This window comes from Notamacropus eugenii, chromosome 6 (genome assembly GCF_028372415.1).
Source record: "Notamacropus eugenii isolate mMacEug1 chromosome 6, mMacEug1.pri_v2, whole genome shotgun sequence".
Taxonomy (NCBI): Eukaryota; Metazoa; Chordata; class Mammalia; order Diprotodontia; family Macropodidae; genus Notamacropus; species Notamacropus eugenii.
This window is the reverse complement of record NC_092877.1, coordinates 201,287,944-201,360,032: the sequence shown is the minus strand read 5'-3', so window position 1 is coordinate 201,360,032 and position 72,089 is coordinate 201,287,944. Positions and strand designations below refer to the sequence as shown.

The 72,089-nt window shown below is 37.5% G+C and overlaps 1 protein-coding gene across 4 annotated transcripts; it reads right to left on the bottom strand.

Annotated features, from left to right (window-relative positions):
• Nucleotides 1–11,578: 11,578 nt before the first annotated feature.
• ECRG4 (ECRG4 augurin precursor) lies at nucleotides 11,579–64,430 on the bottom strand. Of its 4 annotated transcripts, XM_072621774.1 has the most exons (6): nucleotides 64,239–64,292; nucleotides 26,823–27,086; nucleotides 23,455–23,592; nucleotides 18,790–18,837; nucleotides 16,481–16,638; nucleotides 11,579–12,554 (listed from the first exon to the last, which is right to left on the bottom strand). In XM_072621774.1, the coding sequence occupies exons 3-6, from the start codon at nucleotides 23,546–23,548 to the stop codon at nucleotides 12,393–12,395; spliced, it is 462 nt and encodes a 153-aa protein (XP_072477875.1). In that variant the 5' UTR covers nucleotides 23,549–23,592; nucleotides 26,823–27,086; nucleotides 64,239–64,292; the 3' UTR covers nucleotides 11,579–12,392. The 4 variants fall into 4 exon arrangements, with proteins under 4 accessions (XP_072477875.1, XP_072477873.1, XP_072477874.1 ...); XM_072621772.1 differs by lacking the exon at nucleotides 26,823–27,086 and having other exon boundaries at nucleotides 64,239–64,430; XM_072621773.1 differs by lacking the exons at nucleotides 26,823–27,086; nucleotides 64,239–64,292 and adding an exon at nucleotides 62,767–63,201.
• Between the last annotated feature and the right edge of the window lie 7,659 nt (nucleotides 64,431–72,089).

Sequence of the window (72,089 nt, the reverse complement as noted above, 5' to 3'; positions counted from 1 at the left end):
TCAAAGTTTTAAAAACAAATGTTAAAAATTGTTTTTATATGCAACTGGGAAATAAGAAATACAGGTAATGGGGTATAGAAATCTATCTTACACTACAAGAAAATAGAGGAGATGGGGATAAGGGAAGGGAGGGGTGTGACAGAAGGGAGGGCAGATTGGGGGAAGAGACAATCAGAATGCATGATGTCTTGGGGTGAGGGGAAGGGAGAGATGGGGAGAAATTTTGGAACTCAAAATCTTGTGGAAACTAAAAATAAGTTAATTAATTAAAAAAAAGAAACAATTGCTATTTACACTCACTCTGAGCCATCAAAACTCAAAACAATGAGCAAGTGAGGCTTGGGCTGGGACCTATTATTGGCCAAATAGTGATAACCAGAGTGATTTGGGTTTAAAGGCATGGTTAAGTAGCTCCATTTGAATCCTGAGGAGCTTTATTAAAACCTGGCTTTTCAGAGTTAACTCTCCAAGAATAATAAATGAAGACTACATGAGACCAGAGAGTTAATCCCAGTTTTGGAGTGGGGCAGGGATAGAATAAATAAGGAAGAAAAAAAGTTCTAGCTGCCAAACCCCAAGATACCTTACAAAATATAAGCAATCAAAATTTATATTCTTTTGGACAGAGCACCCACATGGACAGAGAGAGAAGAGGAGGAAGGGGACAGTGAACTCCAGGAAGTCAGTAGAGGAGAGAAGGAGGCTGGAGGTTTCATTGGGGCAGCAAAGCAACTGTCTAGAAGTTTACAAGCAAGTGAAATTAAGGTTGACTGGAGCCAACCTATCTATAGTGGTCCACCTGAGGCATGGACTCTAGTCTTGGGCAACGTCTGGCTAGAAGAAGGAGTCAAGATAAAGAACTTTTGCAACACTGAATGAACCTCACAAACACACACTCTCAGTGATGTAAAAGTCCCAAGATACAATCCAGGATCATAGGCGTCCTGCACATTTTGGGTAAATAAAATTCTGATGAGTTTTGCACATGCATAGATGAGGAGCTCTTTTCACCCTTTTCCTGCTTCTCTGGCGCACAACAGTCCATCCTCTTCAAGGAAACAGGAGTATGTAGTATATGTCCAAGGGCTGCCACTAACCTTTGAATTCCACCACCCTATTCAAAAAGATTTCCTAGTCAGATATAACTTAAGGTTTCTATCTCCCTGTTTATGATTTCACATTAATTTTTCTACCAACTGAACAAGGAAAGCTGCAGAACTGAGAAGGGTGGCCTCTATTCATAAAGGAGGAGGTAATCAGTTTCATTTTTTATTTCATCAATTGCCATTAATGGAACTGGAGCTACACAGCCAAGAAATGTCTCAAACATTTCCCAGATTGCAGCACCCAGCTGACGGACCTTTGTTCTTACTTTCAAAAGTACCATTATGTTAGAGTTTTGCAGATGTGAGCATTCAGAATTACTATTTGCAATTTTTACTCAATTCAATAAGAATTTATTCTCTACTTTCTTGTATCTATGAAAAAAAATCACACAGTCAAAATCAGGTTATTCTAAAAGCCACAGTAACTCTCCTATCTGAGACTATAATAAATACTGACATATATTACTATGGTTTTAACAAAGGTTTACAAAATATTTCCTTCTGATAAAGTGGATGATTTCAGAAAAACTTCAGAAAATTTCAGAAAAAAAAGAAGACTTACATGAGCTGATGCAAAGTGAAGTGTGTTGAACTAGAACATTGTACTACACAGTAACAACAATATTGTAATAATCATCATAACTTTTTAAAATGTGATATGATGTTAAATTGTTGAAAACATAGGTTGAGATCTTCTGGCTCATGACTTGCATAGTTCCCAACTTGATTTTATCTGCTGCTAGTGGTCTGGTTATTTCTAGTGCAACTCTAATGATTCCCCCCCTTTCTCTCAATCAGGGATGTTTTTACAAATATGTAGAAAATGAAACAAGACAGCCTGAGTTCCTGAAGTACAGGTAATGCAACTCTCTATACTCTTTCATTTGGTGACATCTGGTTTCATGGGTTTAATCATCATCTCTGTGCAGAAGACTATCAGCTCTAAATACCCAGGTTCATTCAGTGTTGCAAAAGTTCTTTATCTTGACTCCTCCTTCTAGCCAGACGTTGCCCATGACTAAATACCCATGGTTCTAGTCTCATGTCACCAGTCGCCTCTTGGATATTTCAGACTGGATGTCTCCTAGGCTTCTCAAACTCAATATATTAAAAAAATGTAAAAATACATGTGTACATACATGTATATATGTTATATGTGGGCATATGTTTTATATATACATATAGTATGCATCTATACACATAAATATATATTTTTTCAATCAGCAAAAATCTGCCTTCTTACCTTCCTATTCTAAATCCCCCCCCCCCCCACACACACACTTGAGAACTAAAGAAAAACCCCTTTACAAACATGTATAGGCAATTAAAACAAATTTCCACATTGGTCAACTCATTATCTTTCCTTGCAAACCCACCCTTCTGATCTCCCCTATTACTATCAAAGGCACAGCATTATTCTTCTAGTTACCCAGGTTAGTAACATTGGTGTCATACTTGACAGTCACCCCACACATCCAGTATATTGCTAACCCTTTTTTATTTCTACAACACCTCTCAGATATGCCCCATCTATTTTTCTCCACTCATATAGCCACCCTCATCTTCAGGACCTCGTCTCTTTTCACCTGACCTGCTGCAATATATTCCTATTTGGTTTTTTTGTCTCAAGCCTTCCCTTGTTCACCCTCCACATGGCCACCCAAGTGATTTTCCTGCAGCATGTCTAACCGTATCTCTATCCTTTTCAATAACCTCTAGTGGCTCTCTGTTACCTATAGGGTATAATGTTAATGGGATAGGAAGATCTTCTCCATCCATTAATAGGCCTATGTGACCTGCTTTGAGCTCTGGCCCAGCTCACAGCTAAGATACAGCCTGAGTCACATGGAACCCTCTGTGGGAGGAGCTTGCCCAACAAAATTTTAACTGAAATAGGATGGTGAGGAGAGAGGAACTAGCATGAGCAGGTGGAGGGAGGAATTTTGCCTACGGGAACTTGTTTGTGAGGAGGCCTAGCAGAAAGAATGCTTAAGATGGTGGCGATTTCTGGATTGGTGATGAGTACCATGCCAAATCTTACCTCCTAGCATTCTAATAGTGACTTTCTAAATAAATATTTTGGTTTTACTTTTGAAGAAGAGAGTTTATTATATTTTGCAAATACCATGGAAATATATATACATATTCATAGCAGATGCTATGGGTATCACATTGGCATTACATAGGGTCATAAGATTACAAATTTAGAAATAGAAAACACTGCCCAAGGTCACACACATAGTAGTATGTAGGAAAGGCAAGATTTAAGCCTAGATCCTCTGATATCAACATTCATGTTTTTTCCACTGTACCATACTTTTGTGAGTGTTGGTGATGACTAATTGGTGAGGTGTAGGTACTTTGATTTTTTCTTTTTTTTTGCAATGAGAAACTACTGTTATTTACCTTTCTGGCATTTCTCTTTGGTCCCTTGGTTGGGGACAAAGGGTGTGGCAAGGATAAGTGAGGAAAAGTTTGCATATCCTAATGCATGTCCCATACTTTGAGAGTGAAAGAGAAGTCAGTTCATCAAAAGAATTGTTAGCATTCTATACCCTACGATTCTAAAGAGTAAGTTGATCCAAGAATATCTGTGAGAATAAAAAAAAAATTCTTATGGTCCTTTAATAATTATTCTCCCAGACTAAGGCTTAGAAGAAGCTAAACTTAGCAGTGAATTCTAAAGACAACAAAAGGGATTTTGTTTGTTTTGTTTTTTCATTTTTAAAATACTTTATTTTTTCCAATTACATGATAAAACTGTTTAACATTTTTTTTGTTTTAAGTTCCCTCTTCTGTCTCTCCCTTCGCTCTCTTTTCTCCTCCCCCCCTCTGAGATAATAAGCAATCATGCAAAACATTTCCATATTAGTCATTTTGTGCAAGAAAACTCAAATAAAAGAAAAATAATGAAAAAAAGAAAATGAAAAACAGCATGCTTCAGTCTGTATTCAAACTACCGTTTGCCTAGCCATTCCCCAATCTTAGTCACCATAAAAATAGCTGCTATAAATATTTTTGTACAAATAGGTCGTTTCCCTTTAAAAAAAACTCTTTGGGATATAGACCTAGTAGTGTTATTGCTGGATCAAAGGGTATGCATACTTTTATAGTCCTTTGGGCAAGGTTCCCAATTGCTCTTCGGAATGGTTGGGTCAGTTCACAGCTCCACCTCAACAACACACTAGTGTCCTAGTTTTCCCACGTCCCCTCCCACATCTATCATTTTTTTGTCATATTAGCCAATCTGACAGGTGTGAAGTAGTACCTGAGAGTTGTTTTAATTTACATTTCTCTAATCTGTAGCAATTTAGAATTTTTTTTCCTGTGACTATAGATAGCTTTGATTTCTTTGAAAACTGCCTGTTTATATCCTTTGAACATTTGGTGAATGACTTGTATTTTTATAAATTTATCTCCATTGTTGCAATTTTCTCCCCAGTTTTCTGCTTTCCTTTTAATTTTGGTTGCATTGGTTTTGTTTCTACAAAAAATTTTAAATTATATATAATCAAAATAATCAGTTTTAGATTCTGTAATGCTCTTTGCATTTTCTTTGGTCCTAAGTTCTTCCCTTATCCATAGATCTAACAGATAAATTATTCCATGCTCTCCTAATTTGCTTATGGTTTCACCCTTTATGTGTATATCATGTACTCATTTTAACCTTACCTTGGTATATGGTGTGAGATGTTGATCTATACCCAGTTTCTGCCATACTGTTTTCCAACCAGTTTTTGATCCAATAATGAATTTTTGTTCCAAAAGCTTGGATCTTTGGGTTTCTTATATGCTAGATTATTGTGGTCATTTATGACTGTGTCTTGTGTAACTAATCTATTCCATTGATCCACGAGTCTATTTTTTAGCCAGTATGAGATTGTTTTGAGGATTGCTGTTTTATAATACAATTTGAGGTCTAGTATGGCTATGAGTTTCTTTTTAAACATTTTTTAAAGCTATTTTGAAGATGGGGCAAGAGGAACATAAAATAATAATACTAGCTAGCATTTGACTAGCACTTTAAGGTTGGCAAAGCAGTTTACAAATATAATCACATTTTATCCTTATAAAACCCCCTTATAAATATCCTCATTTTATTGATGACCAGATTGAAGCAAACAGAAGTTAAATGACTTGCCTGGGAACACATAGCTAGTAAGTATCAGAGGCAGGATCTGAATTCAACTCTTCCTAAAAGCAGGTCCAATCCCCTATCCACTGAGCCATTTTAGCTGTCTAAATTAGAAGAAAATATAGAACCACTGTTCAGTTGGATGGGACAAGAATACTAGATTGGTATATGGGATAGGGAAGTGGACTTGGATACAGGAAGACTTATCTTAACCTAAGTCTTCACTTAATATCTGGATAATGGGGTGAACAACTCACTTAACCTTGTATGCTTTAGTCTCCTCGTCTGTAAAATGAGCTGGAGAAGGAAATGGTAAACCACTCCAGTATCTTTGCCAAGAAAACCCCAAGAGAAGTCACGAAAAGTTGGACACAATAAACAACAAATGAACACAAAACTCTGGGCAGGCATTTAACCTCTTCTTGCCTCAGTTTCCTTGGCTATGAAATGAGGGGAGCTAAACTTAATGGTCTCTAGTGTTCTTCTTAACTTTAAATATCTGATCTTATCTGTGATGGAGAGAAGATAAATAGTGTGATTCAGACCAGTCATAGGATAATAAACTTAGAATTAGAAGATCTTCTAGGTCAAATCCCTTGTTTAGCAGATGAGGAAATTGAGGTCCAGAAAAAGAAAGGAACTTGCCTAAAGATATATAGATAGTAGTGCATAGTACCACCAAGCAGTGGGACCATTTATGGACCAACTTAACTGCCAGTCCCAGTAATAGGGTATTAATTCTCTCCTTCCCCATTCATTCCTGCCAAGCTAATCCCTAGAGACAGCTCCAAATCCACTTATTCCTGATTCTTGGAATCAAACATCCAAAACAGTGAGTATTCCAGGTGTCAATGTTGCCAGATGTGTAAGCCTCTTTGCTCTATGATCTTGATTCTAGGCTTTTCTTGGAGAAAGAGAAAGTGTTCCTACAGCTCTTTGCCTCCCAGGTAATAGCTGAAACAGTAGACAGGTATCCACTTTGGACCACATTGGTACTGTGGGAGACTAAGCCCTCATGGACCATAATGAAGAGTAAGTAAGCAATTTCCCTTTCTCTCTAGTTATTCTTCGAGTCCATTGGCTGCCACTGCACAATCCAGCCATTGTGTGGTTCTTGGGAGAGGCCAATTCCACCACCAGCATTGCTGAAATAAAGGTCTGAATAGGCATGTGCCATATTTAACTATGGCTCCTAGTCAGGCCTGGAGCCAAGTATCTGGACCTTATGCATGTTTTTAGTGTTGTTGGAATGGAAAAATTAATTCCAGGTAAGCCATAAGATATTGTAAATAGCTTAATTTTAAAGAGCATGGGACCTGATTTCGATATGGGAAGTGATAAAGGGAAGACAGTCTTCCAAACCAGTATTTTTGTCATTCAGCCATGTCCAATTTGTCATGGCCACATTTGGGGTTGTCTTAGCAAAGATACTGGAGTGGTTTGCCATTCACTTCTCCAGCTCATTTTACAGATGAGGAAACTGAGGCAAACGGGGTTTGCCCAGGGTCACACAGCTAGTAAGTATTTGAAGCTGGATTTGAACTCACAAAGAAGAGTCTTTCTGACTACAAGCCCAGCACTCTATCCACTGCACCACTTTGCTTCCCCAAACCATTCTGGCCTGGATGAATAGGATCCTTAGTATGTAGGATCATACGCTAATGGGGATCTGAAAGACCATTTAGTCAAAATTCCCCCATTTTACAGACAAAGAAACTGAGGCTAAGTGCTTGGCCAAGGTCACACAGGCAATAAATATCAGGGCTGGAACTCAGGTCTTGTGACTCCAAGTTCAACCTTCTTTCTACTCTGTTGCCATAGAGAAACAAACAAACAAGAAACTGACCAGTTATATCCGTTGCTTAGTATAATCCCTGCAGTTTTCCAGATGTTTATGAACTCAGTATTTTAAACATGATTGGACTCAGATTGCCTCCTCATCTTGATTCTATCTTCACCTACCTCCAAGATCTCACTCAGTATGTGAAGACGGTTTAGGCTACCTTCTAGTGTCCACATCAGTGCTATTTGCTTAGTTGGAGAGAGATCCATTTGAGAAGGAGAAGGCAGTGTTTCTGGGGTATATAATAGTGAGGCAACATGGTATAATGAAAGGACAGGTGATTTTCAAACCAGGAAAACCTCTGTCCAAGTCCTGCCTTTGACATACTGTCTGTGTGACTCTGGGCAAGTCTTCAAAAATATAAGTTGCAGAGAAGATGGCACCTGCATTAGAAAAGGAAGTTACTTCCTTATAACAATGAAATCACAGGATAAGTCCTGATACTTGTAGCAGACTGATGGAGAGTTTAAATGAATTGAGCTAAGAAAAAAGTCACACTACCATGGTGGACCCCTGAACTAATGAAAGATCTATTATCAATCTTCAATTCTATGGAAAACAGCCATTGCTTTATCCCCATGCTTTCTCCAGCTAAGACAAACCAAAGCTTTCTAAGAGTCTCTAGAAATGAAAACTGCCCCTCTGAATTCCAAAACTTAGTGAGAAGTGTTGACATCAGAAGGAGGGATAGATACTTCCCAAACAGTGGGGGTGAGAGTAGGCAAACAAAACTGATTCCATCAGCTGGCATTGATATGGAAAGAGATTCATTGGAACAGTACTTGAAGGAAAGTACTATCATAACCCCCTTTAGAAACTGTGTGTGAGAGGGCAGAAGTCATAGAACTTAAGTGTCCTCATTAATGTTTACAAGAACTTAGACACTCAAACCTTGCTTTCAAACTGTATACGCATTTGTTCCAAGCAGATGCCCTAAAGTGTTCGCATCATGAGGGTCTCAGCCTCTTTTCTGCACAGTGAAATTATGGGAGATGGGGCTGCAGCTGTGCTGAGAGGGAATCCTAGAAGGTGAAGCTACAGAGGATCACTGATCAGAGTCTATGAAGAGCATATGCCATCTGCTGGGAGCTAAGGGGAAGCATAAAAAGTGTAGAAAAGTGTAAAAAGTGTAGAGAGCTATAGGAAAGAGTGAATAATGACGCCCAACAAGAGATTCCGTGGAAGGAACATGAAGGTGTCTTAATAGAGAGGCTCAGAATGGAACATCGACAAGGAGGTTCAAACATTGGCTTCTTCCCCACATAGGACTGTAATGCAAGTCATGGGGAAGGTGACCCTGACAATGTAACTCTATGCTGGGTTGTGATCATGTTGGATTTTCATAATGGACTTGCCTCTATTCTAGGAGCATGACACCATTTTGGTGGTAGTATATACTCTGACCAAGATGGCTCACTTCTTCCTCTTTGCTAGAACTTCTGTCACGGCTGATGAGACCATCTTGTTCCTGAAAAAAAGGTTTATCTCACTGGTACCTTCATTTCTGCCTCATAGTCTCCACCATCCCCCTTTTTTTCTCCCCCTTTCTTCTTTCTTGTCTCCTCTAGGGAGACCTTCTAGGTTCCCTGGGCGCAGCCTTTTGACTGAGTCCAAGTTTTATGGGACAAATCCTTTTATTAAGGGGATTTGTTCTGTGAAATTCTGTGCAATCACAGTATGATTTTTAAATATAAGATGAAATTTAAAATTCTATTGTTTTGCCTTCACCAAGGTCCTAATACAAAGCCTGATTATGGTGTGTATGCAACACAGATGGGCAACTAGGTGGTACTATGGATAGAGTACAGGACCTGAGAATCAGGAAGACTCATCTTCCTAAGTTCAAATCCTGCCTCGGTCACTTACTATTTTGTGACCCTGGGCAAGTCACTTAACCCTATTTGATTCAGTTTTCTCATCTTTAAAATGAGCTGGAGATGGAAATGGCAAACCACTCCAGTATCTATGCCAAGAAAATCCCTAATGGGGTCACAAAGAGTCGTACTCAACTGAAACACCAACAGTGACAGCAAAAATGCAACAGAGGGTCAGCAAAGGCTGTGCCAACAAAGCTGGTAGCCCTTCTGATCTTGGAGCTCTTTGAGAAAAGGAGAAGTTGTGAAATGAAGTTCTATTTTGTCTAATAGGCATATTCCCGTTAGAAATGAGAATTGGTTTCCCTTAGGAAATCCCTGATTGACTGGACTGAAAGCTGTATTGAACTGGGACCACTTCTGGATAGAACTGTACTTTGGCTCAAAATTGAAGTACTTGAACTTTGGGATAATGAAGCACTCCTTTGTCAATACCCTTGATACTCTTACAAAAACATGACTGTGCCAAAGTCAATTGGAAGATCTCTTTAAAAGAAGTGACCCCATGGGTAGGAAGGGATTGGGGTGGTACACAATTCATCCCCTCTCAGGAAAGACACTGCTTCCCAGCTCTGGACCACCATTGTCAGCAACAGAAATTCCCAGGGTGGGTGAGACACAGCATGGGAATAGAATACACAGTCCATTGTCCTCACTGGCCATGTACCATGATGACTCAAACAGAGCATATCTCTGCTCCACTTCTCCAGAAGTATCTCTGACAGTAAATTTCCATACCCCAAAATGATGAACTCTAGGGTTGTCTAATGTCTTTATGACAACTCTTACAACAGAAGTGGCCTAGAAGGTAAGGGATAATATAAGGATGAGCCTATCTAAGATAAGAAAGAGGATAAAGAATTTTTTAGCCACAACTCACAAGGACAATCTACTGAGGCACAGAAAGGCAGTAAGGTACAGTGGAGAGGGCAGTGGACTTGGAGTCAAGAAGACCTTGGTTTAATTCCCACCTCAGACACTTACTAGCTGTGAGATCTAGGGCAAGTCACTAATCCCTCTTTACTTCATTTTTCTCATTAGTAAAATAAAGACACTGAAAACTCAGTGGTCTCCAAGGTTCCTTCTATAGCTTTGTGCATATCTTCCTCCATGAGCTTCTAATGCTGTAAAGATCATGTGTGTCAATGAAATATGCACCTGCCCTGACAAAGTCATGTATACTTAGAATTATTGTCATATATGTATATGTGTATGCATTTATATATAAATGTTTGTATGTATGTAGAGTATACAAACACATATACATGTATACACAAATACATGTATACATATGTATTAAATACAGTTGTTTGTTCCCTATTCTTAATTTCAAAATTTATCCTAACCTTTGAAATGTCTCCATTAAAAAAATGAAAACTAAATTAGATTGACTTTTATTCTCATATAATCCTAGATCAGTGTTTTTACTCTCTTGGGTTAGGAACTATATAAAGAAAAAGTATCCCCGTCTGCCACAAGTATTTATAAAAATGATCCATAATGTTGTATTTTCTTGCCTTTAGCCCTATTTACTAGGTAACAGATCAGAGAATGATAGAATGTAAATGACAGATTTAAAGGACATTAGATTAGTAAAAAGACTCTTGAGGCATGTACTTTTCTAATTCTCTATTAATTCTCCACTAATTCTATATGTAGCATGCACTATATGTGAGTCTAGGCCTAAAACAAATAAATCATTTCAGACCATTCATATGAAAGCATCATTCCAGGAAAAACTCACAGATGTTTCCAGTTGGGAGAAGTCAGATTAGAGAAGCAATAGAGCAATGAGGAAAAACATTTTAGGAATGCCTCTTTTTTTGTGAAACATCCTTTTTTTCATTGGTGATTAGACTCAGGTTTGCAGAACACCCACCTCCTGTCTAAGTATTTCCTCCACAACCAACTTCCCAATACACAAAGAGACCACAAACTGGCAAAACTTCCATTCTAGGGCACCACTCAACTTTTAAGATACTATGTCAGGAAAAGCCCCAGTTATCCTCCACTTTACTCTGTCCTCTGTGGTCATCTCCTTCATAGCTTCCTCAATCAACTGCCAATCAAGGGTACTCTTTCCTCCCTAATGTCGTCCAGGTATAGAACCATGAGCCATGATCAAAGCAATTTTGATCTTGTTCTTAGATGGGGTATGTTGATCTTTTTTCCAATGCTTTTGCTTACTGTCCCAGAAACATTCTTGAACAAAGAGCCCATCCCTGACTACTACTCTCCTGTATGTTATTTTCTCCATTAGAAAGCAAGGTCCAGCAGGGGAGGGAGTTTTTTTTTTTTAAATTTATATCCTCAGCACATAGTACAGTACTCATTTATTCTACCTAGCATGGAAAAAACAGCATAGTTTGGATTTAAAGTCAATTTTAAAGTGAAGGATCTTCCCATACAACACCCAATGTGCAATGTATTATGTGGAAGACTTGGTAGCACATGTGGGAAATTCTAATGACACACTAGAATGGTAACAAAGGAGTCTTGACCCGTTGTTGTGGTGTCCCGCCATCATCTCTCAAACTTCTGAAATATTGAATGAATTAATGATGAAGCAATTGGTAATGAAATGAACTTTGATTTTTAACCAAGTGAAAGCAGCAAAAAGCATTTTTAAACAAAAGTTTATTTCTAATATAAGATGTAGGATATCAATACATAGCTACATCAAACTTCAGATGGCATTTTTATTGTTCTTTAGCAATTGCATTAGAATCATAAAGAAAAAGATATATATGGATTAAAATAAAACAGAAATATAGCAAGAATTAGAAAATACATCAGGATAGGTTACTGTGCCATTCAGAAGTGACAAATGTAAGAGTATGAGCATGGCAAGATCTATAGAAAGAGATGTAGAACGAGGAGTACAATATTAGAATAACAATATGCTTACTATGATTATTTCTTTAAAAGAAGCACCAAAATCTGATAAAAGAAGCAAATAAAACACGACTCTTATTATTTCTTTAAAGTTAACACGCAGGATGTCCCAAAAGTCGTAGGGCAGTCTTAAGATATTGCCCTAAGACTTTTAGCATCCTCTGTACCAGCCTTATGGTTGCTGTTGTTTTTTTTTTAAATCAAACTGTTTAGACTTTGTGCATAATTTCATTTTTTTCCTCCCAATATCAGGAAAAAACAAGGAAGTCCTCCAGTATGTGGAGTGGACCCCCCAGTATATAGGAGGACATGGGCAAGATTTTTTTTGTTTGGCAGTGACTAAATTTATAACAAACAAACAAAATTTCTTTCAAAATGCACTAGTAAAATAGGAATAATAGTAGCTCACAGTTATATGGTGCTTACAATCTGCAAAGTGCTTTACATACAAATGATGGCCTTTGATCCTCACAACCCTGTGAGGTAAATTAACCAAAAAACCAACCCTGGTGTCTTATCCAGAGCATCAGAAAAGGCACTCAGTAATCATCGTAGTTGACACTGGCTCCATGCCTGAAGACATGGGGATGCCGAGGCCCAATGGCTGCATCTTCATCATAATGGCGCTGGTAATAGCCTCCATAGTAGTCATGGCCATCTCGGCCTCTGTTTATCCAATATGTAACGTCATCTTCAAATTTCTGAATCAGAAAAGATTATCAGGAATATTGAGTTGAGGTAACATAAGTGGCCCCTCCAAATCCTTTCCCCTCGAAAAGCTATCCCCCATTCAAATTTAGGGATTTCTGCCAGGGACTTTCTCCAAAAAAAGTCCCTTTTTAAAAAAAAATTTAAAAGTTAACACTGATGAAAAGTATTTGAAAGTAGACCATTATTCCTGTGCTCAGAAGCGAATGATAACCAGCTGAAAAGGAATTCACTTTAGCATTTTTAAGTTGTCTGTTGTGAGGACCAGTTTTTAAGTCCAGTGTTAGATTTGAGTTTTTTGATGCTGTTGTGAATATACAGACCTGGGAGTTCATCAATATAACGTTAAATTCCCTCTACCAGATTAGGCTAGTGCCTGCTCCTGGGGCCTCCAGCAGCTAAATGACTTGCCATGGATTACACAACCAAGAAGTAACAGTGGCTAGATTTAAACCTAGGTCTTTCTAACCCTGAAACTTCAAGTCTTTTGGCAAACAGTTTACCATGACCACCAAGTGTTCTACTAGCTAGGGCAAGGCAGGTGAAGTCAGTGCTTTTTGCATTAATTTTGTCAAGAATCATCACTAGCCATAGACAAACACTATTTTGAACTTAGAAATGGTGTTCTCATGAAATTCAGGAGATAGGATTAAGTCAAGTCAACATGGGTTTATTAAGCACTTAGCATGTACCAGACACTGTGACAGCTATGGAATAGAATACAAGGAAAGTGAAATACAAGTGGAATAAAAATACAAGGAAAAATCCAAGTCTTGTGAATCCCACTTTAATTCTCTTTCTTTTGAATTATGGTGGTCCTCCAATTCTGTTAATGCTAGGTTCAAAAACCCTTAATAGTTTCCTCTTTCCCCCTCTATGTTACTCACGGTACAAATCTTTTCTAGCTTTATCTTTCTCAGTGTTCCCATCAAACTGTCATACTCTTCGTTGTTTTTAAAATAAATCCTGATAATTCCTCCCCCCATCATGATTTTGCTTATATTCTTTCCTTTGCCTAGAAGGGTAGCAACTTTTATCTCTACCTAAAGAAATCCAATTCATTCATCAAGACTCATGTCAAATATCACATATTTCATGAAACTCTCCTGGATTCCTTAAATCACTATGAATTCTTGTTCCTAAAAATCTTGTGACACTCTGTCCCTCTCTATGACATTCATCATTCTGCCTTGTCATATCCTCCTCCCTCAAATGTAAATTTCTCAAGGTCAGGGACCATTTTTCTTATATTTGCATTTACCAGCATCTAGCATAGTGTCTTGTATACAATAGGAGCTTGAAGAATCTTTCTTGAATTGAAGTAAAAATGAATAGTATGAAGGTAAGTGAAAGAACTGTGGTATTGGTTGAAGTTGCTAGGTGGTACAGTAGATTAAAGTGCCAGACCTAGAGTCAGGAAGACTCATCTTCCTGAGTTCAAATCTGGTCTCAGATAATTGCAAGTCACTTCACCCTTTTTACCTCAGTTCCTCCTCTGTAAAATGGGCTGGAGAAGGAAATGGAAAACCACTCCAGTGTCTCTGCCCAAAAAACACCAAATGGGGTCACAGAGAGTTGGACACAACTTGAAACAACTGAACAACAACAAATCAGTTACATGTGTTTTAGGAAATCAAAGCAGGAAGATATCATTGTAGGTGGAGGTATGATTACAGGATATCTTTATAGCATTTTAGTTCACTGGAAGAAGTAGGTCTTGAAAGAGATTATAGAAGTTATGTAAAGGATATCAGGTATATTACTTAGCAGCTTGATTATAGAATCATAGAGATTGAGCTGTGGTGGACTTTAAAAGCCACATAGTCCAACCTCCTCATTTTATAGATGAGATAATTAAGGCTCAAAGAGGTTATGACTGACCCCAAGTAACAATGGGAGAGCTAGAATGTAAACCCCACTCCTCTGATTCTAAATCCGATATTTCGACTACTGTACTATTCTGTGCTTTTTGAAACCTATGTAAATGTGAGCACTTTGGATGCTGCTTTCTCTGTGGTCTTTTTTGGGAGTGTCTGGAAGGAGGCAGGGATGTGCTGTAAGTGTATCTCTCTGTCTCATCTATTTTGGTTGTTCGTTATTGAGTCATTTTTCAGTCATATTCAACTCTTTGTGACCCCCTTTGGTGTTTTTTGGGCAGAGATGCCGGAGTGGTTTGCCATTTCCTTCTCCAGCTCATTTTACAGATGAGAAACCAAGGCAAACAGGGTTAAGTGACTTCCACAGGATCACACAGCTAGTAAGTATGTGAGGCAAGATTTGAACTCAGGTCTTTCAGACTCCAGGCCTAGAGCTCCACTCACTATATCATCTTGCTGCCCCTGTACTATTTTACTACCCTCAGTTAACTTCACTATATTCCAGTTTGGGTCCAAAGTACTCATGAGGAAAGAGAAGTGGGACAATGAGGTTAAGTCTACCTCTCACTCTTCAAGATGTCCTGGTATTCTCTTTTTTTGTCAACTTAATATTTCACAATTGTCTTTTATATCCTCATTTAAATTTAAGCCAAATCCTTAGGGGCTTAGGCTGGAATTTAGGTTTAAAATACATTTTTTTCATTGTTCCTACTGCGTACTTATATTGTACCACCCGCTCCAAAAATGGGAGTTGAATTCTGAGTTCTCCTGCTGAATATTTCCAATGGCCCCACTCAGAGAGGCCACCCATGAAATGCTCAGTGGAGGCAAAGGGCATTCAGTTCCATGACTCTCCTCACTCTCCTTCCACAGTCTACTGGCATAAGCTAGAGTTTTTCCTATGAAGATTTCCTCTGCAAACCTAATAGTCTTTTCCATCCTATGTACAATATACACAACTCTAATGATTCTGAGTTTATATTTGCCAATTTATTCTCTGTCAAAATATTCTAGAGGCCAGGAGGAGCCAAGATTTTAACATATCTCTAACTGTTCCCTGCTACAACTGTTCTTTAAAAAGTTCTAAAATAGAGGATATTATGTTTTTTTATCTATGCATGAGGTATGTGTGTCTGTGTGTATATATATATATATATGTATATATGCATATACATATATATATACATACATATATGTTATCTCAGGGAATCTTTCAGCTTTGGCTTTGTACTAGGTGTAGATGGACTAAAAATTCTGCTTTTACTACAGCCTTTCTGGAAACCACCCTGTAAGCATCTATGAATGAATCCCTGTTTTCTTTTAAATGCCATTTTTTCTCCCTCCCCCATTCTTACATCCCATAGCCCCAACTTTGCTGTTTTTGACATTTTTGAGGTGAATTTGGAAGACTTTTTCATGTTCATGACACTAGATACTCTTAGGAGATCCAAGCAAAGACTGAGCAATGGAATTAAATGCATGCCTCAGCAAACCTTGCTCCCAGACATGCTGGATGGCAATCCAGCAGTTGATCTAGGCAGACTAGTGCAAAAATATTACTGTACTACCAAACTGAGTTAATATAGGGATAAAAGCTCCAACTGAAAGTCTTATACTGTTGGGAGACACATAATTTGTAAAACTTAAGTTAAAGGCAATAGCCAATATTAGTTCCAGAAGATAAATGGAAAACACACACACACACACACACACACACACACTTCCCTTATTTGGGGAGAAAGGCTGGGTATTACATGTGCAGAATAGGGTATTTGTTATGTCAGACATTGTCCCTATTTTGGCTAGTTCCATTCAACTCTTTTTTACCATGACAAAACAAGACTCTAAAAATAGGGAGAGAGAAATATCAGAAAATGTCTAATATAATCTTTTAAAAATATCAATAGAACTTTAAAAAAAGACATATGAGCTAAAGAAAACCAATAATTTATATTCTGGATCCTCAGCACCTTAATCCCCCTTTTTCTTTATCCTCTATAGGAAGGTAGAGCACCCCATGGTTAAAAAAAAAGTATACCTACAGTTTCATCAAAACCCATATAGAGAAATTGCTGGTACCACTGCTGTACATCTGGCTGACTTCGATCCCACAGCTGGCGTTTCTGGCGTTTCAGGTTGCTTAAAAATTCCTTTGCTTTCCTTTCACCTACTGAAACTTCCGTCTTAGTTGGATCAGGTGCTGAAATGATCAATTCCCCCCATTCCCCAAAGTACATGACATGATTTTTCTCCCTCCTGGCATGAATCAATATAAAAATACATTTTATCCTCTTTACAACTCCATTCCTACCATGCTGTGATGAAAAATACAGCCTCAGTATTCATGACAAATGGTTCTATCACCTCCACATGCATGTCGGTCTATTAAGTCCTATTTCTTTGGAGCAAGAAATTGGAGAGGTTGGGGGTGTGTGTGTGTGTGTGTGTGATATATGTCATTGAAAAGATCCCAGGGTCCAGGAACTCCTCAATCCCATTAATGATCCCAGGGGCCTATGCAATGAAGCTTGACCACAAGCCTTCTGCCACCTTAAATGAGCTACAGTCAGCCTCTGAGCACAAAAAGCCCTGAAAGGACAAACATGGAACCTTTCAGTCACAGACATAGTGCCTAACCAAGTGCTTTGTAGGTCTATGTCTTTCTGCCCAGAATGCAAATCAGAAGAAGCTTCTTCTCCAATAAGGGAAGCCAAACACAATCCAGTTCAATTCAACAAGAACTTAAGTATGTGACAAGCACTGTTCTGGGGGAAGCATGAATAACTAGGAGAAATTAAGACAGGCTTCCTATAAGAGATAACACTTGAGCTGAGTTTTGAAGGAAACTAAGGATTGCAAAATGTGGAGGTGAGGAAAGAAAATATTCCAGGAAACAATGTAGGGAGTTACATATATCAAAAAATAAAAATTATAATCTCTTAATGTTTTAATAGGGGTTTGGCATATATTCAGATCGCCGAAAATGACGTTATCCACCCTGCTTCCCTGGGAAGTGCTAATTCTTCATTACAGATATATTTGTAATATAGGACAAAGTTCATTGATGTTTAGAATCCTAGAAATATAGAATTTTAGGCCTGAAAGGAACAATTTCAGGGCTCATTGAGTCCAACTCCAATTTACAGATAAGGAAACTCAGGCCCAGAAAAGTGGATGACCCTCCCAAGGTCACAATAATACAACGAGATCTTTGGATCTAGAGGCACTGAAAAGATTCTGAGTGAGAAAAGAAAGATCCCATTATCAATTAATCAATAAGCAATTATTTAGTTTCTACTATGTTCCAAGCACTGCACTGGTACTGAGGCTATGAACATAAAAAAAAAAAATGAAATGATCCTTCACCTAAGGCACAAAAACCTTTTAAGAAGTCTTTAAAAAATGAAGACATCAAGGTTGTTTTTTTTTTATTATTATTACATTACTGTTATGAGAATCTTTGCACTCTTATTTTTTATAATATTTAAGGGTATATTTCCAACCATAGGGAAGTGGTTAAATATACTATGGTGTAGCAGAATAATTAAGTCAAGTAAGCAGACAATTATGATGCATACAAAGAATATGTAGGGGAATATTTAAAAAAAATAATGCAAAAAAAATAAAAAATAAAAATAAAAAGGAGAACCAGATAGAAGAATGAAAAGAGGAGGAAAAGTGAATGAAAGTGAATATATCAATGGCAGCCTGGCAGGAAGAAGTGAAAGAAATGCAATGAAACTTTATGAATTGAAATTAATTTAAGTGTAAATGTCACTTAAGCAAGTATAGTTTATGTTTCTGTTTAATGCTGTTGTTTATTTCTCGATTATTTTTAAAATATATGACTAGATGATCTCTGAAAGCAATGTGATTTAAGGAATATTTTCAGTTGCAATGGTTGAAGAGAAAAAAGATTTTCTATTTAATCTTTAGCTCATAGAAAATTCAATTAACCAGAACAGCTGCACTCCCTAAGCATTCCATGAGATTGAAATTCTATTGCACTTCAAAGAACAATAAACTAGAAAGAAATATACTTGAATTCAGAGAGACACACTCTAAAATGTCTCATGGTTTTAAAAAGAATCAGAATTCAATTAACACTGAAACCTTGTGGTTCCTTTTTTCTCTGTTCACACTGACAGATTTCTAGAGGAACAACCTTTATCAATTTATCAACAAGATTATTACTCTAATATAACACTCCATACACACCTTCAAATTGACTAAGCAGAAACACTTTTGATTTTTCAAAAGCAAGTCTCCAGGTGAGAGAGCATTCACACCTTTATTTTGATATGCTTAAATCCTGTTAGAACACAAAACTTGAAAATTTTAAACTATTTACCTTCTCGTTTCTGAAGCAAGAGCTTGAGTTTGTTTCCTCTTGTGCCATCTAAAAGGAGGAAAAATAAAGATTAGCTGCAGGATTTCGTGGTCCCCTGTAATCACTCTAAAGCAAAGATCAAAGCTTGGGAAATAGAGGGCCAGCTACCTAGTTATCAAAGTGAACAGAGGCCTGGAGTCAAGAAGACTCTTCTTTCTGAGTTTCAATCTAGCCTCACACACTTACTAGCTGTGTGACCCTGGGCAAGTCACTTCACCCTGGTTGCCTTAGTTTCCTCATTTGTAAAATGAGCTGGAGAAGGAAATGGCAAACTATTCTAGTATCTTTGTCCACAAAATCCCAAATTGGGTCATGAATGGTCAGACACAACTGAAATGACTGAACATTATGAGTCAACAATCTGATATAACAAAAATAAAAGGTAAATTCAATCTTAGAACGTTTTAAGAGAGACACGATATACAATATGAAGGAATTCGCAGTCCTACTGTATTGTACTGTACGCCACTGTAGTATGATCTCATATGGGACATTGTGTTTGATTCTAGGTACTAACTGATCCACTACTGGAACAGAGCTGGGGAATCTGTGGCCCTCTAGGACCCTGGGTGCAGCCTTGGGATTGAGTCTAAGTTTTACAGAACAAATCCTTTTATTAAGGGGATTTATTCTGTGAAGTTTGGATTCAGTCAAACGGCACGTGAGGGCCACATGGGGCCTTGCGGCTTCAGGTTCCTCACCCCTCAACTAGAGCAAGTCCAGAAAAGGAGACCAGGATGGATAGAAAACTGGACATCTTGTCACAAAAGGTCCTCTTAAAGAAACTGGAGATGTTCAGTTTAGACAAAGATTAGGGGAGACAGGACAGCTACCTTCAAGTATCTGAAAGGTCATTATACAGAAAGTGGGTTAGATCTGGGCTTGTCCTCAGAGGAAAGAGTTGAAGCAGTAGATGGAAGATGCAAAGAGGCAATTTTATGCTGAATGTCAGGGAAAATCTTCCAACAATTCAAAAAAGTAGAATGGACTACTTCAGGAGGCAGTGGCTGTACCCAAAGCCTCTAAATGGAGATTGAATGAATTCTTGTCATGGATTTTGTAGTTGAGGTTCCCATATAGGAGAAGGTTGAACTGGATGACTTTTAAAATCTGTTTCAATTGAGATTCTGTGAAAAAGAATTTACTTCCTGATCTCTTCTACACAGACAAGCAGCAAGGAGCAAATGTTTCCAAAGAGGAATGTACCAATGACAAGAGTCATTTCAGGCAGAATAAATTTGCATTCTATTATGGATTGGGATATTTTCATGAACTTTTCTCCAGGTGGTACCTTCCCCCATTTTCTTTCATTAAAATGATAAACCGATTTTTTTTCTCCCAAGTTTTCTAGAGCCAGATGATGTTCACAACCCTGGGCTGCCATATATATAAGATTAGAAGGTCCCAGGTACTGTTCTCTTCTTGTACAAAACTTTTGAAGATTAAGGACATAGCTTTGATTTTCAAATTTGAACTGGTTTTAGGGACTGATGATTAGGTTGCACTTTCTTAAAATTAACATAGAGTGGCCTGACAAAGAAAACATAAGTACTATAAGAAAGTACTGGACTGGGGGTTGTTTTGGGTCACATTTTAGCTGTATTTCTTAGTACTGTATACACACAGTATATAGTACTGTGTTCATATACACAGCCCTCCCTCACTCAAAACAAAGTCAAGTACAAGTTATGTCACCATTTCTCTGATGGCATGGTCTTCTTTGGCAATGAAGGACAAACACACACACATTTATAAAACTGTACACACGTATGATGTATATTTTTATATATTTCAATATAACATTTCTTTTGTAATCCTTTTTGTTATTTATAAATACATAAATAGAGAAATTATATATAAACATGTATATAAAAATTATCTGTTTTATATAACCATTTCCATATAACTGGCTTCCTTTATAATCATATTGACTTTATGTTATTTATATGCATAAATATATGTATATACTATATATGTGTATATATACATAGACAATGTATATACATTTATATCTAAATATACAGAAATTTACACATATACAAATTATATGTTTTAATAGTTATTTCAATATAATTTATTTTTGTAACCCATTTACTTTGTTACACACACACACACATTTTTCATATCCAAGGTCTTCTGGAATCAGTGATTTGTAAAGATCTTCTACTTCTAAATTCTATGATCAGTTTAAATCCCAAATTTTCAAGTGAACAGTTATTATCTTTACCTTCACTTCAATCAGGGCAAAGTGAGCTATAAAATATTATCATAGGTAATTTGAATTGAACTACATTTGTCATAAGGAAATAAAAAATAAAGAATATTAACTATTTAATAATGTTAACTAATATTAACTAGGTGGCACAGTGGATAGAGTGCTGGACCAGGAGTCAAGACTCATCTTCTTGAGTTCAAATCTAGCTTTAGACTCTTGTGATCCTGGGCAAGTCACTTAACCCTGGTTGCCTCAGTTTCTTCCTTTGTAAAATGAGCTGGGGAAGGAAATGGCAATTCACTCCAGCATCTTTGCCAAGAAAACCCCAAATGGCATCAAGAAGAGTGGGACAGGACTGAAAAATGACTCAACAATGGAGGAAGATGGGACATGAAGAGTCAGACATAGCTAAACAACGACGACATTATTGAAGTAGGACACTAAAGCACTGTCATCTTCATTGGCATTGAATCTCCCAAGAAGTTCAAATTTGCTTCTTGATGATAGATGAAAATTATATTAGTAGATTATTGTGTATATATGTATGTGTGTATATGTATATATGAATACTTTCAAACATTTCTGGGAAATATAGGGTAGAACCTTTGAATATATAAATATATATGGTATCAGTATCATTACCAGATACTGAATTTTTGGTACTAACTTAACAAATAACAATTATTGAAAGTAGCAACTCATAGCTAATTTTCAATCTAACTAGCTTCTTTTTAAAAGTCAGGGAGGCCAACCATATGATGGAAATTCAAATATTAATAACCCGGTGTGTCCTCATAACCCTCTTTTAGTTCAAATGTCTCCAAACTCAAGAACTTTCATAAAAATGTGATATAGTAAAGTTAGTATGGGGTCTGAAATCAGGGATCCTGGGTTCAAATCCTGCCTCTGACAATTAGTATCTGACTGTGGGCAAGTCATCTCATCTCCCTGGGCTTCAGTGTCTTTCACTGAAAAATGAAGTCATTGGACTAGAAAACCCTGAAGTCATGTCCAGCTCCAGAGCCATGGTCCTATGTATAAAATCTCAAAATAGTAAGGAACCTCCAAAGTAATCTAATGCTATTCAAACATCAACAACATCCATGAGATACTGTTAGTGATGGAGAACTCACTGTCTACCAAGGCTGTACATTCTACTTCCTAACTGATAGGGAATTTTTCCTGACAAGGAGCTGAAATCTATTTTTCTGCTCCACCCTATTGATCTTGGCTTTGCCCACTGTGTTCAAACAGAACTTGAATGAATTCTCACTCTTCTTCCCAGATGACTTTGTTCCTGATCTCCATTTGGAACACAGACCCTAAATTAGAACCAAGTTTGTACTGTCCACTGCCTTGTTAATTACCAAACCTATTTTCATAGCTTCTTTCCTTGACTAGGCAGAATGAAGATCAAAGTGACTCTCAAAAAGTCCTTGTAAACCTCTGATTTGGGCTACTGCTAACTTGTACTACAGAAGTAATTTTTTTTATAACCAAAGAAATGGGAAATGCCAAAGGTGATATCATTTTACCTCCTCTGTCACCCAGTCACTTAATGACAATTTTTTCTAGGGATAGATGGTATGAGAAGAGCAGGGGAAGAATGGGAAGTGCTCAAACAGGGAGTGATTTGTCTCAGCATCTCCACCTGCTCATGAGTATATACAACTGAAAACCTAAAATGGTCTCCTAATTATTCCCTTATCTTCCTCATCAAGGAACCTGCTTCTGTCCACTAGAAGACTCAGAACTGTCATACACTTTTACTCACTTTCTTAAGGTTTACAGATAATTTTCCTCACAATGGTGTGGATCTGCAATTTCATCTATGTTGAGAACTCCTGCTCTGCAATTTACTGTTTTAGATAGTTATCCAAAAGCATGGAGGAGTTAAGTGACTCACCCAAGGTCACCCAGCCAAGAAGAGCCTGAGGTAGGCCCCAAACTCAGCCCTCTCTGATTCAGAAGTGGACCCTCAATCCACTTTGCTACCTGCCTCTTACACCCAGATGGAAAAACCAAGTCAGAGGTGTTAAGTCACTTGTTTGTGGTCACACAGGTATGAAGAGTTATATCTCTTTCACAGCTTTTTTCTCTACAGAACCTGCTTATCTAGACCCACTTGCAGATCTAAAGTAGTTGCCTTCTTTCTCCCCATCCCTGAGCACAACTTTGCATCTTCTCTCCCCACACCCTTCCAGGCATAACAAGCTATCTTCTTGACTACTCTTTCCTCCCAACATCCCATCCCACGCCATCCCATCCCATCCCATCCCATGTCTCTAGCAAAGGCAGCTCTCTGGGTTGCAAGGTCAAGTGCAGTGTTACCAGGCACTCGATCAAGCCCTCCTGAGTCCCTCTGCTTCCCAGCCCGGGACAGCGCCACACAGTGCAAAGGTCTCACTCACTTGGCCCCAGGCACAGCAGTAGGACCAGCGCCAGGGCAGCCAGAGCTAGTACCCGGTTGGAGGTGACCTGGGAGCTGGAGGAGGCAGAACCCATCTCTGCTGGCAGCAGCTCACCGCGATGCTCTCCGTCTGTCTCAGCTGCAGGGACAAAGCGAGGTGCTAGTAAGGGGGATGGAGAACAAATAGACTTCCACACCCGATCCCACCCACCTTCCCTCCTCACTCCAAGACCCCCAACTGGTCAGACCCAAACTGGCCAGCAGTCATAACAGGAAGGAGTATTGTGCAACCACGCGCACGAAGCCAGACACACACTCGCGGCTTCTGCTGCTCAATTAGTTCTTTCAGCTCTGCCTGGAAGTTGATTGAATAATCCCTGGGCTCCCGCTCCAAACAGAAAACTTGGCCAAAAGCAAAGCGGACCATGCCAAAGTGCACAGCGATGCATAGTGGTCCCCTATTCCTTTCCTTACTGAATGAAGCCTTTTCCCTCCTGGCCCTGTGCTTGTTTTTAATTTTTTCCCCATCTTTTGCTCCACTCTCTCTTGGCAGTGGAATTCCTGTAGATTTTTTTTAAGAGTAACTGCCAACACATACTGAAAGTCTCAAACTTCAAGAATACCAAGCATCTGGATTACACAAAGTGGTTCCCTAGTCCTGCTTCCCCTCTGTCTCCCTTTTGCTATCCCCAGGAAATAGAAACAGGCAGGTGCCTAATTTATATCTTCAGTCCCTACTGTATAAGAGTAGTTATGTTCTCCATCTATAAAGCGGATCCCTACACCAAAGAAATCAAAAGTCCATCTAAGGAAAGATAAGTGAGAGGTACGTTTGTGCAATGGAAAGAGGCTAAAGAACTGACGGTTTAATCAATTCCAAATCCAACTAACTTTTCCACATTTAAAGGTATTTGGAGCCCAGAGAAAAGCAACAATAACTAATCAGAATACGTTCCTAGTGGTCAAAGGGAGTCATTGGAGTAAGGAGGGAATGATATGGGCAGAGATATACTTTAGGAAAATCACTTTAGCAGGTATAAGGAGGATTCTCTGGAGAGCTGAGAGGTTTGAAGAAAAGAGGTCAATTCCTATGGTCTAGGAAGGAGGTGATGAGGGACTGGAGTGAGTGTGCGGGGTGGTTGGCAGTGTGAATTTAGAAAAAGGTTATGAGAATTAGTTACTATGGAGAAAAAAAATACTGTGGAAGGAAGAATTATTAACTGATAGTATGTGTGCATCATTTTACAAAATCTGAAAAGACCTCTATAGAATTATTCAATTATAAGCAGAAGATTGGTCATGCCCCAGGTGACCCTTAAAATATGATAGAACAGTTCAAGAGAGTTTGAGTCACAGTTAAAATGTTTTCAACAGGAAGCAAAGATTCACATTCACCAAGGAATCACAAACACAGAGGAGAGTAGAATTCAAAACAGAAAATAATTTTAAAGCTGACTGTGGGTTCAAGAAGGAACTAGCCCTGGCAATGGAGTGATGGAGAGGAGCAGACTAGAGAATTTATCTGGCTGACCTTCCTAACAAAGATGCTCCACCGAGAAGAGAACAGCAAGAGGACTACATGAGAAAAGAAAGAATGTGTACCAGAAGTATGAATAACCCTAGCCACAAGTGTTTCCTGTGTGCCTTTAAACCACAGACCCTAAGTCTGTGCTCACACAGACACTTAGTGTATTTGTGGGAGAATGTACCCTAGGTGTAGGAAGAAGCTATTGTTCTAACTAAGCTGTTTTAGAAACTGCCTCTGCTTTGACCATTGTCTTTTAAAGGTAAATTCAATGGTGGGGGCTTGTGAGCCCCCTTGTCTTAGGAGTGCAGTACCACAGACTTTACCTTTTGATCTAAGGTCACATCCACTAAACCAAGAGACACAGACTGCAAATATGAAGTCTTTGTTTTGTTTTTGGTGGGGGAAGGCTCCATAAAGAAGATGCATAACAGATTTCATTACAAAAGTTTGATTGTATTCTGCTAATTGGAACTTGGAACACATTTTCCCAAAGAAACATTGTTTGTATATTTGGGTTATTTATATGTCAAGTTTTCATAAATACAAAACTGCCTTTTAGGGTGATACTAAAAAGTATTAGCATCTCTGGACAATCAGTTCTCGGAAGAGGAATTATAAGGCAGTAATGATCACAGGAAATTGTTGCAATCATTAATAATAAGAGAAAAATAGTTAAGCAACTTTGAGGCTTCACCTCACTTTTAGCAAATTGGCAAAGATGTAAAAAACTCAGTGTTGGAAAGTCTGGAAAAATAGGTACACAAGTACACAGTTGGGAGGGTTATTAACTGGTCCTACTGTCCCAGAAAACAATCTGGAATAATGTGAGAAAAGTGACTTTATTATTGGAACCTACCAAAAAAAAAGTTCATATAACCCAAGAAGACCAAAAGCATAAAGAAATGCCTAATGTATACTAAAATATTCATAGCAGAACTTTGTATGGCAACAAAGAATTGGGGACATAATGGTTGCCCATCAGTTCAGGAATGTATGAACAAACTATGAGGTGTGAAAGCAATGGATGTACTAATGAATGACGAAGTCAGAGAAAGATGAGAAAATTCCTGTTAACCGACCCAGCACAAAGTAAGTGGAACAAGAAGATAATGACTAAAATAAGGTAAATTATAAAAGCAGCAAAAAGTAGTTAAACTTTGTTAATTGTGATAACTGACCTTGGTCCTGAATAATAAATAATGAAAGCTATCTCTAAAGCAAAGAGAGGAAGGACTTCAAGGACAAAATGTTGCATAGGTGGTCACTACTGGTTGTTTTTTTGGCTTGACTGTTTTGTTTTTGTACATGAGGAAGTTTCAATTTGTTGGAGGGATATAGAGATGATTGTAATATAAGAAAGGCATAAAAATTATATTTTAAAAGAGTATTAGTAGTATTTGACTTACTATAAACTACTAAATACTGTAACTTGACCAATGTAGAACTCGTGGGCTTTTCTCAATAGAATACTACTGAATATTTTTATAGCCTAAACCATTGCAATACCTTTAGAGGAAAGTAGAAGTTTCATGAATTCTTTCCAACTACCAGGGAACTATTTTTTTTATCTTTAAATATGTATGAGGGAATGGCAAGGGGAAAAGCAGAATAAAGTTGAGTTGCATTCTCTTCTCAGAAGAGATAATATGGATGGTATAATTCAAGCCCTATTCCTTTAAACAACTCAAGTGTAAATTTTGCTGATGAAAGGAAGTCTTGCAGAGAAAATAACTGCAGTGGTGTCTTTAAATATGAAGGGCAAGGGTATCACTCATTGGCAGAAGAGTATATTGGTTGCAGAGCTGCTTTTTGATGCTGACAGAAAGCATCTAATATTTTACCTTCCAGGGTGAAAATTTTGACTTGAATATGCTCAATATCTTCCTGATTTCAGAGGGCAGTCTTTAACCTGGTAGACCAGCATGATATTGCTACACAATAAGGGCAGTTGCCAGGAGATTCTGTGCTTCTTGGATAAATAAAAGTATATCCAGACCGGATAATTACTGAACTTGCTGGCTCCTACCATTTGTGAGTCAATCTTGTTTCAAAAGCATTTGCCTGATAATGATGTTGCTTCTATTTTCTTTTCCAATTTTCAAGCCCTAGCAAAAAAAGATTTATGATTACCATTGGGAAGACTATAATCAATAAAAATAGAGCAATATTAAAAGCATGAGACTTCTAGACATATACTTGTACAAATATTTATTTAGAGAAATATAAAGGAAACATCTAGTGCCTTGAAGAGACTATAGAGGGGGTGGGTTTATCCCTCCCAATAGTTTTCAACAGCTCCTATTCAATAAATGCTATCCTACGATTGACAGATTAGTTCCTTCTCTTCATTAAGTTTGGATTGTCATTTGGTGGTCAAAATTGGAATATATTATCATCTGGTCATGACTCTTTAGATACATGTATTTCTTTGCAGTGTGTTTATATCCTGCCTTTGTAGTCTAATAGTGAAAATGCATGTAGATGCATCGTTTACAAAAGGCATATAATGGTTCACTCATCTTCAGTTGTGTCCAACTCTTCATGACCCCATTTGGGGTTTTCTTGGTGAAGATACTGGAATAGTTTGCCATTTCCTTTTCTAGCTCTTTTTTTATGGATGAGGAAAGTGAGGTAAACAGGGTTAAATGACTTGCCCAGGGTCACACAGCTAGTGACTGAGTCGGGATTTGAACTCAGGAAGATGAGTCTTCCTGACTGCAGGTCCTGCCCTCTGTCTACTGGGATACCTACCTGCCCATGAAGTCAGAAGATCTCAAATATTTATTAGTTATGTGACCCTGAGCATGTCACTTAACCTCTGGTCTGCCTCTGTTTTTACAAATGGAAAATGGAAATAATGATAGCACCTACCTTGCAGAGTTATTGTGAGGGATCACATGAGATTATATTTGTAAATTGCTTAGTACAGTGCCTGGTGCATGATAAATGCTTGTTTCCCTCTTTCCAAAGGGCATTCTGGGTTAACAGACTAGCAATAGATGATGGAACAGATAATACTCACCAAAATGCCAAGGATTAGAAGTAATTTAAACCCAATGGATTCAGTTAAATAAATTTTAAATAAATCCACAAGGCTATTCAATAAGCATTTACTAAATGCCTACTATTTACCAAGCCCTGTGCTAAACCGTAGAGATACAAAGAAAAGCAAAAACCAACAAACAAAAGACAGTCCGTGGTTTCTAGGAGCTAACTGTCTAGTTGGGGAGACCTTATACAAATCACTAGATACAAGTGAGATATTTACAGGACAAACTGGCAGTAATAACAAAGGGCTAACATTAAGCATCTATTATAGACAAAGTACTATGCTAAGATAGCAGAGGTATCAAGGAACGGTCCAAGAGAGAGAAACATATTAACTATGATATGAATATGGGAACATTTCAAAAGAAATTTCCAGAAACATTGCTATATATGGTTAAATTGAGTAGGGCAAATTCAATCTCACTTGGCAAGGAGCAGTCTGGGTAGATCATGAAAGCCTTCCTGGAGAAAGTGACACCTAACTTGGGCTCTGAAGGGAAAAGGGCATTCTAAGTGATAAAAATAGAGGAAGTTCATTCTAGGTAGTGGGGAAGAAAACACAACAGAGTGTGAGAAGGGGAGTCATGTGAGGGAAGTTTAGAGAGGTAGATTTGGAGATTGATTACATTGTCAGTGTCGTGGCTTCAAAATAGTTTTGGCAATTTTGTGAGAGGTGTGTGGGTTTGCCCCTTATGACAAGTAGGCCATAGAATTGCTAAAAGTCTCCAAGGATATGTGAGCTCTTAAATTTAAAAAAAAAAAAAGTGGGAATTCACATCCACACCAAGAAAAAGAGAGAGGCTCTCAAAGAAAGCTACTGCCAAGAAAGACTAAATTGGACCCAGCCTCTTCTCCCCACTTACCCAATAAAGATTTGACCCCCAAAAAGTACATGGGGACAGAGAAGGGAGAGAGAGAGAGATTTAATTAATGGAGCAAGGACAAAGCTGGTGAGAGTACATTTTTCTGGAGAGGATACTCTTAATATGCTTAGTATTTAATAGAAAAATCATGAACTGGCGCTGAGGAAGAAGGAATTTGAGTTGGGGGCTAGAGGAGAGAATAGATTGAGAAAAGCCAGTACAGGGAGTATGATACTGAGTTAAGAGACGATTAAAAGATTGCCATGCAGCAGTGTCAGAAACTAAAGGCAGCTTGCATCAACTTAGAGAGGACCCAGTTAGCAAAACTTCTTGATTTACTCTAGCAGCATGGGAATTAGAATCCTGGAGGCTGGGGTAGGAGTTTCCCAGGTCACAACAGATTAATGGCACAAGAGAATCAAAGGATTTGAGAAATAGTAGCAATAGTTTTGAGTTCTCAAAAATCAATGAAGAATACACTCTTCCTGCTTGTCAAATCAAGTTTCCATTTTAGACTTGTAAAAACTTTTGCCATGTGTAATAAATGGTGGAAGGCAAAAAGGAAAAAAATGTGAGACTTTCCTCTCCATCTAAAGAAAACTGAGAAGCACAAAGTATTCATTCTCCACAGACTGCAGGACACTGGAGGATTCTGGGAGTTTGGCTCCCAAGGGGATTTCCAGAGCTCCAACAGGTAGATTTTGCTAACTTGACAATTGCCAAACTGAAACACTTAGATAGCTGTTCTTTAATAAGGTTGAAAAAATAAGAGGAAAGAAGGAAGGAGAAGAAAGTCCCTAACAAAGTGGCCTTTTAAATAATAAAATTTAAAGTGCCTCTGATAAAATAATCAGCTGGTTATAGAGTATGCTTATAGGAGGGATGCAATTAGACAGACATTCCTTTCTTTCTGCTTTGAGAGAGGATGAACATATGGTTCCAGACCCTCCTTAGAATGACTCTTGGGGGACAGAAAAGACTTTAGAAAACATATAAAGTAACCAGTGCCTCAATGTGTCTCTGATTTCCATCTTATTTCCCTGGAGACATAGGGGAATTTCTCCTTGGGAGAGATCAAGGATGCTCCCTGGATTAAGTTGAGGTATCTTGCTCCCAGAGAGAAAATTCTTTCACTCTGTGCATTTTCAGGTATATTCTTTTATCCCCAGTATATCCGAATTTATTTTAAACTTAAATAAAAAGTAAGAAAAGAAAAAAAACATTACTATGTACACAGCAGAACAGGAGAGGAGTCAATATAAAGTAATAAATTTCCATTTCAAGAAAACCTATATAACGAATATTACACATCATTTTCCAAGTTGTTTTCCTTTTTCGTTGATTGCTTGTATGACTACTTTTGTCCTCTGTTATGCGCTTTGTACTTTGTTTTTCCCCCTTCTCCCCCGCCCCACCAAGAAGGCTACAATTAAGCACATATGTATGTGTATGTGTATAGAAAAATTGACACACACACATATATACATAAATACATGTATTTATGTATATACATATACACTTACACAGCTATTTATAAACATACCCATATACATTCAAATGCCTATATGTAAGACTCCACTATGCATACTCACTTGTCATTCATTTCTCTAGAGGTGGATAGCATCTTCCTTTATAAGTCCAAGTCTTTCCTTACCTTTCTAAATTCACCAGCTCATCATTTCCTGTACCACAACAATATTTCAGCCCAATCACATTCTCTCTGGGAGATTGTCTATGAGGGTTTTTCCCCCAATTTTCTACATTCCTTCTTGGCTACATAGATTTTATTTATACAAGAAAAAATTTCATTTAAAATAATCAGAATTGTCCATTTTACACTTCAACACCACTCTTACCTTGTAATATGGTTAAAGGTCTCATACTTCTGAGTCTAGTTCCTTCACATCTTTTCCCCCTAGTTTCCTTGAAGTTCCTGACCCTCTGCTTCTTCAAATGAACCATGTCATTATTTTTTTCTGATTCATTATGACTGTTTTTTAGTCATTGAATTGGAATGGGAATTACTAAACTAAATAGTTTAGCTAGGTAAAATTGTCATTTTTTTATTTTATTAGCTTTACCTACCCATACACAATAAAAAAAATACTTCAATTATTTAGATCTAACTTTGTATAAAAACTATTTTGTGTTTATATTCATATAGCTCCTATGTCTGTTTTGACATGTATACTCTCATTTTTCTATACTGTCTAGTTCAGGAGCAAGGAACCTGTGACTTTGAGACCACATGTGACCTTCTAGGTCCTTGCTTATGGCCTTTTGACTGAGTCCATGTTTTACAGAACAAATCTTTTTATTAAAGAAATTTGTTCTGTGAAGTTGGGATTCAGTCAAAGGGTCATACTTGAGGACCTGGAGAGCCACATGTGGTCTCAAGGCCACAGGTTCCCCACCCCTGGTCTAGTTATTTTATATGATCTAAAACTATTGATTAGTATGGCTTTCACATAGTGTAATTTCTCTATTTTTCTCTTTTGATTGAATTTAACATTGGCTTTAACTTTGGTATAATCTAATATGTGTAACTTCTATTTCCATTTGCTATCTGCTTGGATAAATAGGTCGAGTACCAACTCGCTATTTGTGATAGTCTTTTGTGTAACTAGCATTTGGTAGAAAGGGATCAAGCATTCAGATACAAAAGCTTGGGGTTGTATCTTCTTCTTTAAGTGATAGAGATTAGGAAAGTGACTTGAACCTAAGAACAAACCCATTCCCCTAGACTAGCACATTCAGGGTAGGGATGGGAGAAACACATATAATTCTAGTCTACTAACCCTTCTCTAAGGGGATCAGAACAGCCAGACTCATGACTTTTTTCCTGCTTACCTCCAAACAGGAATCAAAGTTTTTCCCTGTGAGATGCATCCCTTGGAGAGGAGTGGACAAAATATCCAAAATATCTATGAACGCTTCCCTGTGAGTTGCATTTGGACAAACTCATGTGACATATACATAATCTACATCGGCAACACACATACCCTACACATAATAGGTACTTAATAAGTCTGATGAATTGCATTAAACTAAATCTTTGCCTGAACTATTTTACTTAGCCAAGAAAAATTGACTTCAGAAGGAGACAGGATTTTTTTTCATTAATTTAAAAATTAATTACTAAAATAGTATCTTCCTCCTCACCTGCAAACATTTGGAGTATCTACTAAGTTTTTTACATTGTTGCTTGATGGCTACAGAGAATTATAAAACATTGTTTCTGCCCTCAAGAGAATTATATCTCTTGGGGAGATAGGCGATAAAAATGAAATGATACACAGCATGGAACTTTAATCGGTTCTCATATGCAGGCTGAAAGCTATTCTAGATCTGTCATTTGGCTTGAATGGCAGACTAAAAATGTTTTTAAAGAAGTATACTAGCAATTCAAGGTCGCATTCTCCTTTCCAAGATAAATCATGTTACCATCTTTCAAAATCCTGGTTCAAACACTGCCTGCTCCAAGTAATCTTCACTGGCTAAGACCAATACTCTGCTCAATCTCCCTCCCCTTTCTATATTTCAGGGACTGATGGTTTTTTTTTTTAATCCTCTCCATTGTCAAATAGAACTAGTCTTGTAAACCCCTGACATTTCCCCAATTTTTTTTATTATAGTACATCTTGGCATATAGTACTCAATATAATTTTACATGAAGATTTTTCTTTATAAAATAGGAGTGCATTTTCAATTATATAGAATTAAAGCACATTTGATTAATTTGGGAAATTTTTTAGCTTAATAACACATATAATGGCTTGCCAAACACCGTAAACGTATGCAACAATTTAGCTCTAATCTCAAAACCTAATCCATACATGATCCAAGCAAGTCAATAAGCATTTATTAACCATGTGCCTGGCACTGTGCCAAGCACTGGGTTTACAAAGAAAGCTTCCCTCCCCCCTCAAAAAAAGTTCCCACTCTTAAAGAGTTCACCATCTAATGATGGAGATATGAATCAGATAACTTCATACAAACAAGTTATCAACAGGATTCATTGGAGATGATCAGCAAAGGAAAGAGTTGTTGTTTCATCATATCTCTCCAAGGCATCCTTATGGACTTTTAGGCACTTGGCCTTGAAAAAGCCTTAGATAAAGCTGAAAAGATATTTATAGGATCAGAGGATGATGGATTTAAAGTTGGAGGGAAATTTAGATGTCGTTAGGCTAATTCACATCATTTTAAGCATGAAGAATCAGAGGAAGATTGTGACTTGCTCAAGGTCACATATGACATGAACCCTAGCCCTCTATCTTCAGATTCATAGTTCATTCCAGTATACAAGATGAACATTACGAGAAAAGCCTGAGTTTCTAAAGTTCTTCTTCCCTAAGGAAGGAGATATTCTGTTGCTATTTTGTCATTGCTGTTGTTTCACCTCTCCCTCCAACTTCTGGTCTGGCAAAGACCAGGACCTCCTTTGCTTCATCCAAGAAATCTTCCCCTTGCAAGCCTCTAGCTCAACAGTTCCAATCCTCCAAAGTTCACAATTGTCCTGGCCCAAAAGTCATAATTCCTTCTACCATTTTTGGATATCACCTCAGTTTCTGCAGTTAGACTAATTCAAGTAAGTGTGGAAGTATGCTGGCAGTTCAGAAGGGTATCTCAGCCAACCAGATGACCAAAGTATGGCACTCAAGTCTCACTCATCCAATAGACCTCATCTTTTGACTCTCTTCTGTCTATCCTCTGCTGACCAGTCCCTTTGAATTTGGATGCAAATTAAGCTTAAGTCCTATTTGACTATAGTCTGTGGTCTCATGAAGCATTCTGCTAGATAACTGAAAAGACCTTTTGCCCTCTCTAGGACTGATTTCTGGTGGACTGATCCTTCTTTTGTATTAGCAAGTCTCAGCCTTCTTTTCCACTATTAAGTACCATCAAGCAAACCTCCACCCCTCACACATCCTGGGGTCAGTCCCAGTCTATAGTTTTCTGTCATGGCCACAACCTTGGGCAAGGTTATATAGAACAAAAAACATAGGATTGGATAAGGGAGGTAGAAGTATAAGGAATAGGGGGCAGAGCTAAGATGGCAGAATACAGGCTGAATTATTATTTAGCTGAACTCTCCCAACAGTCCCTTCCAAACAACTTTAAAATAATGTCTCAATCAAATTCTGGAGTGGCAGAACCAACAAAAGGTCAGGATGAGATATTTTTGCAACCCAAGACAACTCAGGATGTTGGCAGGAGAGGTCTGTGATGCCAGTAACAATACCAGCAGTAGGTCTTGGAGGGAGCTGCAATAGCTAAAGCAGTAGCTTTTAAGCTCTCAGTCCAGAGATAGTAAGGGGGTTGAAGAAGTGGTCAGAAAGAGATTACAGGGGACTCTGTTGTATCATTTATATTCAGTACTGGGTCACAGTTCCAGAGCTAAAAGGAGTACTATTGCTAGTGATCACAGAAGAACATGGGCTCTAGACACAGTTTTAAGACAAAAAGGAGAAATAACATTTACGACTGCAGGGGACCAGGTCATAGTTCCAGAATGGAGAATAATGCTTGTAGTCACTCACAAGGGGGCAGGGGCCCTGGTCTCAGTTACAATGCAGAAAGGATCACTAGTTCTTGTAGTTGTAGGAGAGCAAGATCCCTTCCTAGATAAAAACCAGAGCACAAGCCAAGACAGCGGTGACTATACCTCTTCTTCCACCATATCACCTTGGAAACATCAAAAATGTACAGATCCCCACAACTAACTCTGAAAACAGCAGCAAAAAACCCCCAAACAAACCAAAAACAAAAACCTTGAAACTTGAAACAATGTTTCCTCCACCCTGGGAACAGAGCCCAATTTTAATTTTTTTTTTTAATTTATTTATTTAACTTTTAACATTCATTTTCACAAAATTTTGGGTTCCAAATTTTCTCCCCATTTGTCCCCTCCCCCCACCCCAAAACACCAAGAATTCTAATTGCCCCTATCACCAATCTGCCCTCTCTTCTATCATCCCTCCCTTCCCTTGTCCCCATCTTCTCTTTTGTCCTGTAGGGCCAGATAACTTTCTATACCCCTTTACCTGTATTTCTTATTTCCTAGTAGCAAGAACAGTACTCAACAGTTGTTCCTAAAACTTTGAGTTCCAACTTCTGTTCATCCCTTCCTCCCCACCCATTCCCTTTGGAAGGCAAGCAATTCAATATAGGCCATATCTGTGTAGTTTTGCAAATGACTTCCATAATAGTTGTGTTGTATAAGACTAACTATATTTCCCTCCATCCTATCCTGCCCCCCATTGTTTCTATTCTCTCTTTTGATCCTGTCCCTCCCCAAGAGTGTTGACTTCAAATTCCTCCCTCCTCCCATTACCCTCCCTTCCATCATCCCCCCCACCCTGCTTATCCCCTTACCCCCCACTTTCCTGTATTGTAAGATAGGCTTTCATACCAAAATGAGTGTGCATTTTATTCCTTCCTTTAGTGGAATGTGATGAGAGTAAACTTCATGTTTTTCTCTCACCTCCCCTCTTTTTCCCTCCACTAAAAAGTCTTTTGCTTGACTCTTTTATGAGAGATAATTTGCCCCATTCCAGTTCTCCCTTTCTCCTCCCAATATATTTCTCTCTCACCACTTAATTTCATTTTTTTTAAGATACGATCCCATCCTATTCAATTCACTCTGTGCTCTCTGTCTGTATGTGTGTGCGCGTGTGCGTGTGTGTGTGTGTGTGTAATCCCACCCACTACCCAGGTACTGAGAAGTTTCAAGAGTTACAAATATTGTCTTTCCATGTAGGAATGTAAACAGTTCAACTTTAGTAAGTCCCTTATGACTTCTCTTTGCTGTTTACCTTTTCATGCTTCTCTTCATTCTTGTGTTTGAAAGTCAAATTTTCTTTTCAGCTCTGGTCTTTTCATCAAGAATACTTGAAAGTCCCCAATCTCATTGAAAGACCAATTTTTCCCCTGAAGTATTATACTCAGTTTTGCTGGGTAGGTGATTCTTGGTTTTAGTCCTACTTCCTTTGACTTCTGGAATATCCTATTCCATACCCTTCGATCCCTTAATGTAGAAGCTGCTAGATCTTGTGTTATCCTGACTGTATTTCCACAATACTTGAATTGTTTCTTTCTAGCTGCTTGCAATATTTTCTCCTTGACCAGGCAACTCTGGAATTTGGCCACAATGTTCCTAGGAGTTTCTCTTTTTGGATCTCTTTCAGGCAGTGATCAGTGGATTCCTTGAATATTCATTTTGCCCTCTGGTTCTAGAATCTCAGGGCAGTTTTCCTTGATAATTTCATGAAAAATGATATCTAGGCTCTTTTTTTGATCATGCCTTTCAGGTAGGCCCATAATTTTTAAATTGTCTCTCCTGGATCTATTTTCCAGGTCAGTTGTTTTTTTTTTATGAGATATTTCACATTATCTTACATTTTTTCATTCTTTTGGTTTTGTTTTGTGATTTCTTGGTTTCTCATAAAGTCATTGGCCTCCATCTGTTCCATTCTAATTTTGAAAGAACTATTTTCTTCAGTGAGCTTTTGGACCTCCTTTTCCATTTGGCTAATTCTGCTTTTGAAAGCATTCTTCTCCTCATTGGCTTTTTGACCCTCTTTTGCCAGTTGAGTTAGCCTATTTTTCAAGTTGTTATTTTCTTCAGCATTTTTTTGGGTCTCCTTTAGCAAGGTGTTGACCTGCTTTTCATGCTTTTCTTGCATCTCTCTCATTTCTCTTCCCAGTTTTTCCTCCACTTCTCTAACTTGATTTTCAAAATCCTTTTTGAGCTCTTCCATGGGCTGAGCCCATTGGATGGGCTGGGATACAGAAGCCTTGACTTCTGTGTCTTTCCCTGATGGTAAGCATTGTTCTTCCTTCTCTGAAAGGAAGGGAGGAAATATCTGTTCACCAAGAAAGTAACCTTCTATAGTCTTATTTTTTTTCCCTTTTCTGGGCATTTTCCCAGCCAGTGACTTGACTTCTGAGTGTCCTCTCCACACCCACTTTGCCTCCAGATCTGCCCAACCAGCTCTTGGGATCTGAGATTCAAATGCTGCTTCCCAGCCTCAGGGTTTTTGGCGGGGGCAGGGCTGCTATTCAGTGTGAGATTAAGTTCAGCTGCTCAGGTGGGTGCAGGGCCACCACACAGGGCTCAGTTCCCTCAGGGGTTTTACAAGGAGACCTTCACAATGGATCTGAGCTCCTGCCTGGTTTGGGAGCCCTTGTCTGCTCCTGCCTCCGCTGATGCCTCCTGAGGGTGGCTGAGTTATGGGGACACCCCACTCCTCTCTTGGGGAGCTGAAAGACCCTCTCACCAACCTTTGACACCTGTGGGTGAAGGTACCTGCACGGCTGCTAGAGATTCTGTCACTGAAGCCTGCTCAGATCTGCTCCTCTCAGTGCTGTGGGCCGAGGCAGGGCTGGGCTCTGCTCCAGGTCTGGTGCACGACGGACCTTTGGTGTCTGTTTTCAGGGCTCTCTGGAACAGAAATCTCCTCCACTCCATTGTTCTGTGGCTTCTGCTGCTCCAGAATTTGTTGGGAGTTCTTCTTTACAGGTATTTTATGGGCTGTGGGTTTGGAGCTAGCATATGTATGTCCTTCTACTCCGCCATCTTGGCTCCTCCCAGCAGAGACCAATTTAGCACAAAATCAAAAGTCAAGAAACAGGATGGAAAAATGATCAAACAATAACAACAAAAATAAAATGACTATTAAAAAAACTACTATGGTGATAGGGAAGATCAAGACACAAACTCAGAAGAAATCATTGATGTCAAAAGAGCTAAAAGCAAAACCTCAAAGAAGAATGCAAATGGACACAAATCCAGCAAAAATCCCTGAAAGAGCCCAAAAAGGATTTTCATAATCAAATAAGAGAGGAACAGGAAAAAATGGAAAAAGAAAGAAGAATGACACAAGAAAACTATGAAAAGAGAGTCAACAGCTTGGTAAAAGAGGAACAAAAAATACTGAAGAAAATAACACCTTTAAAAGCTACAATTTAGTAAATGGTAAAAGAGTCCCAAAAATTCAGTGAAGAGAAAGACTCCTTAAAAAGCAGACTTGACAAATGGAAAAGGAGGTACAAAAGCTCACTGAAGAAAATAATTCCTTAAAAATTAGAATTGGGCAAGTGGAAACTAATGACTCCATGTGACATCAAGAAAAATATAATAAAGTCAAAAGAATGAAAAACTAGAAGAAAATGTAAAATATCACATCAGAAAAAACTGACCTGGAAAACAGACTAAGGAGAAATAACTTAAGAATTATTGGACTACCTCAAAGCCATGATTTAAAAAAAAGAGTCTATATAACATATTTCAAGAAATATAAAGGAAAACTGCCCTGATAGCCTAGAACCAGAAAGTAAAATAGAAATTGAAAAAATACACCAATAACCTCCTGAAAGAGATAAAAAATAGAAACTTCCAAGAATATTATAACCAAATTCCAATGCTCCAAAGTCAAGGAGAATACATTGGAAGCATCCAGAAAGAAACCATTCAAATATCATAGAACCACAGTCAGAATTACACAATATTTAGAAGCTTCCATATTAAAGGAGTGAAGGACTTGGAATATAATATTTGGAAAGACAAAAGAGCTAGGATTACAACCAAGAATAACCTAGCCAATAAAATTGAGTATAATCCTTTTTGGGGGAAATGGATATTTAATAAAATAGAGGATTTTCAAACATTTGGCTAATATGGATATTTGTTTTCCATGATTTCACATGTATGACTGATATCATATTTTCTTGGCTTCTCTATGGGAGAGGAAAGAGTGGGCAAAAAGAAAATTTGGAACTCAAAAAAAATTTCAAATGAATGTCTAAACTAAATAAATAATAATTCCTAAAGAAGAAGTATAATGACTATAAGAGGTATAAAGAAAGTATAAGGAAAGTATAAGGAATATGGGGGAAAGGTACCCAAGACAACTAACTATTTTCTCATAATATCAACATTGGATTTCAATTCACTGATAAAAAATAAATACCACAAACCCCTTCCTTCCTAGCCTTCCTTACTGCTCTTCAGGTTTTCCTTACAGTTGATTTTACAGGGTAAAATGTGGGTGGAATTGCACTTCTCTCCACTTCTCTCTCATCAAATCTATGATGCTTTTGGTTTCAGTGTGCATAACTCAGAAGACAAGATGATTTGAGACTATAGGATACCTGTCCCATCTCATGAAATATCATTTCTTTAGTTTAATAATTCTCTTAAATATTCCCAGCAAAACATCTTTATTCCATCTGAAGGATGCCTCAATGAATAACTGGAATACAACAAGGTGTTAATTAATTCCCTTTTGATCATGTTGCATAATTATAAGAAAGCAGCCAATATCCCCTTTCCTCTCTCATTTGCCTTGGTTCCTCTCCACTCAAACTCTTATCAGGCAGAATCACAGGATCCCAGAATTTCAGAGTTAGAACAGAACTGTCATCTAATCTGATTCATATTTTTTTTATAAAATTTATTTTATTTTTAATTTGTGGGATGAAACAAGTATTTCCATTACCATAGCATAATATAAAAAAGATAATTGCACATGGAACTGCTAATCTATTGTGTATAACTTATGATTCCTTTTAAATATACAACAAAGTTGTCATGTAAATTTTGCATGATTTATATTCAGAAAAGGAATCCACATAACAACACACCAAATGGTCACTCAGCCGTTTCATTTATTGTTTGCAATTTTTTTTGGAACTTACAAAAACTATTAGTATTAATGCTATATATTAATATATCATGATGCTATTTTATTAGTATATCAATATATCAATAGTCTCTTACTAAAGTCTAACTCCAAAACCTCATTGTGTCAAGCCATACACAGAGGATCTCATTGGCTATGTCAACAAAGGACAAGCTCTGGCAAATCTTGCCAAATCAAAAGAGCTTTGGCCATGGGCCTGATGCTGGACTGCATGCCTATAGTTAAAGGGCCAGCCTAACTTGATGACATTGACCATAATCTCATAAGCCTTTTCATCATAGCAACTGAAAAGACATCTCACATTTCCTTCATGCAACTGTGTGTTTTACTCATAAATACTTACAATAACTAGCATTTATATAGTGTTTTAACACTTTACATGTCTCATTTAATCCTCACAGAACTCTGGGATAGGTGTTATTATTATGCCCATTCTTACAGAGGAGGAAACTGAGGCCCAGAGAGGCTAATTGATTTGCCTGGGGTCACACATCTAAGAAAATTTCTGAGGCAGGATTTGAGCTCAGGTCATCCTGACTCCTTGTCCAGTGCTCTACTCAGATGCCTTCATGGGGCATTGTGATGTCCGTAGGTGGGAGAGTATCTATGCTAATGAAATCACAGGTCTTTTAAGGACTATCAGTGTTATTGGTAGGATAGTACAAGTAGGACAATGGAGCCAATTTTATTTAGGAAAAAAAACTGAAATCAAAACCTTTCTGGTTTAGTTTTCTTAAGTATTTCAAATTTAGAACAGAAGAATATTATCAGTTTGATTGTAGAAGAGTAATTTCATGCCTTTCAAATACCTAAAAGCTTTCAGAGCTTGGTAAGCCAGAGGAGGTCACAGACTTCCAGTTCCCTAGCAGATGCTAACTTAGCAGAAAACATTGGTTCAGTGGCAAGGTGCCTTTTTTCTTTGACCTGAATAGAGTGACCTTCTAAGAAGTCAGAAAGGCATCCATCCAGCCTTGTATTTATGAGCTGCATGGTGGCCTAGAAGCATTCAAAAGTTATTGCCTGAGTGACTAGCCCTCCTTTGGGGTTCAGGGTTTGTATCAAGCAACCCCTACCCACCACAGCAGTCAGTAATCCCTTTAACCGTGAGTGCTTTCTAGAGAATTAAATAAGGACTTTTGGTCTAATGCCTCAGTCACAGTGCTGTTCTCTCCCTACCTGCCATTTTCCAGACTATGGCAGAGAAGCAGAGGAAGAAAAAGAAATAGAAAAAGAAGAGAGAAAAGGTATACAAATGCTCTAGAAGGGACCTTAGAGACTATCTACTCCAGATCCCTAATTCTATAGATGAAAAGCTAGATCCTGTTGAGTTATATGGCTTATCCACCATCTTTCCAGTTATATCAGTTGGCAACCTTTGAGTTGTCCATATAACTCTTCACTCTCCTTTACACTACAGTTGACAAATCTTGTCAATCCTGCTTCTGTATCTTTCTTATCTAATCCCTTCTCTTCTCACGTGGCCATCTCTCTAGGTCAATTCCTCATCATTTCCTACTTGGACTACTGCAATAGCTTCCTAATTGGGCTCCATGACACAAGTCACTCCATCCTCTACAAAACTGTCAAAATGATTTTTCCTAAAGTACAGGTCTAAATATTGCCTGCCAGAACTCACGTGGAGGTCAAAAAAAGCGACATAGGGACATTCTCAAGGTCTTTCTGAAGAACTCTGGTATCAATTATGAGACATGGGAGACACTGACACAGGACTACGCAGCATAATGTGCTCACATCAAAGAAGATCTATGAGTAAAGCAGTATTACAGCAGCATGAAGGAAACGTGAGATGCACAAACCCAGAGAGATCTCTCTCTCTCTAGTATTCATATAGACTATTTGTGCCCAACTAGTGGTAGAGCCTTCTGAGCTTGTATTGGTCTGATTGGAGAAGCTGGGCACACTGTACAGTGACCCTGACATCATGATATCATTTTAGTCCTTTTCAAGTATGAAGGACAGCAGCAGTCTAAGTATGTCATTCTCCTGTTCAGTAAACTATAGTTTCTACCTATTATCCAAATTCTTTCATTTAGCATTTAGAGTACTCTGTGGACATCGTTTGAGCTACCTTTTTGACTTTATAATAGATTACTCTGCTTCAAGGATTCTTTGGTATAGCTAAACAAATTTCTTAATTCTTCCTATACCTAACATGTTACCTTCTACTGCTCATACTAGAATGAACTCCTCTCTTACCTCCACCTCTGACTCCCTAGCCTCTTTTAAAGTTCAAATGCTACTTCTTTCATGACATTTTTTCCTAATCTCCCCACTCTTCACTTTGCCCCTCTCCCCAGTGTTGTATCCCTCAAATTACCATGTATTTATTTTGAATTCTCTTTGTATATAATTTACTTGCACATATTATCTCCCCCCACACAATGGTAGTTCCATGAGGTAGGTGATGGTTTCATATTCATCATTGTATCCATCACCTGGCACAGTACTGGCACATAGAAAGAACTTAACTGTTGTTCTTTGTTCTTGAAGGGGACTATGACATCAAGAAGGTGATGCCAAGACTTGAAAGCAAATTGGATTTAAGTGGGAGAGGGCTGTGCAAAGTCACCAGTCTTACTTTCTCCTCTGGAGCCATCTGGGTCCAGTGGCAAGTTATAGATCAGGATGACTAGAGATGGCTCCCAGGAAGATCTTAATAAAATCTTGTAGATTGATTATCCTAAGGCATACAGATAGTAAGTACCACAGAAAAAAAATTGTCTAACTCGGAATCTAATGATGATTTCATTATACCATAATACTGGCAAGGAGTGGCAAACCATAGTATCAATGGCATATATTGTAATGCAATATCAATAATTTTGAAGTAAAAAGGAGAAGAAAGTGGGGTGAGGGTAGGACTGTGAAATCTATATATGGATCTTCAGGGGAGGAGACATGGTGAGAGAAATATGGAAGTTCAAATATCATTACCAATGCAAGATTTTTTTAAATGTCTCCCTGAATAACTATTGGCAAGGCGCAATCTCTTTGGATCTCAGTTTCCTCACCTGTAAAATAATAACAAGGATATTGTAAGAAAAGTACTTTGGAGACCACAATATGCTATAGATATAAATTAATATAAACCGAATCTGTATTTCCTGGTACTTAGCCCATTGGACAGCTGGGTTAGCACTGAGGCAGCTATAACTAAGAAGAAAATCCCTACCCAAAAAACAAAAATAAGACAGGCACCCATGAAAGATGAAACAGAACATTCAGATGACATAAAATTAGAAAACTTGCACAAAGCTAGTGCATCCAAGATAAGGGAAGACAGTCAATTGGAAACATTGCAAAACTCAGAAAAATTACTCAGATGAACTCTTAATGAGAAATATTAGTTTCTAAGCACAATGACTACATTTAATTTTCTTTCTTTCTTCCTTTCCTTCTATATTTGTTTCTCTTCCTTCCTTCCTCTTTCTTTCTTTCTTCTTTCCTGCCTTCTCTTTTTCTTTCCTCTCTTTCTCTCTCTCTCTTCTTTCCTTCCTTTAAATAGCTTGCTTTTTTTCCCAAAAGAAGCTAAGTTTAATAGTAGGTATAATGCTTAACAATTTGGAACTGGTTTTCCTTCTTATAATTATTAACTCAGCTCATCTGCTCCCTTCTTTCCCCTCCACTTCCTTCGCCTCTTCAAAGGAAGGCAAATTTGGATGGCAAGAGGAGCCCTAGTTAATTTGGGGTTTATGAGCCAGATTTCCTTCTTTCTCTCTTTTTCTCTTTTTTTCTTTCTTTCTTTCTTTCTTTCTTTCTTTCTTTCTTTCTTTCTTTCTTTCTTTCTTTCTTTCCTTCCTTCCCCCCACCTCTTTCTTTCTTTCTTTCCCAAAACCTTAAACCCAGTGCACTCTGAAGTCCATAGATAGCACCCAACCTCCACTTAATGGCTGTTTTCTGGACCCTCCTGGCTTCAGAGTGATTATCAATAGTAATTGTTGCTCTTTTCCCCCCAGCTTGATTTACTTATTTTTTCTTTTGCTCATTAAAGGGCCATTCCCTGATTATTTCTTAGAGAGGCTTATTCACTAAATGGTCTTACCTCCCTCTAAGTGAGTACCTGAATATGCCAAGGTCTCCCAGTGCATCCTGGGTCATCTCCAGTCATCCTGATGAGTATCTGGTCACTGGATTCAGGTGGCTCTGGAGGAGAAGTGAGGTTGGTGACCTGCACAGCCCTCCCTCACTCAAAACAAAGTCCAGGGCAAGTCATGTCATCATTTCTCTGATGGCATGGTCTTCTTTGAAAATGAAGGATGAACACATAGACAGACAGAATTTAACATTGCCTTTGCCCTTTATTGCCTTACTTTGTGGGATGCCATGTAGAATACGCAAAAAAACCAAAACAAAACAAAATCCTGTTTTGTTCTTGCCATAATGAGTAGCAGTTGAATTGGCATATTGTTTGCTAGGGTTTGTTTTTAAGGACAATAAATGAAGATCTCCTCAAAGGAATCAGAACTGGAAGGAACATTATAGATCATTCAGTTTATGGATTCTTAACATGGGTTCTGTGGACCCAGGGGATACATGAACTTTGAAGAGAAAAAAATTTTCCATTGTTGTTTTCATTAATCTTTATGAAATTTAATACTTCATTCAATTACAGATCTTTAAAAAGATATACTGAGAAGAGATCTTTGTGCTTCACTAGACTTCCAAAGGGGTCTGTGATACATAAAAGTTAAGAACCCCTGATCTAGTCTAACCCTCTCATTTTACAGTGAAGGAAACTGAGTCCCAGATAAATGAAGTGATTTGGATTTGAACTCAACTCTTCTGCCTTCAGCTGCTGTGTTCTTTCCACTATGCATGCTGCCTTTCAAGCACCAACCCCAAAGTATGACACTAATTCGGTTTGGATTATTTCCACAAAAAGTGCTTGAAATTCCTGTCATGCCATCAAAGGGGTTAGACTAGACAACGTCTGAGATCCCCTCCAGCTTTGGGGTAATATGATTCTTCTAGGCAATTTCAAATCTACGGGTCACTGGGGCTCTCTCACCTAGCCTAAAAGGTAGTGGACACCCTATAATATACTACTCTCTGTGGTAGCTAAGCCCTAGTATCTGGGCAGAAAAAATCATTTTGCATTTCATGTACTACTCCCACAGAGACTGGCATCTGGGAGGTTGCCAATACTTTGAATCGCAAATGACCACTAATGCTGGATCTCAACTGTGAGAAATATGAGAATCAATTTCCATTAATAAGCAGCAACAAGCCTCAGTATAATTTTAACATTAGTGTACTTTATTCACATTAGGAGTTTGTCCTTTCACTCAATACCCCTTCTCCCCTCACTTACCAACCCACAATCTACTTTACCGAGCTTTAAGCTTTGACTGCATGTAATTAACAGTTCAGCCTTTTTTCGAAAACCACCCGTGGTATCAGCTCAAGTAACATTTTTGAGAGGTATTTTTTTTCCTTATACAAGCTGCCTTTTATCTGGAGCAAGTCATGTCTAGCACAGCATGGGAAAAAAAAGTATTCCAACCTTTCAACCACACGGCAAGAAATCTGTTTCTCAATAAAATATTTCTGGAGGATAAATTCTTCCCTCCAACTTTAGGAAGCTTGATTCGTCACCCCTGTTTCTACTTCAGAAAGAAAGAGAATACTTGGGAATGGAATTTTTAAAAAATCTATTGCCTCAGATTTTCTTTGTGTCTGAGGAACACTTCTGTAGCACTAGAGTCCATTACTTAAATCCACAGAATAGAAAATGCAAGAAGGACGAATTGTTTAGTATTTTGAAGGCAAGGGGTCCTCTGGTTAAATAATATCATAGAGTTAAGAGTTTGAACAAAATTTATCATTTGTACAAAGCATTTCTACAATCTTTTTCTATGGTTCAGAATTGGTTTTTATATGAATTCCTGCTAATGGCAACAATGGAAGAGAAGCTTGCTAAAGTCGACATTAGTCATTCATATCATGTTACGGCACTTCTGATTATTATAGGCTGACAAACAAAGTCGGAATTTCTCTACATACATTAAAAGTTCAAAAAGCTGAGAGATTATTTAAACATCAGTTATTAAAGTCAGATAGAATGTGCATTACAGAGGATCTTGGGAGGTGTCATTGCAGTTGAGGGCGAGTAAGTAGGCATTTTGCTTTCTGTAGAAATAGAATAATGTGCAGCTCATTAATTGATTTCACCAACTGTATATCAAACAAGTGTGGCAAAATGTTGAGAATCCTCAGCCTCCTTCAAGACTGTGGACTGAGCTTTCACATTTCCCTCCACTCTTTACAATCTATCCTTCATTGTCCTTGACTTCTGATGATCAATATGATTTTGACCCTAACGTAAGTGGTAGGCTGTAAGAGAGGCAGAAATAGCATTGGCCTAATCAGTATATTGAATAGGAATTTAATGGGGTCTGGGTAAAGCTTCTCCCTCCTTCCCATAAACTCTGCCTCAGTGCTGATAATTTCCAACAAAAGTCATCACTGCTTTGAAGCAATGGTTAATAAATGATCATTTGGCATAGTACAGTACTTCAATGAATGTGTGATTTTTTTCAAGTGGGTATTCCTTTCAAAGATGCCTTACCCATACCTACTCATCCTGTATAACTCCATCCCATATCCCTCCCGAAAATCCAAAAGAAGGAGTCCACACATGTGTCAGGAGTCCTCAATTTCTGTTATCTTAAGCATACAAAAGGAGCATATGGATTGTCTATTGGCTGTCACTGCTCTCAACACATAAGCAGTCTGCTTTCTTTTCCCCTCGTATATTTCTTTGATGATAGCCTTTGTTCTAGTGCGTAATTTCTTCTTTGTGACATGCATACCAACTATGCAGTCATCATAATAAAATATTAAGAATGTCTTGACTAAAAGTAATTCATTTACTTGAGCAGAAGTACAAGAGAATGTAGAAACAGAGAGTCTGACCAGTAAGGGAAAAGTCAGCATCAGTAGGAGCTGCTAAGTTCCTGTTAATTGCTGCTGTGGAGAACACTAAGCAGCCTCAAAGACCAGTATGAGTCAGTAAGAAAATAAACATTTATCAAGTTCCAGGCATTGTGCTGAGTATACAAAGAAGGGCAAAAGAATGAACCTAGTCCCCAAGTAGTTTAAGCATTAGACTGTGCAAGTGCCTTAAGAGATTCTAACAAGACAGAAAAGGAAGCACTGAAAAATAGAGAGGAGGAAGCTCAGTTTGTTAGTCATTCAGTCAGTCAACAAACATTTAGAAATTCTTTACCATGTTGTATGCTACGTACTTGCTAAATGCTAAGGATATAAAGAAAGGCAAAAGAAAAAAAATGGGCCTTGATCTCAAGGAGCATAAATTCTAATGGAGGAGGAAACTGGTATATACAAGATATACACACAGTATGTGAAGCTGCTCTGACAACGGAAGGCATTAGCATCTGGTGTGCGTTGGAGGGGGGGTTGGGGGGGCGTGGCAGCAGCTGGGAAGTTCCACCCAAAGTAGATGGGATTTGAGCTGATTCTTAAAAAAAAGTCTGGGAAACTAAGAGGCAGAGGTGAGGGGGCAAAGCATTCCAAGAAAAAGAGGACAGCCCATGCAAAGGTGTGGAGATAGGATGTGGATTATTGTGGCAGAACAGAAGCCAGGTAACTCTTCTTTTTGTATCAGCAGCTTTGCTTGGTTTTGAGCCTTGAATCCAGGGTACATTATACCTCTCCCAGGATAAGCACATCACCTGAAATCTCTCATCACTAAGCTGATTGACTCAGGTTTGTGATACTCAATACCTTCTCAACTATCTCAGTTGTCTCTTCTGATTGGAAGGCTGGAGGATGAAGCAATAAAGTCCTCTCAAAGCCTTCCTTTATAGATGGCTCAGAGGGCTCAGAACTTTCAGCTTTTAGCTTAAAAAGGTCAAGGTTTCCCACTGCATTGGGGCCATCTCCAGGCATCCTGACCTATATCTCACCACTGGACCCAGACTACTTTGGAGGAGAAAGTGAGACTGGTGACTTTGCCCACTCTCATTTAAATCCAATTCATTTGCAAGTCATCACCTTCCTGATGTCATAGCTCTCTTGGACAATGAAGGACAAACAAACATTTAGAACTTTCCAAGCAACGCTTCATTTTCCATCAGCAGCTCTGCTTGATTTCAACTCTGTGGAGCATCCAGATAACCCCCTTGCAGCTTCCTTTCATGTGTTATCTTTCCTCCCATTAGATTATACATCCCTTGGGGACAGGGATTATCTTTCTTTTTCTTATGTGTATCTCCAGCACTTAGCACGATGTCTGGTACATCGTAGTAAGTGCTTAATGAATATTTATTGAAAGGTAGTAGGTGGAGGGGGAGAGTTCATAGCATCATAGCTCTAGAGATGGAAAGAACTTCAGAGACCAGTTTGTCCAACTCTTTCATTTTACATAGAAAGAAACTGAGGCCTAGGGAGGTTAAGGTCACATAGGTTAAAGGGATAGAATAAGGATTTGAATCCAGTTCCTCTGACTCTAAAGCCAGTAATTTTGTCAAATTTTGTCAAAAATAATGATTTTTAGGGTAAAGAAAAAAAGAAAAGAAAAATCCAGCAACTCACAAACATGTCAGCTTCCAAAACAAAAGAAAAAGGAATCAAGTGGCAGCAGAATTCAGTGAAAACAGACTGAACACAGGGTAGGGTAGCAAGTTCTGTGCCACAAAGAGAACACTATCACTGTTCCTATTCAAAGGCAAGAAATCATTTGTGGAGAGAATGTGCTCTGCAGATGTTTACCAAGCAACTCATTTTTTATTTGTTTACCTAAGTGATTAACGTGAAAAGAATTATCAGTCACCATTTCTTTATACAACAATCTCAGCTTAGACCAGTGCATTGGCACATATGAATTCTCTATTTAATGTCTGTTGATTTTTTTTAATGTAGCACTATGCAAGTTAAACTTCATTATGTCAGAGGCCCAGTTTTTTGGTCACCCAGGAGTTGGTAAAGAAACATTGCCTATTTTGTGATTACAACTTTGCTAAGCCCCAGCCCTGGGCAGCTAGTTGGTGTAATGGATAGAGCGCTAGGTTGGGAATCAACAAAGCTCATCTACACGAGTTCAAATCCAGCCTGAGACACTTAATAGCTGTGTGACCCTGTGCAAGTCACTGAACTCTGTTTGCCTAAGTTTCCTCATTTGTAAAATGAGCTGGAGAAGGAAATGGCAAACCACTCCATTATCCAAAACACCAAATGGGGTCACAGAGAGTCAGAAATGACTGAACAAAAAGGGCTATAGGTATTCAAATTCAATCACTGTAACTATATATGGTACCAAAAAGGCAATCTCTTCATTAACGGATTAATTGTCTGCTATCAGAGATGTTTTCATTATTGGGATTTGTCATTCCTATGTGAATAAAAGTAGACTAAGGCCACCTTTTGCCTCAAGTTGAGCTGTCAGAGTATGAAGACAGCTTCATTCCATAGAAATGGGGAGGGGGAGTGCATTGAATGAGATTCTTTAGAGAAGTGTGCCATGATGATTAGAGAAGAAGCCTTGGAGTCAATAAGACTAAGTTTCATCGGGGATGCTTCCCACACCTATAATCCCTACTATTATCTAAAATAATAGCTCCTACTTCAAAGGGTTGTTAGGAGGAACAGAAGAGACAAAATGCACTGTGCAAACCTAGAAATGCTATTTAATTGTTAACTATTATCATTATTATCATTTTAAAGTCGCTTTAAGGGTCTTTCCTTGAGGAAAAGGGCATGTGGAAAAACCATGGTAGGTACTAAAGAGACCAGGATCTAGAACTTCTCTTCCTATTAAAGTCTCCCTGATGGAAGTTATTAGGTGCTACAGAAAAATCCCTCCTGGTGATGAGTGGACACTCACAAAGAGCTCATTACATCCTTCTTAAAAGACAGCACACTCCAAGGATGACAAAAGAAGCTCAATTTGAAAACACTTTTGAGTGGGGAGGCAGGTAAAGAGACATCACATTTCAGATTGTTCAATTACAACTTCAGAGTCCTTTTCTAAATCCATTCTGGACACCTTTTAAAACCCCTTTTAGAATCTGAGGATGCGCAGGGGTGACCATTGGAAATAGTAGGGAAACGTAAATTATGAGATAATAACCAGATGAGTATGTTATAAGTGAATATACTTTGTAAGCTTACAACGTGTTAATTATTCTCTTAAGAGTAATGTGAGTTGAAATGATGATAAATTTTAATTTCAACAATAACAAAGCACATTACAATTACTAAGAAGTCACTATGGCTTTTATTCATTCCAGGCTAATTCCAGACTCTTCTCAAGCAATAGATTATTATGGCAACCTCGTTAGTGCTCATTTAGGTGGTTTTTTGGACCCCACATCCACACGAAGCTGTCTAAAAGAGAAATAGCAGAGAATCCAGAAAAAATCTGGAAGCAGGATAAGAAAAAAAAAGGATAATTCTTTTCCTCCCTAGGAGACCATTGGCCAGATTTCAAATGTCAGATGAATTTGAACTTTGTTGCCTCCTATTCCCCACCAAAAAGAAAATTCTATTGTCTATTGCTAATGAAGGTACAATGCATCGATCTAGTGATGTGTGAATAAATATTTATCAACCAGGTCTCTGGGAAAAAAATACACCAGAAACTCTTTTACATTTAATCTACATGATTGACATTTCCCCCATCACTTTCTTCAGTCTAGACAGTCAGCAAGACAATAAATTAAATCCTGGTCTTTAATTTGCTCATTTCCAAGGTATAAATGCTTACACTGAAAATTTAACAATCTGCTCTCCCAAATTGCTCCAGTTAGTTCTCTCCAGAGGAAGCCAAGTATACAATAGCACAGAACTCTACTGCAAGGTGGGGAAGGGAGGTCATCCATTAGCACTGGATTTTAAGGTTAAGAGTTAAACCTTTCCAGCGCTCCTTCTTCAAAAGGCTGTAGCAAGAGAGCAATCATTGGGACTGCAACTTTAGACTTGCATTAAAAATCTCACCAATTTTTTTGCTTTGTTTTCTAGAGGCAGCTAGGTGGAGCACTTAATTCAATGCCTCTCTGAATGGGCTTCCCGCAGATTGAGTCTGGCCCTTCTAAGTGAACTGTTTGTTTGACGTGTTTAACATCTCTCCGAGATTTAATTGAATGCAGCAGCAAATTCAACAAGCGTTCATTAACTGTTCACTAAGTGTAAGGACAAAACATGGGACTGAGAGCATTTGGTATTTTGCTTTGTTTCTCTGGTTGCCATGGCCAAAGAATTCATCACCAAGTGACCAGCCAATGGTGATGAGGCAGGTCCTCAGATGGCAAACTTAGCCTACTGCCAGAATTGTAGGCTTCATCCTGCTGTCTCTGTAGTCACTGATGTGTTAGATCAAGGCTTGAAAAATAAACTACAGAAAAGAGAGCACATGCAATTAAAGCAACTACAACCCAACCTTTTTGAACAAGTTATTAATGTTAAAAAATAGAAAATGGATGAAAGAAATGATAGATAAAAATTAAAAATATAAAATTAACCAACATATACCAGTTACTATTAATGAAGAAACCAAAATAGACAAAAAGTCATTTCGGCCAGCAGATTCTTGACTTCTTGGTTAGAGCACTGGACTTGGAATCAGGAAGATCTGAATTCAAATTCAGGTTCAAATAGTTAGTGTGTGATCTGCAGAAAAATGGTCAAAATTGTCAACTTGATTGAGTTGGACTGTTTAGGTCCCCCCACCCAGAGATTTTACGTTGTAAAGGAACCTAGTTTAAATTGAATCTCAGTTCCTCATGTCCTTGCCCCTCTTGGGATTCATGGAACAAAGGGCAAAATAGCCACAGTGAAGTGGTTTTCCTTGCCTGGATGGCCAATGATCACTGGGGTCTTATGACCAGGCCTTGCTACCTCATTCCACCTCCTCTTCCTCTTCTCCTAAACACACATAAGAATGTTTTGCTTCTTGGAGTTGAGAAATCTATTGTGCTTAGACCTCAGGAGACATCCCCCAAGGTAGCAGACTTGCTACCCTGTTATCTTAATTAAAGATGCTTTGTTCCTCAACTCATGGCTTTGATTTATATCAAGACTTGACACATCTAGATAAACCACTTAATCTCTCAGCCTCAGTTTCCACATCTGTAAAATTGAATTAATAATAATATATGTAATATATGTAAGGCACTTTACAAATCTTAGTAATGTACCTGCTAGCTATTACTATTGTTATTTATTCCTTGTCAAATGGAGGGATACAACCACCAAGGGGAAGTTAGTTAAGAATATTAATTCAATTAGTTAATTATTGAGAAGGATAATAGAAGATTATGAACAATATAACCTCATAAATCAGAGAAAAGCAGTGGAGGAAAAAACCATTTTAAAGAAAAGTTAACTAGAGATTCAACAAAACAAAGATATTTAAGGACATGGAGCTGGTAGGAAGGCACCAAACAGACCAAAAATAGAAAAGATCAGCAAGAATTTTTATGCCAAACTCTTTTCACCATAAGGAAGAATGGAGCTTACATACTTGGACTCTAACATCACAGTTTCAGATGTGCTTATTAGAGTAAGGGGAAGTGGCACCAAAGAGAGCAAAGACAAGGAAGGCAGCTAGATTGGACCGATTGTACAGAGATATTTGTGCTAGGTGCAACACAAATTGTGAAAGCATTGGAATTGATACATAAGGAAGGATAGGAAGATACCAAATATTTGGGTATATATTAATATGGTGAAAATGGTAACAGGAAATGTCAACAACGGTTCTTTTTAATGCCTACTATTCCATCTGTGTAAAATTTCATGAGCATGATACACACACACACACACACACACACACACACTCAGGGCATACTTCATGAGGGGTTTGGTAGGCAATTGTAGTAGGCAGTCTTTTGAAAGAAATATTCATTACACTAATTCTTTACCATTACATAGTTGACTGAAGACTATAGAGAATATAGGACTCTACTGTACTTCTGGTTTGTTCTACATTCATGAATTCTGAAATTCCTTTCTCATAATAAATTATTGTTATTCTACTCCTCCCTCAGTCTTACAATGCCAAATCCTGTTCTTTATCCTCCTCATGATCTCCAATCCCTTCACCCTGACAGTTCTTTCTCAGGCCATCACCTTTGTATTGTCTACACTCTCCTTATTTCCCCATCTTGGCCCATTGGTGAACCAGCTCAATTCCACTCCTGCATTGTTCTCTTGAGTTCCTTCCCCCTATCCTTTCAAAGATCTTGCCTTGGATTCCTCCCACCATTTAATGTCTTTGTGCCAACTCATGTATTGCTGAACAAAAGCTGGAGAAAATCAGAAAACACTATTGACTGGGTCCTCTACAAATTTGCGTCACACAATCTCAATTGGGCACTCACCACGGCAAGACAATCCTTTTACTCTGTCCTAATTAACTCACTATCCCATGTATCACAGCTGGTTTGCCAAGCCTTCTTATTTCTTCTCAAATCTTTTATGGCTTCCCCTTTCTCCAACCTCTCAGCTGATCACTTTACTTCATAGTTCACTAAAAATTTTGAGACCATTTACTGACAGCTCCATCTTCTTCTCTCCTCTTCATCTCAAATCATTCAGAAAACCCCTCTATTCCAGCCCTTCATCTCTAGCAGATAGCCCCCTTTATTATCCTCAGTCTCTCACATTTATCCCTGATCTTTCTCTGTCTACTCCCCTAAAGTCTACAAATATGTTCAAGTCTCCTTCATCCACAAAACATCCTCACTTAATCCACCCATGCTCTCTAGCAAGCATCCTATAATCTCTCTTTCCTTTTTTTTAAAAAAAATTATTTGTTTTCAGTTTTGCACAATCACTTCCATAAGTCTTAGATTTTCTCACCTTCCTTCCCCACCCTCCCCCCGAGATGGCATGCAATCTTACATGGGTTCTACACATACATTCTTATTAAATACATTTTCACATTAGACATGTTGCATGAAAGAATTAAAATGAATGGGAGAAACCATGAGAAAAACCCAAACAAAACAAAACATAACAAAAGAGAAAATATTCTGTTTCATTCTGTTTTCCAATTCCATAGTTCTTTCTCTGGATGTGGATGGAATTTTGCCTCAAGAGTCCTTTGAGAATGTTTTAGGTCCTTGCATTGCTGTGAAGGGCTAATTCTACCAGAAAAATGCCTTGTACACTGTGGTTGATGCTGTGTACAGTGTTCTTCTGGTTCTGCTCCTTTCACTCAGCTCTGAAATCTTCCTGTTCCTCATTTCTTTTCACACAATAGTATTCCATTACATTCATATACCACAACGTGTTCAACCATTCCCCAATTGATGGGCATCCCCTCAGTTTCCAGTTTTTGGCCACCACAAAGAGAGCTGCTATAAATATTTTTTCCCCATTTTTATGATTTCTCTGGGATATAGTCATAGAAGCAATATTGCTGGGTCAAAGGGTATGCACATTTTTGTAGCCCTTTGGCCATAGTTACAAATTGCTCTCCAGAATGGTTGAATCAGCTCACAGCTCCACCAACAATGAATTAGTGTTCCAACTCTCCCACATCTTCTCCAACATTTATCATTTTCCTGTTTTATCATGTTAGCCAATTTGATAGGTGTGATGTAGTACTTCAGAGTTGTTTTGATTTGCATCTCTCTAATCAATAGTGATTTAGAGCATATTTTCATGTGACTATAGATAGCTTTAATTTCTTCCTCTGAAAACTGCCGGTTCATATCCTTTGACCAATTATCAACTGGGGAATGACTCATATTCTTGTGCATTTGACTCAGTTCTGTACATATTTTAGAAATGAGGCCTTTATCATAGACAGTAGTTGCAAAAATTCTTTCCCAGTTTTCTGCTTCTCTCCTAATCTTGGTTGCATTGAATTTGCTAGTGCAAAAACTTTTCAATTTAATGTAATAAAAAATTATTCATTTTGCACTTCATAATGATCTCTATCTCTTATTTGGTCATAAATTTCTCCATTCTCCATAAATCTGACAAATACATCATTCCTTGCTACCCTAATTTGTTTAAAGTATCAGTTTTTATACATAGATCATATATCCATTTGAACTTTTTTCTTGTGTACACCAGTTTCTGCCACACTGTTATCTAGTTTTCCCAGCAGTTTTTCTCAAACAGTGAGTTTTTATCCCAGAAGTTGGGGTCCTTAGGTTTATCAAACAGTCAGATTACTATATTCATTGACTACTGTGTCTTGAGTACCTAACATATTCCTCTGGTCTACCCTTCTATTTCTTAGCCAGTATCAAGTGGTTTTGATGATTACTGCTTTATAATACAAATTGGAATCTGATAGGGCTAGGCCCCCTTCCCTAGAATTTCTTTTCATTAGTTCCCTTGAAATCCTGGACCTTTTGTTCTTCCAGATGAATTTTGTTATGAGTTTTTCTAGCTCTGGAAAATATTTTTCTAGTAGTTTGTTTGGTATGGCACCAAATAAGTAAATTAATTTAGATAGAATTGTCATTTTTATTATATTAGCTCAGCCCACCCATAAGCAACTGGTGTTTTTCCACTTACTTGGATCTGACTTTATTTGTGTGAAAAGCATTTTGTAATTGTGTCCATATAGAACCTGGGTTAGTTTTGGCAGGTAGACTCGCAGATATTTTACAGTTCCTACCATAGCTTTAAATAGGATTTCTCTTTCTATCTCTTGCTGTTGGGCTTTGTTAGTAATATATAGAAATGCAGGTGATTACGTGGGTTTATTTTGTAACTTGCAACTTTGCCAAAGTTATTTATTGTTTCAAGTAGTTTTTTACTTGATTCTCTAGGATTCTCTAAGTATATCATCATATCATCTTCAAAGAGTGATAACTTAGTTTCTTCTTTGACTATTCTAATTCCTTCAATTTCTTTTTCTTCCCTTATTGCTAAAACTAACATTTCTAGTACTATATTGAATAACAGTGATGATAATGGACATCCTTGTTTCACCCCTGATCTTACTGGAAATGCATCTAGCTTATCCCCATTGTGTATAATGCTTGCTGATGGTTTTAGGTAGATACTCCTTATTATTTTATGGAAAGTTCCATTTATTACTATGTTCTCCAGTGTTTTCAATAGGAACGGGTATTTCATTTTGTCGAAAGCTTTTTTTGCATCTATTGATATAATCATATGGTTTCTGTTAGTTTTGTTGTTGATATGATCAATAATGCTGACAGTTTTCCTAATATTGAACCAGCCCTGCATTCCTGGTATAAATCCTACCTGATCATAATATATTATTCTCATGATATGTTGCTGTATTATTTTTGTAAATGTCTTATTTAAAAATTTTGTATCTATAATCCTTAGAGAAATTGATCTATGATTTTCTTTCTCTGTTTTGGCTCTTCCTAGTTTACATATCAGAACCACATTTGTATCATAAAAGAATTTGGTAAGACTCCTTCTTTGTTAATTTTCCCTAAACAGTCTATATAGTATTGGAATTAACTGTTCTTTAAATGTTTGATAGAATTCACTTGTAAATCCATTGGGAAATTTTTTCCTAGCAGTTCATTGATGGCTTGTTCAATTTCTTTTTCTGAGAGGGGTTATTTAAGTATTCAACTTCCTCTTTGGTTAATCTGGGCAATTTATATTTTTTGAAATACTCATCCATCTCACTTATATTGTCAAATTTATGGGCATACAGTTGGGCAAAGTAATTTCTAATTATTGTTTTAATTTCTTCCTCACTGGAGATGAGTTCACCCTTTTCATTTTTTATATTGGTCATTTTGTTTTCTTCTTTGTTTTTTAAAATCAAATTAGCCAAAGGTTTGTCAATTTTATTGTTTTTTTCATAAAACCAACTCTTAGTTTTATTTATTAGTTCAATAGTTTTCTTAATTTCAATTTTATTAACCTCTCCTTTGCTTTTCAGTATTTCTAATTTGGTATTTACTTAGGGATTTTCAATTTGTTCTTTTTCTAGCATTTTCAGCTGGGTGCCCAATTCACTGATGTCCTCTTTCTCTATTTTATTAATGTAGGCATTCATTGATACAAAACTTCCCTAAGAATTGCTTTCTCTTTCCTTCTATAGTCTTGAGAAAACCATTTACAATCATTTAATGCCTCTACTTCCTCTTCTCTGACTCTTTTTCTGAAATCTCTGAGGCTTCCTACCACATCATTCAACTGAAACTGTTCTCTCCAAAGTTACCAATAATCTCTTAATTATCAATTCTATTGGCTTCTTCTTAATTCTCTTACTTCTTGATTTCCCTGTAGCCTTTGATACTTCCAAGCACCTTCTTCTTGAAATTCTCCTCCTTTAGGTTTTTATGATGTTACTTTTCCTGGTTCTCTTCCTACCTATCTTGCTATTCCTTCTTAGTTTTCTCTGCTGGATCTTCATCAAGATCATATTTGCTAACAGTGGGTATCCCCACGAGGCACTGTCCTGAATCCTCTTCTCTGCTCCCTCTATTCTACTTCTCATGCAGATCATACTAGCTCCCATGCAATTAGTTATCACCTCTTTGCAGTTAATTCTCATATCTATTTATTCAGCTCTAACTTCTTTCATTACCCCCAACCTCATGTCTCCAATTGCCTATTGGTAGCCTTGAATTGGATGTATTAGAGACCTCTGAAACTTACTATGTCTAAAACTAAACTCATTCTCCTTTCCCCAAACCCTAGTCCTTTTCCAAACTTCCCTTTTACTATTGAGGATACCAACATCCTTCTAGTGACTCAGGTCTGTTAAGACTATGCCATGGAGTTAGATGGACAGTCTATAGAGATCATCCATCAGTATGGATGATTAGACAGATACTACAAATGGACAAAAAGTTGGACCTAGAATAAAATAGTAAGAGGAGAGTAAACTCGATTGCTTATGAAAAATTGTAGAGATCCTTTAATGACCCTAAACATCTTCCTGAAATAAAGACACATCTTTTTAACATCAATATTCTTCTATTTTTGTTATTTGTTGATTTTTTTTGGCTGCAATTTACAGAACATCACAATCTCCAAAGAATTAAAGTTGCGAATCACTAGGATAATGAAGAAGTATTCAATGGGTATGATCAAGTTGCACCATATATCAACCAAGGAACTATGAAGAAGAGATAGAGGAAAGGCTATCTTCACTGAAGAAATGTGTGTATTATTGGGAAAGATGAGTTTCCAAAAGAGAAAGATAATTCTTGGAAGGTCCATGGGCTTTACTATATCATTACAATGTTAAGAAATGGTGAGAAAGTGGTAGAATGTTAGATGGATATTCTTTGATAAATTTATGGGAGTTCATAGACAAAAGTCACACAGAGTGAGCAAGTACAGATGAGTTGCAATCAGAATGTTCACAGATGTATTAAGTATGCATGTATGTAATATCTATAGTAATATCTGTACTATGCTAGGCCTGAATGTACAGAGATTCCTTTAAAAAAAAGATGCAGTTTCTTCCTTCAGAGAGCTTACAGTACAATAAGGGGATGTGGCATATACATAGATAACACATCTGCACACATAAAAATGCACAGAAAATTCATCAAAGAGGTCAAAAAGAGTAGCTGAAATATTCAAGGAAGTGTGAATGTCTATAATCACTAAAGTTTCCTTTCAAGTTTTTGAAAGGTTGTTGCAAAGAGAAGGTATTAGACTTATTCTTTTGCCCTTAGGCCTAATATCTCCAGACGTTGCCTCTGACTTTTAGTAGCCTTCCCCTTTGCTTCTGTGCTCCACTTTCTCCCATTGGTAATTTCTTCCTAGAACCTCTATTTGGAGGCAGGGCCCAAACCAACCATCCTTTATCCTCAAGACATTGCCATATGGGTACCTTCCCCCTGGCCATCTTTTATGTCCCTTTAATGGGTTGACTTTTTAATACACTGTAAGCTCCTTGAGGACAGGAGTTTTCTTTTTGCTTGTATTTGTATCCCCAGCCCTTAGCACTATGCCTGGCTCGTAGTAAACACTTAATATCTGTTCCTTGACTTGACTTGAAAAACTTCTTAACAATTTAAGATATCTAAAAGTGGGTTAGCCTTCCTTATGATGGGATGAGTTCCTTCTACATGGAGATCTTCAGAAGCTGAAAGACCACTTGTTGGTAATGTTATAGTTGGGATTCCTTTCATGTATGGGTTAGATTCAATGGCTGCTGAGGTGCCTTCTAATTCTCAAATTCTCTGATTCTGTGTTGCAACAGCTATGAATTAGTTTCATAATAATGAAAGTGCCAGTAATCTCCTGTGAGGTAAGAACCATTGACCAAATCTTTCCAAGGATGTATTATCACTATTCCCTTTATATTAGATATGATAAAAAACCAACCTTGAAAACTGAATAATTTTTCCCATTGATTGAGTTCTCTCATTTTAAAATACTATTAGCATGAAAGTTCACTGGAACTTATGCTTAGCAAATCTTTGGTTGGCAGGGGAAAATGTGTTGCCCATTGTCACTTTCCCTGCAATTGTTTGTTTCATGACTAAAATTTTCTATGAAAGACCAACTAAAATTCAGAGTGACATTTGTTTCTTCCATAGACAGAAGAATTCCTTTTAACTGGGGAGATTAGAGAGAACATTTTGAAGTTGATGGCATCTGATCTGGGACTTGAAAGAGAGATATTTCAATAAATTGATACAGAATCGAAGATGGAGAGCCCATTGCAAACGTAGGAAAGCGAAGAGGATGAGATCGTGGAACCATGAATAGTCCATTTTGGCTAGATGGCAGAAGAGTCCCATAAAATATAGCTAGAAAAGTAGTTTGGAACCATTCTTTAAAGCTAGGAATGTCAGGTTTAAGAGTATGGAATTTTTTTATAGGCAATCAGGAGTCACAAAAGTTTTTGAGCATGTCTTTTTGTGGTGAAAAAGAATTAGAAATTGAGGGGATGCCCATCAACTGAGACTTGACTGAATAAGTTGTAGTATATGATTATGATGGAATACTATTATAGTATAACAAATAATGAGTATGATGGATTCAGAAAAACCTGGGAAGTCTTGTATGAACTGATACAAAGTGAAGTAAGCAGAATCAGGGGAACATTGTGTATAGTAACAACATTATTATGATCAACTGTGAAATGTCTGGCTACTCTGATGAAGACAATAATCCAAGACAATTCTGCAGGACTTAATGAAAAATGCTAACCATCTCCAGAGAGAGAGAATTGATGAACTCTGAGTACTGACTGAAGCATTCTTCTTAAATTTTCTTTACGTTTCTTATTTTGTATGTGTGTATCTTCTTTTGTAATATAACATATGGAAATATATTTTTTGCATGATTTCATATGTATAGTGGTTATCATATTTCTTGCCTTCTCAAGAGGTGGGGGAAGATGAGGGAGAAAGGGAAAGAATTAGGAACTAAAATTTAAAAAACTAAATATAAAAAATTTTACATGTCATTGGGAAATGCTTAATGAAATAAGTAAAAATATATTTTTAAAAAGATTTTCGAGCATGGTGACATGGCTGTGTCATTTCCTAATTTACATAAGCTCTTGGAAAGAAGAAAGGTGTGAAGCTCATGGCAGAGATAATAATTAGTAGGCTATTATAAGTATAGGTAAGAGGTAATGAGGTTCAACTCAGTTGGCAGCAGCGTGAATGGAAAGAATGGAATTAAAATCCCTTATAAACTTACGTGATCTGGGACAAATCATTTAACCAGTCAGAACCTTACTCAGTTTCTTAATTTGTTAGATGAAGGTAATAATGCTTTTCTGTTTGAAGGATCAAATGAAATAAAATATGCTCAACTTTTGCTCATATTTTGAAAAGCATGATTCACTAGAAAATATAAAATATCACAACTATTCCATATGACCTTATAAAACTTAGAAGTTAAAGAATGAATAGGTAAGAGATATTTCAAAATTAGAAACAAGGATCTGAACCTGGGTAGCTGAGAGTGATGACATCAACAGGATTTGGGACATGAGATGGGGCATATTTTTGAAGGAGGATATTCTCTTAGGAGTATGAGTTTTCTAGAGCTTTAATTAGGGTATGAAGCCCTAAATCCTTCTTCAACAGCATGAGAGTCTGAGGGAGATTATACTCCTTTATGTATGGGAGCTGAGAATGATTCTCTTATTTGCTCTTTCCTTGCTATTTACATCTCTATCCTATACCAATTAACCACTTTGGTATTTGACTTTTTATTTCTTCCCTGATTATTAGTACAGTAGGCAGTGTTTGGAGACTAGAGTTATATATTATCCCTACATTGATTTTGGTAATCTATTGGAATTCCAAAGTGAGTGTAATATTGAAATCATTAACAACATGAAAAATTCCTCCAAATGTACAAATTGTGATCATGAGAATAAAACATTTTCTAGTACAGGCTCAGGGAACACTACACTTTAAAAAAAACTGCTCAAGGGACAGATTGCTATCACTACCTTTTGTCACCTATTTCTTCATATTACCTAGCTTCAGTATGACAGGGTCTGTCCTAATCCACTTCAGTTCTCAGCCTTCTCTTTTAACCTTGTGTTCCTCCTGCTGGTTTTACATATTCATGCCTTTTCCAAAGGCTCCACGTTCATTAGTTTTCCTCCTATGTATGTATGCAGGAGACAAGCTATTTTTAGTCCATTATCTTGGATAATGCTTACATAGGCTGAGAATATAGCATATGCAATTTCTTGGCTGCTACATCTTGGGAATCAGAGAATTCAAGAAGAGAGAAAAAAGGAATGCAAAAGTTCTCTAACCTACCTTCTGTCAGAAATTTTTTCTCTACAGTTTTTGGACAGGAAGAAAAAAGAAAAAGAAAAGTAGTTCTAAATATTATTTTTTAAGAGTTTTTTATGGTGTAGTTCTTTTTTTTTTTTTTTACCATTTCCATATTGCTGTTTCCTTGATTTTTTAAAAACAGGAAGCATATCTTATCCCCAATGAATTAAATAGGCCTTTTTTTTGACATTTATAAGTTACAATGCAATGTTTCACCCATCACTTTGATAAATCTAAATCTGATTTTGGTCTCTTATTTTATAGTATGCCTTTTCATAGGCAAGGCATATCCCAAACTAATAGTAGCAATGACTTGGGACTGGGAGAAATAATTTCCTCATGGCTTCATAATCATAAAATTACATAAATTACATTAATTTTAATTCATTTTGTGAATGCAAAAATTTTGGAGGAAAAAAATTGTGACTTCTCATAAAAAATAGTTGTAATATTATAATTTTGGTTTCAAATTGAATCCAAATCTTGTCCTAATTAGCTTTGTGACATTGGGCAAATCACTTACATCAGTTTGTTGAACATGATTTTCTAGGACTTCATCTAAATTCACTGAAGGGTTGAAATCTGTATACCAGACATATACGTGGATGAGGTATGAGCAACTCTACTTATTATAGCCATTGCTTTTTGTTCATAGCAATGGTTCCAGTCAACAAGACATGATTAAATTAACTTCATTATATTCTAGTTAGGGAAGCAGGGAATGAAGCATAATTTAAAGAAAAATTTCCACCCTGAATTAAGTGAAAAAAATGAGGGCTAGTTTCATTTATCAGGAAAATTCACCCACAAAGAACATCTCATTTTCTCCAGTGATGCCAGACAAATAAGGCAATTCTGGACTTTACAATTGAGGTTCAGTTCAGATTACATTCCTTTTATATAAGTGGTGTTTCCTCCTTCATGACTGTCATTAAAAGTTGAAGTAGGTAACCAGGGGCAGTTTTAGAATTTCTGGTCCTGCAGAAAAGAGATTTCCCATTTCAGTGATATGCTCTCCATATAACCTTTCTTGAAGACAAAGACTAGGTGACTTTCTCCTCCTTCTAACTCCACCCCTTTCTACCTCTTTGATTGTATTGCTTTCAATGAAACCAAGTATAAATGAATCAAAATCACCTGTTTTGTTTTTTCTTCCTTTTAAATTTCCCTTTGTTTTAATGAAAAAAAGAATGAGACACAAAGTAGATTCCAGAGCCAGTGTATAAGCCATTCACTTATTTTTCTTTTTTTCATTTACCTCTGTCAAACCGAGACCTGTTACAGACCTTAGCTTAGAAAGGTCAAGGTCTCCCACTGCATCCTGGGACATCTCCAGTTGTCCTGATTTATATCTTGCCACTGGACCCAAATGGCTCCGATGGAGAAAGTGAGACTAGTGACTTTGCAGAGCCCTCTCTCACTTAAATCGAATTCCCTTGCAAGTCATGGCATTACCTTCCTGACGTCGTGGTCCTCTTCAAGAATGAAGAACAAACAACAACAGTCCTTTCTTCACAGTCAGAAGATTCCAATCTCTAATAATGGCACCTCTACCAGACCACATAAATTATGCTCCAATTTTATGATTTTATGATTTCTTTTCCCACTTGAAAATCAACTGAGCACTGTTCCAGGAGCAGTGATACTGGACATACAAATGCCTCTGGAAGCAGTCTATGTTGACAGAGTAATTCTCCCTAAAAATCAAAGCTTTGTTGCCACTGTGGGCAGAGCATAATTGTGGTTAGCCTTGCATAGTTTCCCAGAGCAAATACCAACATAAGCCAAACAAGCAGGGGAAAAAACAAGAGTAGATTTCATTCATGTTACTACAGTTGTGGTCTCTATGGGGAAGATCCAGCTATGTGAGCAACCTGAGGTTTTGTTCTGAATTAAAGAACTGGCTTGATTTTTTTTAAGCATCCTGGTGATTTTAGTCAGCTGAGGAACTCCTAGTATGAAAATTCCTTCTACTGACACAGATCAGCTGTTCCTCTGCTACTTACAGGCTTTGACAGGTGCCTAGCATATTAGTGCTAGTTAAGTTAAGTGACTCCAGTAGAGTCACAAGTATCAGAGGGAAAACTTAACCCGTACTCCAAGGCAAGAGGCTTGGATGAAATCATAGTTAATAAAATATTTAATGTTGTATGATCAAAGCTTTTAGGGGCAAAAATAAATGTTTTACCTTTGATTATATAGTATTTCTGCCTTTAATTTTCAGTCACAAAAAACCAAGATAGTTATGCACTTTGCTCTTCCAAATAAAACACTGGTAGTTCTCCCCCAAGATGTACTGTAAGGTTGATGGAACCACTTACATTGCATTTCCAATGATAATATTCTCTTACATAAAGACATCCTTTCAAACAAAGCCCATTATGGCAGATTCTATAAAGTACCATGTGTTATTTACATACTAACGATGTCACAATATAAACTTTGACTGTGGAAAGTTTCTCATTTACATTTCAGCAGAGGCTTTTCATTGCTATCTTCCTGTTGCATATATAAAAATGAGAAGCAAAATTGGAAGGAGGGGCAATTTCATGAATACATCATCTCTAAAAATGCAATGGAACCTGAATTTGCATGTCGGAAGAAGTCATTTTTCACCTTTTCTAACTCCTGAAAAATTTCTAAAAGTCCATGAGTTCCAAAAGAATTCGTGGAAGAGGCTATATGCCTGCCATCAGTGCATACAGTCATGTCCCCCCCCACCCCGCACCCATCCCCCCCAGCTGCATGGTTTGAGCCCCTAGGGACTGAAGCAAAAGCCATCTCAGCTCCTAACTGCCTGCTATTTCCATCAGGATAATAGCAAGACGATATAGTACATTCCCCGCCCTGCAGGATAGAGCAGACCCCAAGGTGGGTTTAAGCCATGCTGCCTGTCCCTTTGGTAAGCAAATATTTTATCACTTTACCTTTTAAAAATAATACGCTTCCTGTCTCCTTTCCAAGTGCTTGGCCAGCAGAAATGACCTTTTGTGTCACTGAACAAGTTGCTCTTTATGTGAGTACTCCTTGACTTCAGAAAAGTAGGACAAGCAATGACTAACTGGGGGAGGAAAAGCATTTTTAACCTCCTGCGCCAGCCAGGCCCCGGTGGTGAAGTCATATGAAAGGCACTCTTATCTAACTTCCTTCAGCCTTCCCAGATCCTCTGCTGGAAACTTCTGCAAAAGCAACTTATGAACACAGAAAGGGGAGAATCAGGTTTCTACTTCTCCAGAAACATAGCTTCCTCAGGGAGAGTGATTGCAAACAGATGTCCCTGAAGCCTCGTGTAAAGATGATTTAATTTTTGATGCAGATGGAGTGATGAACAACAGATCAGGGGAAGGAGACATTTTCAGTAATTTCTTGCAGGTGTCAAGAAGGAAATAAATATTCTCTCAGAGATAAATCTGACCACGGGATTTGGATAAGGCACATAGCAAAGGGGCTTGAATTTGATGATCAGTTTCTCTACTGAACAGCTAGCTCCTTCAGCCATTTCTTCCATCTTGGTATGGTGTGGTGTGGTATCATGAGTGAGTGTGTATGTGAGGGAAAGAAAGCCATATTTGGCTACTCTTTAAAAATACTGCTATGTTCTAAAAGTACTAACCTGGATTTGATCCCAGCTCTTCCACTCCTTAGCCATATGACTGGTTAAATCATTTAGCTTATTTTGGTCTCTATTTCCTCACCTAAAAAAGAAAGGATTGTATTAGATATCTCTACATTTCCATTCCAACTCTCTGAAAGGAATAAAGAAAAGTCAAGTCATTACTAGGTCTATCTCCTTTCCCTCCCCGTCTCCTTTTTCAATGTCAAAGGAGTTCTCTAGATTATTGTGTATCCTGGGTGGGACCAGTCTAGAAGAACTAATACTTGAAGCTTGTACAGATATTCTCTAAATGCTTCCATCCCAACTGCACAGACATTTTGGGAAACTGGTATCTAACTATGAATGATTGTAATGTTAACAAGAGGTAAAGATCTTTCTCACCCATTAATAGGCCTCAGGTGGAGCCCATTAAGGGAAGCTTGATTGGGGAGGCTTGTTTTGAAGAAAGACCCACACTTTTTGTTAATTTCTAATGAGGCACTGGGTCACTAGGGTCATGATGCCTTCTGGCCCCCAAAAATGTATATATGCTCTGCTTTGCATTGGGCTTACTCTTTGGAAGAGGTTCATGTGCCAGTTGACACTCTAGGTAGCCATTAAGGAGCACCCCCTGCTTTGAAAACCCAGATGTTGGTATGTATGTAATAGTCAGACAGTTGGATCTATCTGTTGATCTGTGTTGTATGTATTGCTTATGATCAGACAGTTGGAAGCCCTGTCTGTTGGTCTTTATTTCTCTGCTTGCATTTTCTCTGTTGGTATATATGATTAAAGAAGATTGTTGATCCCTCAAAAGTTGCTTTCTGTTTAGAAAAGCAAATGTAAGAACTTGCTCTAGCAGGCCATTCTAGATGTACGAGTGCTTGCTGCAATAATGTCTCGGGTACACTGGTATTGTGTAATGATATAAAGTCTTCTAATTGGTTGATGAACTGAAAGAACTTATGACTCAGGAGTTGATGAGTCAGAATTGTGTGTATACAAAAGGGGATATCTTTCCATCATTCAGTCTCTTTTCTTTGCTGCTACAAGGAAGCAGGGGCAGTTAGGTGGTGCAGTGGATAGAGCACCAGTACAGGAGTCAGGAGGATCTGTGTTCAAATCTCACCTCAGACACTTGACATTCACTAGCTGTGTGACCTTGGGCAAGTCATTTAACCCCAACTGCCTCATCCTGGGTCATCTCCAGTCATCCTGATGAATATCTGGTCACTGGATTCAGATGGCTCTGGAGGAGAAGTGAGGCTGGTGACCTGCACAGCCCTCCCTCACTCAAAGCAAAGCCAAGTGCAAGTCATGTCATCATTTCTCTGATGGCATGGTCTTCTTCAGCAACAAAGGACGAACACACACACAAGGAAGCACGACTCTTTTGAGTAGCTGGATGGGGGAAAGGTAGCTGCTACATCTCCAACCTGGCTCTGGCAACTAAAAGTACATGGCTGCCTCTGTCTCTTTGTGTTTATACTTTCCTTATTTCTTTCCTAACATTAGGTGAATAAATATTCTGAAGGGGTCATGTCCATATGAGTTGAGGAGATTCAGAGGTCACCTCAGAGGTCTCACTGGTGATGAGCATTAGTAGCAGAGTCCACCAGAGCCAAGAGTACTAGGCACAGGAGTTAAGAGGTGACTGAATAGCAGCCAGCCATAACGTATTCAGGTAGAGAACTTGTGAGCATTGTAAGGTCTGCAGAAATTATGAGTTGCCAGCTGAACAATTTGACCTAGCAACAGATTCGTAAAATCTAACAGTTGTACCAACTACCAGGGAGTAGTTAGATGGCACAGTGGATAGAGTGCTGGGCCTGAAGTCAGGAAGAGTCATGTTTCTGAGTTCAAATCTAGTCTCAGATATTTACGAGCTACATGACCCTGGGCAAGTCACTTAACCCTGTTGGCCTCAGTTTTCTCATCTGTAAAATGAGAAGGAAATGACAGATCACTCCAGTCTCTTTCCCAAGAAAACCTCAAATAGGATAACAGAGCATTGGGCATAACTGAAAAGCAACTTAACAACAAACATGAATCAATCACTTTAAGTTTGAGTCCAGTCTCTCCAGCAGTCTTGTGCGTGCAAGACTTGTGTGCATAGAGGGATGTCTTATACCAAATGTTCTTACTCTACCACGTTAGTAAATACTTTTTCTACATGCTAATTTAAATCTGACTGACTGATTGGTAATGAGAAGCACAGCAGTAGGGGCTTGTGAGCAATATTACCAGAAATCTTATACTCTTATTGTTATACTAGAACCCTGAGTATAGTAATAGCAGCTGACCTGAGTGTGACATAGTCAATATATTGTTGGATTTGTAGCTAAGAATACCTGGGTTCAGATCCTACTTTACATACTTGCTAGTTATATAACCTGAGAGAAGTCACCCAGACTGTTCGACTTCAGTTTCTTTATAAAATGAAGGTTGCAATAACATTTACTTTATAGAGTTATTGTGAGACTGTAACGATGTAAAAATAACACATAAAGAACTTTAGGAACCTTGAAGACCTACATAGCTTTAACGTACTATATAAATGCTAGCTATTAGTATTTTTAAAAAATAGGATACATATATGTACATGATCACCATTATTAATATCTCATATGCGTACAGTGCTGTGGTTCTTTTTCAGTAACAAAGTAATTAAGACAGTAATTTACAAAGTAAATTGTAGCTAAGTGTGGCTCAGGAGATAGAGTGGTGGTCTGGAGTGAGGAAGTTCATATCTGGCCTCTGACATTTACTCACTTCACCTAGTTTGCCTCAGTCTCCTCATCTTTAAAATGAGCAGCAGAAGGAGTGTCTTGGCTAAGAAAACTTCAAATGGCGTCATGAAGAATCAGACGCTACTAAAGCGACTGAAGAACAAAGAGCAAAGTAACAGAGAAAATTAGATAATAGAAGTCTTCCCTGTCCTACACAAAGATAATCCCCCATCGATGCATGCATCAGTGTGCTATCTGCTTGCAAGATTTCTGACCTTGTGCGGTGGTTACGAGTATAGATTCTGCCCAGGAAGAGGAATATGCACTTTTTCTGCCTCCCTTTCCTTATTACTCACTGATTGTACCTCTGGCTGAAACATTGTCAGTGATCTTTTAACAACTAAATCCAAGGACTTTTCTCAAGTTGTTAGATTCCTCCATATCTTTGCAGCTTGTGAGATTGTTAGGCACTTTCCCTGGCTTCTGTGACATTACTGTTTCTTGGTTCTCCTCCCACCTGACTACTCCTGCTCAGTTTTCTTTATTGTTTTGGAAAGGTTCTTTGGAACCATTCTCCAGTTTCTGGCAAAAAGAAGGGCATAAACATTTAGTAAGTGTCTACTATATGACAGGGTAGCTAGGTGGCACATTGAATAGAGCCCCTGGAGTGAGGAAAGATCTGACTTCAAATCCAGCCTCAGACACTCACTAGCTGTGTGACCCTGGGCAAGTCACTTAACCCTGTTTACCTCAGTCTCTTCCTCTATAAAATGAGCTAGAGAAGGAAATGGCAAACCACTCCAGGATCTTTGCCAAGAAAACCCCAATTGAGGTCACAAAGAGTCAGACACACCTGAAACAACCGAACTGAATTGATACAATCACGTGATTTGGAGTACGTTTTTTAAAAATATGATTAGCTATATTGTTTTCTTAATGTTGACTCATGTTTTTGCGTGGCTAATATAAATATAACTGCATTAGAGCAAATAATTTCTTGGATATACTGCTGTAGTCTTGCTAGGATTTTACCTAAATATTTGTATCAATGTTCATTAGTGACATTAAACTATGGTTTGCTTTTTTTTTCTATCTTTGTCTTCCCCTGTCCTGGGTTTTAAGATTGTATTTGTCATAAAAAAAAAAAAAATTGGTAGAATGTGCTTTTTTCCCTCGCTTAGCACCTGGAAATAATTTGTGTAGGTTAGGTATTATTTAATTAATCTTTAAATGTCTGAAAGAATTCTCCTGTAAATCCATCTGGTTAAGATAGAAATTGAACTTGTGATTTTGTTGGCAGAAGAAGTTCCCAGATAAGGAAACTTCTGTTGATAGTAGGTTGACAACAGCTACGCAACTTTTAGGCTTAGTAAAACACTACTAGGTTACATGACTTGCATAGGGTCATACAGCCAATAAATGTCTGCTTGGACTTAACCCAAGGTCTTCCTAAGACCCACTTTCTTTGTGCTACACTATCCTCCTATTCCAAATCCATCTAGACTAGAGTATCTTTGTTTTTGGCTTGTGTTTGTCTTCCCCATTGGTAGTTCCTTTAAAACTTACTCACTGATGATATTTGATTAATATATATTAAGTTCCTCACAAACCTTAAAGTGTTATATAAATTCCAGTTATTATTCAGTTTTATTTTGTGGAAACAGTCCTTTAATTTAATGTTTCCTTTTCTGCTAACTTGGGTATTTTAAACTTTGAGTATTTGGGTATATATTTACAAATGTAACACTGTTACAATGCATTACCTTTAAATTCTCAATTTTTTTCCAGCATAAAATTGTGTATAGCAGTGTCAGATAATTCTTTTTATTTTTTGTTTTATTGTGATTACACCTGACTTATTTTTAATTTTTTTGTAAGTTGATCTTCCTATTCTCGTTTTTCCTTCCTTTTTTTCTTTTTACTTAGATTAGCTAAAGGTTTATTGATTGTATTAGTCTTTAAAAAATTAGTTTTTAACTTTGCTTATTAATTCTTTAGTCTTTTTGTTTTCTGTCTTAACAATTTCTCTTCTCATTTTCCAGATTTCCTTTTTTGTGCTTACATCAGATGGACCAATTTTTAAAATTTTAGGTTTATTAATCCTTTATCTTCTATTGTTAATATGTTTTTTCAGAGATATAGTTTTTGCTCCCTTAATGCATCCCAGAAATCTTAGTCTATTATCATATTTTTATCATTTTCTTTAATATGTTATTGCTTCAGTGATTTGTTCTTTGAACCACTCATTGTTCTTGTTGCCATCAAGTCTTCATTTAGTTTTTTGTTTGTGCTCTTTGTATAAATTACTATTTTTATTGTTATAACCTGATTAGTACTGATGCATTTAAAATTCTCTTTTCCTCACCACATGGTCTATTTTCATAAACACCCCATTTGCTCTTTGAAAAATGTATATTCTTTAATTCTCACTCAGAAGATACCATAAACCACACAGACCTAGATTCAATATTTATTCAGTCCCTTATTTTCCTTTTTGCTTGTCTTTCTGCTAGCTTAATTCAACTTTGATAGAGGTGCATTAAAATCTCTTATAATTATTGTGTTACTTTTTATGTCTTTTTGCATATGACTTATGAATTTAGATATTATACTGTTTGGTCCACAAGTGCTTAATGCTGATATTATTTCATTGTCCATATTACCTTTAAGTATAATGTACTATATTTCACTGCATAATTGTCACCTTGGCATAAATCATTACACCATTTTTTTCATTCTAAAAATTGGTTTATAATCTTTGGTCGTGTAACCATAGCATGGTATAATTATGTTCATCATGCTGCTTAAAAGGTAAACAGAGCGGCAGTGTATTCACCAGTGGCATATGGATATCTCTTGAGCATTGTGAGCCACAAGCCTGGAATTCTCAATGTATGAGCATTGTCAATATCTTCTGAAAGCGCACTTGCATGGTTTCTTAAGAACACTGCAGTACTAATGATATTGTCCTTCAAACCAGTTAAGAGTCATAAGCCCAAGGGGAGCTGGTGGGCAGGCAAAGTTGCCATGAGTAAGTCACATGGTATGGTTAAGACTTGCATCTTTCCGCTAGCAAAACTGTATAATTTGTCTGCCAGTGATACATGATTATGGATAAATATAAAAATTATTCTACAAAAATATAAAAAATTAAGAATACTTCAAACTGAAAGTGATTGTGTTCACTGAACAGCATGGGAATAGCTGCAAAAAGACAATTTTCAGTGAGTGAAAAGTTGGAAACTAAAAGACAGGTAATGTTGCCACAAAATTTTTTTAAAGCTTCACATAATGGTCACACCCCACTTTTTTGATACAATATTTGTCATAAAATCTGGGATGATTTTGCAGTGAAATATGGCAATTTTTCTATTTATTTCTCCACATCATCAATGTTTGTTTTTATTTTATCTAATAACATGATTACAATTCCTCCTTTTGGGAATCAATTTACATGAGGTAATTCTTATTTCAGCCTCTCATTTTGCAAGCTGTACCTATATCTTCATTATTTTGATGTGACTCAGATATGGAAAAATTTGGGGTTTGTTTTTTATCCATTCTTTTACTTATTTTTTTAAGATTGTTTAATCCATTCAGATTTAATGTTTATGTTTTCTTCCAATTATTTCTTTTCCACTTCGTATTCCTTCCTCTTTTAAGTAAGTTATTTTCTTCCCATTAGTTTCACCTACACTATTCTGTTGCTACAGACTACCACAGTCCTGTTTACCTATTCTGTCCCGAATTATTTGCCTTTGCTTAATTTCTTAACTTCCTTTTCTTTATTTCGCCTCATCTTTTGACCCTTCTCTTTCCATGACTTACTAAGTACCTGGGTTGGAATCTCCTTTCTTTGCTGTCTTTCCCTTCAATAGCTTACTTTGGGTAATAATCCTTTGTAATGCCCTTCCCCTAGATGTTTCCATGTTTTGTCCTTCGATTTCTCCTTTTTCTCTGATAAATTCTGAATTCTGTTCCTCAATTCCTTATCCATTTCTTCTTTATTCTCTTAATCCTTCCTGAGGGTTCTCTAAATTCTATATCCTGCTGTTTGTGCTATAAGTGTTCATGTCAAATACCTTTTTCTTTTTTTGAATCATCTGGAGTTTCTTCTTGTTGTTTCATGACCTCTTCATGCAGAATTCTACTTGATCAAGGAATTCGGGTTCATATTCCTTCGTATCATAGTATAATACTTGTTCATAATATCTTGTCATTTCTTTACATTTTTAATCATTCTTCTTTCTGTCTTTATGAGTCTCTTTATTGATTTATCTACTTTGGGTCTATTTTTTTAATTCAGGTTTTCTCCCTTAAATTTCTAGTCTCTCTGCCTTTTTCATATATTTACTCGATAAATATTCATTAAGTACCTACTGTGTACCAGTACTGCAGATACAAAGAAAGACAAAAGAACAATGCTTATATCTAATTGTCTTTCTTGGTTGTTG

What these genes read in the sequence shown, in the direction of transcription:
- ECRG4 (XM_072621772.1), bottom strand. Translation starts at nt 23,548, where the DNA reads ATGGGTTCTGCCTCCTCCAGCTCCCAGGTCACCTCCAACCGGGTACTA. An exon ending in ACTGCTGTGCCTGGGGCCAA is followed by an intron (nt 18,838 to 23,454) that starts GTGAGTGAGACC and finishes TCCTCCTTTTAG; the next exon opens with ATGGCACAAGAGGAAACAAA. An exon ending in CTTGCTTCAGAAACGAGAAG is followed by an intron (nt 16,639 to 18,789) that starts GTAAATAGTTTA and finishes TGATCATTTCAG; the next exon opens with CACCTGATCCAACTAAGACG.